We start from the raw sequence: 72,089 nt of genomic DNA, 5'->3' as shown, positions 1-72,089 counted from the left end.
CTGATAAGAGATTCTGTAAGTTATGGGCAATCTCATTGGTTTTTCCATTCTTCTATATTGTTTATAACATAGCAACAGTCCATAGTTATACAATTAAATGTTTATTACATGATTAATTCAAATTGTATCCTAAGAAACTGGAAGAAGAAATATTGTTAAAATGTCTATACATTCCAAAGCAATCTACAAATTTAATAAAATCCCTTTTAAAATATCAGCAACATTTTTTGTAGACCTAGAAGAAAGAATCCTAAAATTTGTATGGAATACAAAAGACCACAAACAACCTTGAAAGAGAAAAGCAAAGCTGGAGGCATCACAATTCTCGCTTCAAGTGTTATTACAAAGCTGTAGTAATCAAAACAGTATGGTACTGGCACAAAAATAGATGCATAGATCAATGAAACATAATAGAAAACCCAGAAATGAAGCTATAACTATATGTTCTATTAATCGTCAACAAAACAGGAAAGGATATCCAACAGGAAAAAAACAGTGCCTTCAACAAATGATCTTGGGAAAACATACAAAAGAATGAAACTAGACCATCTTCTTACACCATACACAAAAATAAATTCAAAATGGTTTAAGGACCTAAATTTGAGACCTGAAACCATAAAAATTCTAGAAAAGAATGCAGGCAGTAACTTATTTGACATAGGTTGTTGTGACTGTAGATTTGTCTCCTGAGGCAAGAGAAACAAAAACAAAAATAAATTATTGGGACTTCATCAAAATAAAAAAACTTCTGCACTGTAAAGGAAATAATCAATAAAACTAAAAGGCAACCCATGAAATGGGAGAATACATCTGCAAATAACATGTCTGATAAAGGGTTAGTATCCAAAATACATAAAGAACTTATAAAACTCTGTACCCAAAAAATGAATATTCCAGTTAAATAGTGGGCAGAAGATATGAATAGACATTTTTCCAAAGAAGACCCACAGGTGGCCAAAAAACACATGAAAAGATGCTCAACATCACCCATCATCAGGGAAATACAAATCAAAACTACAATGAGATACCACCTCATACCTGTCAGAATGGCTGAACTGAACAACACAAGAAAAACCAGGGTGTTGATGAGGATGCGGAGAAAGGGGAATTCTCTTCCACTGTTGGTGGGAATGCAACCTGGTGCAGCCACTGTGGAAAACAGTATGGAGTTTCCTCAAAAAGTTAAAAATAGAATCGCCCTACAATGTGGCAATTTCACTACAAGATATTTACCCAAAGAATACAAAAATACTAATTCAAAAGGATGTATGCACTCTGATGTTTATAGCAGCATTATTTGCAATCACCAAATTATGGAAATAGCCCGAGTGTCTATCAACTGACAAATGGGTAAAGTAGATGAGGTATATATATACATTAGAATACTATTCAGCCATAAAAATGAATGAAATCTTGCCAATTGCAATGACCTGAATGGAGCTAGAAAGTATTATGCTATGCAAAATATGTCAGTCAGAGAAAGACAAATACCATATGATTTCACTCGTATGTGGAATTTAAGAAAGGAAAATGAGCAAAGGGAAACAAATCAAACAAACAAACAACAACAAAAACAAGAAACGGACTCTTAACTATAGAGAACAAACTGATGGTTACCAGCAGGGAGTTGAGTGGGGGATGCGTTAGACAGGTGATGGGGATTAGGGAGGGCACTTGGGGTGAGCACTGGGTGTTGTATGGAAGTGTTGAATCACTATATTGTATACTGGAAACTAATATTATACTGTATGCTAACTAATTGGAATTTAAATAAAAACATAGAAAAATAAACAACCTAAATTGTATCATAAGACACTAAACAAATATAATTCTTATACAGATATTTACAACTATATTTGCTCAATGCATGTAATCATAAAGGTCTGAAAAGATAGTTTGCCAATTAGTATCCAGTTAAAAGACATTTTTCCCTTTTCCCCTGCACCCACAGATTTTCCCCAAGAAACAAAAAAATATACTTAATGTTAATGAAATTTTACAAATGATTTAGATTATGTATATATCTGCTAAAATGGAAGTAGTGTTTATGGAATATATGAATATAAAAAAGCCATGAAGTACATCCCATTTTATGATTTTAAATATATTTGTATGTTTCAAGAGTAAGTCATTTTTGTGTTCTCAAATGATCATGGGCTCAAACAGTCTATTAAAAATATCTTTTCTTTTCTATGCATAAAAAAATATATATGCATATTCAATATAAATATTTAGTTACAAATATTTTTGCCAGAAAGAAAGTTTAACCAAAATGAAAATGTAATTTTCCTGTGACCCAAAGACCTCAAAAATACAGAATAAGATTTTTTTATTTTATAAATTGGGAACACAGGCTTGAGAGATTCAGGGAAAGAAACATAAATTAGAGAAGTCAATTTTGTTGGAAGCAGTGCCTTTGACAGATTCATGACAAGATGGAAGAATAATTTTTGTTTTGAACAGTAGGTTGAAAGATTAATAGTAAGAAATAGAAAAATCATTTTTATTGGGAGATGCAGGAGTACAAGATTTGTGATTTAAGAATCTTATTTTTCTTTATTTTAGAAAAACAGAGGGTCTAAGAGTTTTATTTTTTAAGAAATATATTTAATTGCCCATAGTTTTTCCTAAAAACTTCAGCTAATGAATTTGTAAAAATGAAAGTAAGTTTGCTGATACTTTTCTCTTATACTAAATGTATGTAAAATATATCATAAGAAAGTTAGTTTACAGATACATTTTTATTTTTATGTGTTCAAGAAAAGCATGCAAATATTGTGGACACTTAAGTCCTCAAAAGATCAGCTTTTGTGAATACTGTATTTAATTCTATATTTTTCAAGCTATGGTGACATATGAAGAAAAAATTGTGTCTCTGTTGATAGGTAATAAATATATAAATTGTTCTGTGGATTTTTTGGAGATAAATTTTGGTCAGTAAAAAAATATAAAATATATTCACCATCAGCATCATCTGACATTAATTCTTTACTTTCTAGAGAGTTATTTTTCTCAAAGAACAGTTGACAAATTATTTTATCACCCCTGCATAATTTAAAGATATTAAAGTCTGAAGTCATTGGATCATATCAATTTACAAACAAAAGAGGTTACATTATATTGTTCATATCTTCCTGTTTACAGTGGTGGTCCAGAAAAAACAAGCCCTAATAAAGTGATTGTGTTCACAATACACTTTAATCACTATCTTCAGACTTAATACAACTGAACTTGAATTCTTACTCTTTCAAGGTCTTCCTGTGGAATTCAACCATGTTATTTAAACTTTTTTTAAGTCTTTTTTCTCATGTATAAAAGGAAATAGTAATAATTCATAACTCATCCTCTTGTTATGAGCTTGAAGTCAGGCATTTCTTTGAAAATGATCATTATGTTGTCTAGCATGGTAAAAGAACTCAATAAGAGAATAAAATTATTTAGTAGTAACTGTTATCAGTGGTGCTGTAGCAGTGATAAGTGGTTCATAACACACTTTGGAAAAGAACCCAGATTCCTATTTTGCCATACAGCTATCTTTTAGATAGATCATTCAGCTGGATCTTTCAAAGGCCATTTTGAAAATATTAGTTCTTTATTTTTAAGATTTTATTTTTATTTGAGACAGAGAGACAGAGAGACAGAGACAGCACAAGCAGAGGGAGTGGCAGGCAGAGGGAGAAGCAGGCTCCTCACTGAGCAAGGACCCGGACGTGAGACTCGATCCCAGACCCCTGGGATCATGACCTGCGCTGAAGGCAGACACTTAACCGACTGCACCACCCAGGTACCCCGAACATATTAGTTCTTACTAATATTCCGGAAAGAGGAAACTAATTCAGGATGGTTCTCCATATGGCAAGATTTTTAGTTTAGTTTTTTTTTTTTCTTTCAACAGCCAACTTTGCCAATTTGCTTATGTAGAACAGTAGCTTGGAAATGGAATTTACTTGACCTTGAAATACATAATATTAATATAATTAACAAAATAATTGTAAATCATCTTTCGTCTGAAATTTATTTTTACACCTCCTGTCTGCCTTGAGTTTATATTTATAAATCCATAAGAATATCACTGGAAAATGAACAACAAAGTTTATTGAGTTCTTATGTACCAAATAGTATTCTGTGTAATTAATTTGTGTGTTATTGAATCACTACAACAATAATACAAGTTAGATAAACTATGATCCCTGTTTTCCAGACCTGCCATAACAACGTATTGCAGTTTGGGTGGCTTAAACTGCAGAAAACTATTTCCTTATAGTTCTGGAGATTAGAAGTCTATGATCATAGTATTGGCAGAGTTGATTTCTTTTCAAAGCCCCTGTGCTTCTTTGATAGGTGGTCCTCTTCTCCCTGTGTCTTCTCATGCTCTTTCCTCTCTACCTATATCCTCTGCTCTTCTTATAAGGACACCAGTTATATTGGATTAAAGCCCACTCTAATGACCTCATTTAACTTAAATTATGTGTTTAAAGACCATTTCTCTTAATAGAGTCACCATGAGGTACTACTGAGGGTTATGATTTCAACATATGAATTTTGGGAAGATAGAATTCATCCTAAAATAATTCCCATGTTTAACAGATGAAGCAAGGAAAGGACAGAGAAATTAATTTGCCTGAAGTTGCATGAATATCTATTTGTACACTTGGGATTTTAACTCTGGTAATCTGACAAAAGAGATCAAATTCATAGTGACAGCTATACCACCTCTGTCAGAAGTAGGTCAGAGAATACTCATGTCTGTGAAGCATTTAATTGTTTTTGCTATGATAAAAACACGACTGTTTTTTTTCAATTTAGCTACCTCATTTTCTAGCCTTTTGATATACTGTTTTGAAAGGTGGCAGTTTCCCAGAATATTACAGAGTGTAAACCAGAAAAAGAGAAAATACTTTGTTAAAATATGTATGAAAATTGTTATCCATAATGTTTATATTGTATAGGTGGTTAATATTGTGGATGAGATGTATGCAAATATATGAGATAAACAAAAATTAACTTTCATATATCAAAACAATTTAGAGATACAGATGATAAAATTACTAAACCCTTAATAGATTATTGAGAAAATGATTTAAATAGGTAGTCAATTTAGACCTAATAAAGGTCAATGTTCTATCTCAAAAAAAAAAAAGAGTTACAATGTCTCTATTGAATTAACAAACATTTATTTAAAGGACTTAAGTGTTGGTTGTTATAAAAAGAAATGTTCCATTAATATCTGGAGAAAGTGCATATTGGTAAAGTATGAAAGGAAAGAAAATTGGAAACGCACAACAAAATCTTTAAAATGTTCCCATTGTTTAATCTTATACTCTACTGGAAATGTATCATGGTAAGATAGTATTAAATCGTGTACCAAAATTGCATAAACATGTTAATATTAATATTAGTTAAAGTAATTGGAAATAATTTCCATGACAAAGAAAGGAAATGATTTACTAAAATTTTTACAACCATATAATATGATTTATCATGTGACTTAAGAAAATTTTGTTAGGAGAGTAAAGATGGTGGAGAGGAAAGCGGACCTTGGCTTTCGATCCCTGAAACACAGCTATATTGAAGTCAGATCATTTGGAACACCCAGGAAATTGATCCGAAGATTGGAAGAACGATTTCCACCAGAGAGACAGCATGGCAGGTGTGAAGTTCGAGGAAGCGAATTCAGGAAGAGAAAAGCTGCCAGGCAGCGGAAGGGAGGGGACAATCACAGTGGGGAGAGAAAAGGGAGAGAGGGAGAGAAGGGTTGACAGAATGTGGCATTGGGTTCGCACAAGAAGAAAACCCCTCCGACGTCGGACTGGGGAACTGAGGGAACTGAGTGGTGCAAGTTTTTTTTTGCCAACAGTGAGTGCAGCTCAAGCTCTGAGATTTGGGAAGTGCACAACTTTCACCAGAGTGATGCTATAGCCGCAGCTCCTAGAGAGATGGAGGCTCTGTCACGTGAACTCACACAAAGCGGTGTAGAGATCTCCCGGGTCGCCCTGGAAGAGATATTCTCCTTCCTGGAGTGCCTTTGGAAGAGGGTATATTGCCTCTCAAAGAAAAAAAGACCCTGCAGTTGCCAGCAAATGGCCTTTCATTGGTAGGGACAAAGGTGTGAGCAGTGAGTGGGTAACATGGTCACTGCTTTTCATGGTGACACACCATAGATTCCACACACCGTGCAGGCATGGGACTGTTTTTCTGGGACAAAGGGCACTAGTCAGAGCACAGTGAGTCTCTAATCAGAGGAGGTAACAGATCCCAGTTGTGCTGGCTCCTTTAAGATTTGGAGTTTTGAATTCTAGTCATATGCCAGAGATAAAACACAGGAGAACTGGTTGCAGGGTGTGCCCACAGCCCTCGATTTTCTGTGGGGGCTTCCAGAACAGCAGGAGGTGTGAGTTCCCCTGTCCAGGATGAATGAGAGTGGGGTGTTGTCATTTTACCCCTGCTAACATAGTCAAACAACAGAGAGCAACACAGCGGCCCCCAGTGGAAGTGGGAGCCACTTACATCAAACCCCTGGGCAAGTGGTTTTTTTTTCCCACTGTGTCAGGACTGACTCTGAGCCAGCACAGCCGACCTCTCCCCAAGAGGAGCAACTCAGGCAGCACGCCACATGCACCAAGTCTACTGATAGTCCAGTGCCTCACAGCGTCCCTTCAGTTCTGGTGGAAATAGGACCAAAGTGCATTTTTTATTTATTTTTTTTCTTTTTCCTTTGGAATCAGGCTTATAGATTTTTGTTGGTTTTTTTTTTTTTTTTTCATTTTCTTTTCTCTTTCTCTCTCTCTCTTTTTTTTTGGATCATTCTTCCTTTTTTTTTTTCTTTTTCTTTCTTTCTGTTTTGTAACAGGCTTATAGTTTTTTAGATTGTCTGTTTAGGGTTTTTTGTTCCCTTTTTCTTCTTTTTTTGAAGCAGGCTTTTTTTTTCTTTCCTTTTCTTTTCCTTTCTTTCCTTTTTCTCCAGGCTTTTTCAACAAACAAATCAAAGCACACCTAGATAAAGGTAAAGTACTCCCCACAGCAAACAAGGAGGAACTCTGCAGAGAACTGACTAGTGGGAAAGAACAGCCAAATGCAATAGCAGAGTGAATACAGCATGCACCAGAAACACTTCCTGAAGTGCAAGGCTCTGGACAGTACATGACCTCTTTTTTTTTTTTTTTTAATCTCTTTTTAATATAGCATCGCCCTGAGGTGCAGGAAATGTTACAAGCTTTCATAACACGCAAATCATAGAAACTTAGCCAAAATGACAAAACAAAGAAAGTCTCCTCAAAAGAAAGGCCAGGAATATATCACAGCAAGGGGCTTCTGGAAAAGAGATATAAACAATATATCTGAACAAGAATTTAGATCAACAGTCATAAGACTACTAGCAGGACTTGAAAAAAAAGCCTAGAAGAAACCAGAGAAACCCTTGCTGCAGAGATAAAAGACCTCAAAACTAGTCAGGTTGAAATAGAAAATGCTATAATTGAGATACAAAATAGATTGGATATAATCATAATGAGGATTGAAGAAGCAGAGTGGAGAATAGGTGATAGAGAAGATAAAATTATGGAAAATAATGAAGCTGAAAAGAAGAGGGGCAGAAAACTATTAGCTCATGAAGGAAGATTTAGTGAACTCAAGGATTCCATAAAGAGAAATAATATCTGTATCATAGGATTCCCAGAAGATGAAGAGTGGAAAAAATGGGCAGAAGGTTTATTTGAACAAATTATGGCTGAGAACTTCCTTAACCTGGGGAATGAAACAGGCATTCAAGCCCAAGATGCACAGACAACTCTCCTCAAAATCAACAAAAACAAGTCAACACTAGGATATATCATAGTGAAACTTGCAAAATACAAAGATAAAGAGGGAATTCTGAAAGCAGCCAGGGAAGGAAGGTCCTTAACCTACAAGGGTAGACACATAAGGTTAGTAGCAGGCCAGTCTACAGAGACCTGGCATGCCAGAAAGAGTAGAATGATATATTCAACATGCTAAGTGGGAAGAATATGCAGTCAAGAATATTTTATCCAACAAAGCTGTCATTTAGAATAGGAGAGATAAAGAGTTTCCTGGACCAACAAAAACTAAAGGAGTTCGTGAACACTAAACCAGTTCTGCAAGTAATATTAAAGGGGACCCTTGAGCACAAAAGAGAGACCAAAAGTAACAAAGACTAGAAAATAACAGAAACAATCTACAGGAACAGTGACATTATAGGTAATACAATGACACTAAATTCATATCGTTCAATAATTACTCTGAATGTTAAATGATTAAATGCTCCAATCCAAAGACATAGGATATCAGAATGGATAAAAAACAAGACGCATTGATATGCTGCTTATAAGAGACTCATTTTGACTCTTTCCTTTTATTCTTTTTTTGAAGCAGGATTTTTTTTTCTTTGCTTTTCTTTTACTTTCTTTCCTTTTTTCCCAGGCTTTTATCAACAAACAAATCAAAGCACACCTAGATAGAGGTAAAGCACTCCCCACAGCAAGCAAGGAGGAACTCTGCAGAGAACTGACTAGTGGGAAAGAACAGCCAAATGCAACAGCAGAGTGAATACAGCATGCACCAGAAACACTTCCTGAAGTGCCAGGCCCTGGACAGTAGATGACCTCTTTTTTTTTTTTAATCTCTTTTTAATATAGCATCACCCTGAGGTGTAGGAAATGTTACAAGCTTTCATAACACAAAAAAGTCTGAATAAAATTGAAAACTGCTTTAACCTAAATGAAAAAGAAACCAACTTCTCAAAATTTGAGGGATGCAGCAAAAACAGTGCTTAAGGGAATTTTATAAAAGAAGAAAGTTCTAAAATCAATCAATCTAAGCTTCCGGATTGAAAGTGAGGGGGTGGAGAACCATTTATCATGCTAATGGACATCAAAAGAAGTTTGTTATAAACAGGGCAACATGAACGTTGTAAGGTAAAAATAGAAGGGAAAACTAAAGAAAACAATGTGTAAACATATATTTTTTTTGTGGAAAATATTAATGACTGAAATTTATTAAAGGTTTTAAAATTTATTTATTTAAGAGAGAGAGTGTGTGTGTGAGTGGAGGGAGAGGGAGAGAGAATCTGAAGCAGACTCCCTGCTGAGCACAGAGCCTGATGTGGGGTTCAATCTCACAATCGTGAGATCTTGACTTGAGCTGAAACTAAGAGTCAGACGCTTAACCAACTGAGCCACCCAGATGCCCCTGAAATTTACTTTTATAAAAGTTAATATCATTCAACAGTTTAGGAATTTGATATTTTTAATGAAATGATTATAAACGATCAAAATGAAATTAAAATGAATCAAACAAAGGTGTTGTTTAAGTCTTTTAAACATTTTAAAAGTGTAGTTTGTAATTTCCTCTATCCCAAAATTACGATAGAAGCAAAAGTAAGTACTTACTTCAGGACAAGTGAGAAGATGGAGAATTTAAGTTGATGTGTAGGATCAAGCTAGTAGATGGGAATGAATCAACCAATAAGTAGAAGAGTGTAGTCCAAGGAAATTTTTTTTTCAATTCAGAAATATTTATTGAAGGCCCACTTTGTAATGGACACTGGGATACATTAGCAAATAAAACAGGGAAGAATCACTACCCTCAGGGACCTAATTCTTCTGCAGAGATGAAAAGAAACTAAAAACATAGTAGTTATTAATATTCTAAGGTAGATGGTAATGATTACTGTCTAGTGAAATGAAGTAGGGAAAATGAGATAGAAAATGTTGGATGAAGTTGGGATTTTAAATTTAACTTTAGTTGTCAGGTATTCAAAGAAGGTTTCTCTGAGAAGTCCAGAGTCTACCAGGACTGGTAGGTGGTAAGTCGTGAGTCACATGGATATTTGGGGAGAGGCATTCAAGAAAGAATGGTGAGTTGCAAAAACCTTGAGAAGGGAAGTGCCCAGAATGTTCAAGAAGTAGGAAAGATAATGTGGCTGAAACTTGTTGAACAAAGGGGAGACTTGAGATGAAGATGTAAAAGGAGCCCAGCTCCACTTAGAAATTTTAATAAATATTAATTAGATCATTTAACTAAAAGTTCTTCTAACTGATAATTATATATATTTTAGCTCCATAACAATTATTTGTGAAGAAAGTAAATCTTAAAGAGTACTGTTTATTATTTATTTCACATTAAAATACTTGTTCTCTTTATTTAAAAACATTTATGTTGAAATGCCTCTCACACGATACAAATGCGTCCCCAGTTTCTCTCCAATTTGAATATATAAATGTTAACAGTAAATAAATGCCTATTTAACCCTTTAAAAGAGAAAACTGTATTATTAAGTATCCCCTAATATTTTAATAATTTATATCATTCATATACCATGCCTTCCTTATCAAAGTAAAAGTAATAGAAACCATACAATGTCTGTTCTAAGTCTATGTTAGAATAAAAATAGAAACCAACAACAGAAAGACAACTAAAAACCCCCAATATATGAAGATGAGACAACATGTCTAAAAAACACATGAGTCAAAGAAAAAAAATCTCAATAAAATTGAAAAATACTTTAACTTAAATGAAAAAAAAAAAAAACAACCCTCACAACTTATCCAAATTTGTGGGATGCAGCTAAAGCAGTGCTTGAGGAAATTTTATAAAAGAGGAAAGTTCTAAAATCAATCAATCTGAGCTTCCATCTTAGGAAACTAGAAAAAAGAAGAGAAAATTGAAAAAGTAATTGAGCTCCAGCTTCAAGGAAAATGATCATTTTATGTAATTTCATTTAATTAAAGACTTAACTATGGTATATGTAAAACTCATAAGTGTGGCAACAGATGAAGCTGAAATTTTTTGTGCAAAAATTAAATTCTTTTTTTTTTAAGATTTTATTTATTTGTCAGAGAGAGACACAGCGAGAGAGGGAACACAAGCACGGGGAGTGGGAGAGGGAGAAGCAGGCTTCCCGCTGAGCAGGGAGCCCCATGCGGGGCTCGATCCCAGGATGCTGGGATCATGACCTGAGCTGAAGGCAGACGTTTAATGACTGAGCCACCCAGGGGCCCCCAAAAATTAAATTCTTAAGGAGAGAAAAAATTTATATGCTTTGCATAGGAAACTAATAATCACTAATTTTAATAAGAACATGAAAAAAATAAAACAGAGGTAAGTAAGATAGGTAGAATTTATTGGTAAATTTAAATAAACACATTAATTGATTAATTAAAAATGTAATGATCCACCAACTTTAATTTAGAGTTGATAAATATAAATAAAAGCAAAACAACACACATACACAAAAGGAAAAATATAATTACCAGTTGGCCAAACATCCCCAAAGGACCATTTATCAAAACTAAATCAAAGTTTTCTACTGCCTACAAAAGAAAAGTTATAAGCCTGGTATTATTCTTGCCACTTATTTTGGCAAGAATTGGTCTAATTTTACACATCTCTCTACATAAAACTGCTTGAGTCAAACCATGATAATTCTAATAACATTCTACCAATTCTGCATGTTATGTTTGTTTATGTTATGTTACTGCAAATATTCCTGTGATTTTTTTTTCTTCTTCCAATGAAATAGGGTTACTTACCTTTGGGGGTCTCCATTAGCTCTAACTTTTTCATTTATGTTGCACTGAAGTCTTTAGTTTATATTAATCCCCACACCTGTGAAGTTGTTTAGAAACTTCATGTTTTGTTCAACCACTTGATGTATCATCTATCTCTCATCTTGAATGATAAAAACTGGTCATTTGTTTTAGCATAAGTCCTTCTCTTTCAACTCAATTTGAAATTTTTGAAGGACCTAGACCTTAATCTGAATTAGGTTAACCTGGATGTTAGCTGAATTAAGCAGATTTAAATTTGGAGTAGAGTTTATAGATCTGGGTACAGAATTTGTTCATTTATATTTTTGTTAGAGAATATGCACTTATGGATTCATTAATTTATTTTAAAGGGGAATAGTTACACACTTCAGTTCCGGTTTACATTTTGGAAATGCAACAGAAACTAGGTCTGGAAAAGTATTTGCCCTCATGAGGCTTATGTCTAAGTGGAAACATAGGCAATATGTCTGTGATAAAAAACAAATTTAAAGATTGCATATGATGATGTATGTGATTAGAAAGAAAAGAAGAGAAAAAAGAAAAGAAAAGCTTCTGTGAAAGATAGTGACCAATTTCTTGGGATAGAGTTGTCAAGGAAAAGAGAAGGACCATTTATCTCCAGAAGCTAAGTGAAAAGATGCTGCTTAAGATCACCCCTCTTTTTATTTCCAAAGAAATAAAATAAGTACTAATACTGGGTCTCTATACTTTTTGAAAATGATCAAGTGAATGGAAGATCCAAGAGAATATTTAGAGTGGACAACAATGTCACTGCCTTGCACATACCAATTTAAGAATTCTTTATATCTTTCCACATTGTCTATCTACAGTGACTTAGAAGAATTATATACAAAAAAAGTTAGCCAAGGAATGTTAATTACTATAAATAAGAATCTTGAATCATAGAAATCAAAGATTAAGAAGTTGGTGTAACTGCAAACAATATTATAGGTTACATTGACTACGTTTATTACTGAATTTACATTAATGCTATATTCACCTGGGTGGCTCAGTTGGTTGCCTTCAGCTCAGGTCATGATCCCAGAGTCCTAGGATCGAGTCCTGCATTGGGGTCCCTGCTCAGTGGGGAGCCTGCTTCTCCTTCTGCCTGTTCCACCTGCAGCTTTCCCTGCTTGTGCTCTCTCTCTCTCTCTCTCTCTCTGACAAATAAATAAATAAAATCTTTTTAAAAAATTATATTCTAAATTACAATGTCTCTAGCCATTCATTTAAGATCATTGCTCCTGAGATTATGCTTTCTTAGAATAAGTTGAGAACAATATCTCACAACTGAGGCCTTGATAAACTGGAAACGTCAGATCCACCTTGGCATCACCCCTTAAAATCTATTGAGAAGTTGGTTAAGACAGTTTGAACTGTGTCCCTTGGAATTTGTTGCCATATGAGGAAATAGAGACTGGTAATTGTTTTGTTTTGTTTTGTTTTGTTTTGTTTTCCTATCCCGTTATGATATCAGGAGTTTATGGAGGCATCCTCTACTATCAAGGTAAGTAGGAATTGTGGTGTTGGAAGGCTGGAGAGAAATGGAGAAGGGTATTTGCTTTCATTCTTCTGAGAATGCAGAATTTGCCTCAGTGATTCCTGCAACTCATATGAAGGAGCATCAAGAATAGAGAAGAAAGAAATAGCTGCTCGGGTGTCAACTAATCTGTGGATAAAAGGATATTTGAGGGCCTGAATATTTTGATGGTGAAGAGTTATGTACCTGAAAGGTGACAGGGTTATGTACTCTACGAAGTCATCAGCGAGAGAGACTTGAAGTGAGACCATTTAATATTCCGAAAGGAATCTCCATTGCATGCCATCTTTGTGCAATCACACCTCTGAAACCAGCATAAGGAATGAAACCAGGATACTTGAGAAAGCGAATAAAGAGGTGTGGGAACACTATCAGATAACATGTGAAACTACTCAAAACTCAGACATTACACTATAGAATAATCAGGTGTTTGGAGATTTTTGAGAATATCTGACTAGAGTCAAGCCCATTGTCAGGACAGGATTCACAGTGGGTTCAGAACCACCCCAAATAACACTGAGCTCTGATCCATTCCCCAAAGTACTTCTGAGGCTACACACATCTCCCTCAAAGCATTTGCTGAAGAAAGAATAGGATGAGAGAGTGTCAATAGATTAGTGCAACTCATTACTATCATGAGAAAAGCAACCCACATGTTTGAGAGTGGCTCAGTAGATAATCGCAAGTTAAAAATAATTCCTAGAAAAGCATACATATCTTAATTAAATTAGAACTTCTCTAAATAAGTAATCTCTAAGATTATATACTTTAATTCATAATTCAGTTTGGATTTTGAATTCAACTTCATATGGCCCAACTGCCTTTCAGGATTTTAAAAACTGTTTTCAGGACACCAGTGTCATAGTGTGAAGAGAACTGAATTCACATCTCACATTTTTTCTTTTCTTTTTTTTTTCACTTATATTACAGTTACAAAGAAAAGAATCTCCGCTAACTTATGTGTCCATCATCTAGTATAAAAGGAGAATGTTTGAGTTGTAAAATAATATATGATTTTTAAGATATAATACAGTCCCTTTTACTTTTCAAAGAAGTTTACTGTCATTCTAAAGTAGACTCTCTGAATTTCTCTATTGGAAAAAGAAAAGCGATCTTGGTAAAATCTTACTTTACAATACTTGGAAAGTTACATATGTAGAGATAAATTCACAACTACATTGTTAAAATATTTTGATAAGTTACACAAAAATGCCTAGACTTCATTATACGTATATGGTAATCAAATATGATAGCCTGCCTATCCAAACTAGACCTCTTGTCAAGGCAAAGTAAGTAAGAACCACGTGGGATCTTCTCACCTGCAGAGTCTTTTTAAGTTTCTAACAAATCAGTAATTTTTTTACCTTGTTTGCACAGTAGTTCATGACTAAAAGGATTATTATTTTGGAATAGTTTAATGTGATGTTCCCACGTCAGTGGAAGAACTAAGCAATAGTAATGAACAATTGGAAGATTCATATTGGTGTTGCAGCAACCTAAAACATTTTACAGGGAATGTAATGACTTAATTTGGGCTCCGGATAATAGAGAATTAAGATCTGCCAGAATTCAGTAGGTTTATCTTTCAATGTCTAAATTATCATCATGTGCTCTTTCTTAAATGTGGTAATTTTAGGTCTCTAACATATGTGCTCTAGAGGGAAAAAAAAGCTTGTTCTATTTGGAGAATACATAGATATTCTAAAGCAAAAGCAAAAATTTTTTCCATAAGAAAACAGTTACACCAGAGATGCTGGAATGTAAGGAAGAATGTGACTTCTTTCTCCCCAGCAAGTGTAAACGCAATCTGGAAGGAAACTGGATTAGCACGCCAATTCTTGGAAACTTAGCCGGTGTGCCTTCCCTCTCAGGATGTTTCTCCCACAATATCATCACTTATCAAATGGAAGCAATGACCAAGGAGATCTCAAGCAGATGATGTGTGTGTCATAAATAAAAAAAATAGATACATCCCAAATGTGACAAGACAGAATAAATAAGTTTGAAGTGTATCTCAGTAATTAAGAAAAAAAAAGTACTCAAGAATAAGAAGCTAAGGGAGACTGCTCAGAAAACAAAGGTAAATTTTTGGTGGAGATTGTAAAGAATTACAGATAAATCAAGTAAAGTTAAAACCACATTTGTTAATTCATAATCTGCAACTTACATAGTGACTAAAAAATTCAGCAGAATAGGCTTTTCCATTGATGTAGAGAGTCAAGAAGAGGCTAGAACAAAGTTTCTGCCTCAAGTGTACCCTCAAAAATTTGACATGTTCTGAAAAAATATTGTGATTACCTCAGTCAGGTTATTAATGCTCATAGAGAAATATCTACCCATTTAGTTTATTTCAACCTAATTCAGTTTATATCTCATCTGTTTACTCCTCAAAGTGTACATCTTCCTGAATTCCTTGTTGTTCAATGTTTAGAAACCTTTATTTTGCATATTCATTTGATTTTCTAGTTGTTTACAGTAGAAGGATAACTTTGGTTCCAATTAAATCATTTTTTTTATGGAAACAGAAATCCTCCTTAAAGAAAGTTAGATAATCAATAATGTTATTTTCTTTCAAGATATAGTGCTATATACTATTTTTTAGAAATCATTTATTTTTGAAAATCATTTTTATATATAACAACTTTATAATTCCATCAATGCAATAAAAACTATCACAAAATTCACATTTAAAAAAATAGTTCATAACAATTATTTTATACCTCATTCCACTCTCAAGAGTGTCCCTATTTAAATAGTATGATCTATGGTTATCTTACTTCTAAGTCTATTAGAAGTAGCTCCACATTTCCATTGTTATGTATTCCCATGTTGCAGCTACAGACTGTGGACATGAAACTGATGATTCAAATATAAGAAAGTCAGACATGATTTATGTGGTAAATAATAATTTTAAGTGATGTTCTGATAGAAAAGAGGTACAACCACTTTTTCATTAAATTACATACTTGCAGGGAAATTAATAATATATAAAACATTAAAATATTTAGTGTTCATATGTTAAAAAGAGAGTCTAGGCTCAGTACATTGTGAAAGGTTCTGGTGTTTTTTATGTTTGTTTCATTTTGTCTTGCTTACCTGATTATCTATAAGATTACTGCATGGAAATTCAAGAGTTGTGGTATGCAGGACAATTTTGTACTCTGTTGTAATGTTCTGTGCATAAGGGAACTTTTACAACACTGATCCCACTTATTGAGGGTCATAGACTCCCCCAGTTTGGAAAATCATTGCATGGCGTTTTGTGGATTTTGTGTTACCTTCAAGTAGGTAGACTTGTTAAGGGTTAGTAACTTTATGGAAGTAGAAAGTGGTAGGATGTGATATAAACAATATGTATTTCAGTGGCAGTGTGTGGATAAGAAATGAAAGTTTGGCAGGATAAAGGCCATGGAGAAGAGGAGTAGATCAATTTACAAGTTACTGCAGAAATTTAACTATGAAGTTATGAGTATCTATGTAACCTGTTTAGGATACCACCATGGAGCAGAAGATAAAAATGAAAATAAAAGATCTGTTTTCTAGACTGAGATTCAGAACTGCAGGAGGAAGTGTGAGGATAATCGATGGAAGGAGAAGTTTGAAATGGAAGAGAAAGGTAAGAAAATAGACTGATATTTTATGTAGATGTTACAGGAAAGCTTCCTACATTCACTTATAAAGTAGGAAGATAAATGTGATATTTTGAGAAGAAAAGATGATGTTCAGAAAATATAGTATATTCTAAGAGAGCAATGTTGTGGAAAGATTTAAATAAATGTACAAAAGTAATTTATATATTTAAATATAGGCAGCATTTAGATAGGGTATAAAAAGGGTTATTGATGCTTTGTGATTACTGATAGCTGATGTGCTTTCCACTTTCTCGTCAGTTATCCTGAGAAAAGTAAATGGAATTCAAAATTAATTAACAGATTTTTTCAGTTCCAAACCAAATGTTCATGTTTTTAGGAAGAAAAATATAGTAAAAACCTTGAGATTCATCTTAAACATTATTATGTAATATATGTTGAATCCCAAATGATTCTGGAAAGAATTTAACCCTTTCCTTAGCTTTTGTGTATTCCAAGTGTCTGGGTCAAGTGTACCATTCTACTAAGATTTGGCAATTCCATGGGGTGAGAAAGATGTGGCAACAGAGCTGAAGACATAAAATTCTACTTATTAAAAATAAGTGGTTGGGAAAATACTGCTGAACAATTACGGGTGCCAGATTTCAAATCTTTACTGATCAAGTTATCAATTATTGTTAATAATCTGAAGTCCTAGGGGCACCAGGGTGGCTCAGTCAGTTAAGCATCTGCCTTTGGCTCAGGTCATGATCACGGAGCCCTGGAATAAATCCCTGTTGTCAGGCCCCTTGCTCAGCAGGGAGTCTGCTTCTCCCTCTGCCCTTCACCTGGTTCAAGTTCTCTTTTCTCGCTCGCTTGCTCTCAAATAAATAAAAAAAATCTTTACAAAAAAAAAAAAGAATCTGAAGTCCTAGAAGAAGAGAAGGAGAAATACAAGAAAGTATAGAAGACAGAAGAGAAATTAAAGAAAAACAGGAGAAGAAGGAAGGGTTCAGATCTTAAGATTAATGATAACATATGGGATAAAGAAGCTGAGGCTATGGGAAATTGACCTTATAATGGTATAGCCCCATAATTTCAGCAGTGTATCTCTCTAAAAGACTCACATCTACATCTGAAAAAAAAATATTAACTGAGATAATACCAACATTTTAAAATTAAACAATAAGAACTAATATTTATAAAGTGTTTGCTATGTCCTAGGCATTGTTTAATAATCTTTACAAATGTTAACACATTGAATCCTTAAAGCTTTATTTAGGCTTTTTTCATTTTTCTTTTCTTTTTTTTTTGCTATCTAGACACAAGGAAACTAGGCACATAGATGGTGTTTTCTTCGGTTATCATTGAATATCAGTGGATGTTGATGTTCTTAGCAATTTTAAGTAATGCATTTTTGGGTAATTTTTTTAGGGTGTATAAAAAACCCTACAAATGTTCAGGTTTCTTGAGTTCATTATTGATGGGTTTTATAATGGTGAAGTGTCCACTATATTAAATTTAAAGTCATAAAGACTCAAATTCAAATTGTACATTTTAAAATCTCATATAAGAAATTTACTAGTACTCTCCTAATTTAATTTTGTCCTTTTGCAAAATTAGAGTAACAACATCTGGGCGGAGCAAGACGGTGGAGGAGTAGGAGACCTGGATTTCGTCTTGTCTCAGGAATTCAGCTGAATAGGGATCAAACCATTCTGAACACCTACGAACTCAACAGGAGATCGAAGAAAAGAATAGCAACAACTCTCTGAACAGAAAAGCGACCACTTTCTGGAAGGTAGGACGTGTGGAGAAGTGAATTAGAGGTGATATTCGGGAGGATAGATGGCGGGGGAGGGGGCCTCTGTTGGCTGCTGAGCACAAAATCGGAACTTTGAAGAAGTCAGCTCCTCTGAGGGACGTCACTCCAGTGGCTAAGCGGGGGGTGGAACCCTCGCAGGACAGTGTGGTCTCAGGACCCTCGGGGTCACAGAAAGACCGGGGGTGCCTGAGTGTGGCAGAGCTCCCGGGTATTGGAGCGGGGAAGCTGGCTGCAAAGACGGAGCCGAGGCGTGAGCTCTCAGCTCGGGGTGGCCAATAAACTGTGATCTGCAGCACAGTCGGGCCACTGCTCCTCCAGCAGGGACCCCACAAGCAGCAGATCCGGGGAGACTCCCCTTCCTCCCCCGGGAGGAGTGGTGCGGGAGCGCACTGCAGGGAACTGCTGGGTTTGGAGACTCCACAAGGGGTCGTGTGCCAGAGATAGAATCACTCAGTCGAGGCTGGGTGAGCACGGAGTGCGGCCGGAGACCGGGGAGACGGGAGTGATTGACTGCTTTTCTCTGGGGGTGCACTGAGGAGTGGGGCCCGAGTTCTTGGCTCCTCCTGGGCAGAGATTGGGAGGCCGCCATTTTCACTCTTGTCCTACAAAGCTGTAGGGAATGCTTGCAGGGAAGAAAAGCTCCCGAGAGCAAACCTGAGCAGATTACTTAGCCCCGACAGGCAAGGGTGGGGCAATTCCGCCTCTGGAAAAGACATTTGGAAACCAAGGCAACAGGCCCCTCCCCCAGAAGATCACCACGAACAGCCAGCCGAGACCAAGTTTACCGATCAAGGAGAATGGGAGAACTCCAATGCTAGGGGAATATTGCACATAGAATTCATGTTTTTTTTTACCATGATTCATTAGTCTTTCAAAGTTAATTTTTTTTTAAAGATTTTATTTATTTATTCATGAGAGACAGAGAGAGAGAGAGAGAGAGAGGGGCGCAAAGGGAGAAGCAGGCTCCCAAGGAGCAGAGAGCCCGATGTGGGACCCGATCCCAGGACTCTGGGATCATGACCTGAGCTAAAGGCAGACGCTTAACCATCTGAGCCACCCAGTTGCCCCAAAGTTAATTTTTTTAACTTTTTTTTTTAATTTTTCTTTTTCCCTTTTTCAACCAACATCTTATCATCCCTTTAAAAAAAAAACATTTTTATTTTTCATTTTTTGAGTCATATTCTATCCCTTCATAGTAGTTACCCTTATTTTTGACATATATATAAGTTGTTCACTCTTTAAATTTTGAGAGACAGTTTCTTCTAACATATCAAAATATACCCTAAATCTCTAGTGTATAGCTTTGTTCTAGTCCCCTGCCTGATCACATTCTCTCCCCTATTCTTTCTTTCTTTTTTTAATCCTCTTCTTTCTTTTTTCAGGCACCTTATCAATGCCTTTTTAAAAATTTTTTATAATTTTCATCTTTACAGTCATAGGCCATCCCTTCATTGTATCAACCCTTATTTTGTACATATATAAGTCTTTCTTTCTTAAAATTTTAGGAGGCACTTTCTTCTAACAGACCAAAATACACCCAAAATCTAGTGTGTAGTACTGATCTATGAGTGCATAGATCATAATTATCACAATTATCATAATTGATCATATTCTGTTTTTTGGTTTTCTTCTGTTTTTGTTGTTTTAATTTTTTTCTTTTCTCTTTCTTTTTTCTTTGTTTCCCTTTCTTTTCCCCTGGTTTCAGGTCTTTTCTGATTTGTTTAGAGTATATTTTCTGGGGACATTGTTAACCTGTTAACATTTTGTTCTCTCATTCATCTATTTTCCTCTGGACAAAATGACAAGACGAAAAAAAATCACCTCAACAGAAGAACAAGAGGTAGCACCATCTGCCAGGGACCTACTCAATACGGACATTAGTACGATGTCGGACCTAGAATTCACAATCATGATTTTAAAGATACTAGCTGGGCTTGAAAAAAGCATGGAAGTTATTAGAGAAACACTTCCTGGAGAAATAAAAGAACTAAAATCTAACCAAGTCGAAATCAAAAAGGCACCTCATGAGGTGCAATCAAAAGTGGGGACACTAACTGCTAAGATGATTGAGACAGAAGAGAGAATTAGAGATATAGAAGACAAAATGATGGAAAATAAAGAAGCTGAGAAAAAGAGAGATAAACAACTACTGGATCACGAGGGTAGAATTCAAGAGATAAGCGATACGATAAGACGAAAGAACATTAGAATAATTGGGATCCCAGAAAAAGAAGAAAGAGAGAGAGGGGCAGAAGGTATATTGCAGCAAATTATAGCAGAGAACTTCACTACTGTGGGGAAGGAAACAGGCATCAAAATCCAGGAGGCACAGAGAACCCCTCTCAAAATCAATAAAAATAGGTCAACACCCCGACATCCAATAGTAAAACTTACAAGGCTCAGAGAAAAAGAGAAAATCTTGAAAGCAGCTTGGGAGAAGAGATCTGTAACCTATAATGGTAGAAATATTAGATTGGCAACAGACCTATCCACACAGACCTGGCAGGCCAGAAAGGACTGGCATGATATCTTCAGAGCACTAATGAGAAAAATATGCAGCCAAGAATACTATATCCAGCTAGGCTCTCATTGAATATTGAAGGAGAGGTAAAAAGCTTCCAGGACAAACAAAACCTAAAGGAATTTGCAAACACGAAACCAATCCTCCAAGAAATATTGAAAGGGGTCCTCTAAGCAAAGAGAGAGCCTAAAAGCAGCATAGACCAGAAAGGAACACAGACAATATACAGTAACAGTCACCTTACAGGCAATACAATGGCACTAAATTCATATCTTTCAATAGTTACCCAGAATGTAAATGGACTAAATGCCCCAATCAAAAGACACAGGCTTTCAGTTGGATTAAAAAACAAGACCCATCAATATGCTGTCTGCAAGAGGCTCATTTTAGACCCAAAGCCACCCCCACGTTGAAAGTGAGGGGGTGGAAAACCATTTACCATACTAATGGACACCAAAAGAAAGCTGGGGTGGCAATCCATATATCAGACAAATTAGATTTTAAAACAAAGACTGTAATAAGAGATGAAGAAGGACACTATATCCTACTTAAAGGGTCTATCCAACAAGAAGATCTAACAATTGTAAATATCTATGCCCCTAATGTGGGAGCAGCCAATTATATGAGGCAATTAATAACAAAAGCAAAGAAACACATTGACAACAATACAATAATAGTGGGGGACTTTAACACCCCCCTCACTGAAATGGACAGATCTTCTAAGCAAAAGATCAACAAGGAAATAAAGATTTTAAACGAAACACTGGACCAAATGGACTTCAGAGACATATTCAGAACATTCCATCCCAAAGCAACGGAATACACATTCTTCTCTAGTGCCCATGGAACATTCTCCAGAATAGATCACATCCTAGGTCACAAATCAGGTCTCAACCGGTACCAAAAGATTGGGATTATTCCCTGCATATTTTCAGACCACAATGCTTTGAAACTAGAACTCAATCACAAGAGGAAAGTCGGAAAGAACTCAAACACATGGAGGCTAAAGAGCATCCTACTAAAGAATGAATGGGTCAACCAGGAAATTAAAGAAGAATTAAAAAAATTCATGGAAACCAATGAAAATGAAAACACAACTGTTCAAAATCTTTGGGATACAGCAAAGGCAGTCCTGAGAGGAAAGTATATGGCAATACAAGCCTTTCTCAAGAAACAAGAAAGGTCTCAAATACACAACCTAACCCTACACCTAAAGGAGCTAAAGAAAAAACAGCAAATTTAAACCCAGCAGGAAAAGAGAAATAATAAAGATCAGAGCAGAAATCAATGAAATAGAAACCAAAAGAACAGTAGAACAGATCGACGAAACTAGGAGCTGGTTCTTTGAAAGAATTAACAAGATTGATAAACCCCTGGCCAGACGTATCAAAAGAAAAGAGAAATGACCCATTTCAACAAAATTATGAATGAAAGAGGAGAGATCACAACCAACACCAATGAAATACAAACAATTATAAGAACATGTTATGAGCAACTCCCCTATGCCAGCAAATTAGATAACCTGGAAGAAATGGATGCATTCCTAGAGATGTATCAACTACCAAAATTGAACCAGGAAGAAATAGAAAACCTGAACAGACCTATAACCACTAAGGAAATTGAAGCAGTCATCAAAAATCTCCCAACGAACAAAAGCCCAGGGCCAGATGGCTTCCCAGGGGAATTCTACCAAACATTTAGAGAAGAATTAATACCTATTCTTCCGAAACTGTTCCAAAAAATAGAAATGGAAGAAAAATTCCAAACTCATTTTATAAGGCCACCATTACATTGATCCCCAAACCAGACAAAGACCCCATCAAAAAGGAGAATTACAGACCAATATCTTTGATGAACTTGGATGCAAAAATTCTCACCAAAATACTGGCCAATAGGATCCAACAGTACATTAAAAGGATTATTCACCATGACCAAGTGGGATTTATTCCTGGGCTGCAAGGCTGGTTCAACATCCGCAAATCAATCAATGTGATACAATACATTAACAAAAGAAAGAAAAAGAATCATATGATCCTCTCAATAGATGCAGAAAAACATTTGACAAAGTACAGCATCCTTTCTTGATCAAAACTTTTCAGAGTATAGGGATAGAGGGTACATACCTCAATATCGTAAAAGATAACTATGAAAAACCTACAGCAAATATCATTCTCAATGGGGATAAGCTGAGAGCTTTTCCCCTAAGGTCAGGAATGCGGCAGGGATGTCCACTCTCACCACTGCTCTTCAACATAGTATTAGAAGTCCTAACCACAGCAATCAGACAACAAAAAAATCAAAGGCATCCAAAATCGGCAAAGAGGAAGTCAAACTCTCACTCTTTGCAGATGATATGATATTTTATGTGGAAAACCCAAAAGACTCCACCCCAAAACTGCTAGAACTCATACAGGAATTCAGTAAAGTGGCAGGATATAAAATCAATGCACAGAAATCAGTGGCATTCCTATACATCAACAACAAGACAGAAGAGAGACAAATTAAGGAGTCAATCCCATTTACAATTGCCCCCAAACCATAAGATACCTAGGAATAAATCTAACTGAAGAGGCAAGGATCGGTACTCAGAAATATAAAATACTCATGAAAGAAATTGAGGAAGACCCAAAGAAATGGAAAAACGTTCCATGCTCATGGATTGAAAGAACAAACATTGTGAAGATGTCAATGCTGCCTAGAGCAATCTACACATTCAATGCAATCCCCATCAAAATACCATCTGCTTTTTTCAAAGAAATGGAACAAATAATCCTAAAATTTGTATGGAATGAGAGGAGACCCCGAATAGCCAGAGGAATGTTGAGAAAGAAAAGCAAAGCTGGCGGCATCACAATTCCGGACTTCCAGCTCTATTACAAAGCTGTCATCATCAAGACAGTATGGTACTGGCACAAAAACAGACACATAGATCAATGGAACAGAATCGAGAGCCCAGAAATGGACCCTCAGCTCTATGGTCAACTCATCTTTGACAAAGCAGGAAAGAATGTCCAATGGAAAAAAGACAGTCTCTTCAACAAATGGTGTTGGGAAAATTGGACAGCCACATGCAGAAGAATGAAACTGGACCATTTCCTTACACCATACACAAAAATAGACTCCAAATGGTTGAAAGACCTAAACGTGAGACAGGAGTCCCTCAAAATCCTAAAGGAGAACACAGGCAGCAACCTCTTCCACCTCAGCCACAGCAACTTCTTTCTAGAAACATCGCCAAAGGCAAGGGAAGCCAGGGCAAAAAATGAACTATTGGGATTTCATCAAGATAAAAAGCTTTTGCACAGCAAAGGAAAAAGTCAACAAAACCAAAAGACATCCGACAGAATGGGAGAGAATATTTGCAAATGACATATCAGATAAAGGGCTAGTATCCAAAATCTATAAAGAACTTACCAAACTCAACACCCAAAGAACAAATAATCCAATCAAGAAATGGGCAGAAGACACGAACAGACATTTTTCCAAAGAAGACATCCAAATGGCCAACAGACACAAGAAAAAGTGCTCCACACTGCTCGGCATCAGGGAAATCCAAATCAAAACCTCAATGAGATACCACCTCACACCAGTCAGAATGGCTAAAAATAATAAGTCAGGAAATGACAGATGTTGGCGGGCATGTGGAGAAAGGGGAACCCTCCTACACTGTTGGTGGGAATGCAAGCTGGTGCAACCACTCTGGAAAAAAGTATGGATGTTCCTCAAACAGTTGAAAATAGAACTACCATATGGCCCAGCAATTGCACTACTGTGTATTTACCACAAAGATACAAATGTTGGGATCCAAAGGGGTACGTGCACCCCTATGTTTATAGCAACAATGTCCACAATAGCCAAACTGTGGAAAGAGCCAAGATGTCCATCGACAGATGAATGGATAAAGAAGAAGTGGTATATATACACAATGGAATATTATGCAGCTATCAAAAGGAATGAGATATTGCCATTTGCAATGACGTGGATGGAACTGGAGGGTGTTATGTTGAGTGAAATAAGTCAATCAGAGAAAGACATGTATCATATGACCTCACTGATATGAGGAATTCTTAATCTCAGGAAACAAACTGAGGGTTGCTGGCATGATGGGGGGTGGAGGAATGGGGTGGCTGGGTGATAGACATTGGGGAGGGTATGTGCTCTGGTGAGCACTGTGAATTGTGCAAGACTGTTGAATCACAGATCTGTACTTCTGAAACAAATAATGCAACATATTTTAAGAAAAAAGAAAAAGAAGAAGATAACAGGAGAGGAAGAAAAGGGGAGTATGTCAGAGGGGGAGACGAACCATGAGAGATGATGGACTCTGAAAAACAAACTGAGGGTTCTAGAGGGGAGGGGGGGTAGGGGGATGGGTTAGCCTGGTGATGGGTATTGAGGAGGGCACGTTCTGCATGGAGCACTGGGTGTTATGAACAAACAATGAATCATGGAACACTGCACCAAAAACTAATGATGTAATATATGGTGATTAACATAACAATAAAAAATTAAAAAAAAAAAAAAAAAAAAAGAAGAAGATAGCAGGAGGGAAAGAACGAAGGGGAGTAAATCGGAAGGGGAGTTGAACCGTGAGAGACAATGGACTCTGAAAAACAAACTGAGGGTTCTAGAGGAGAGGGGGTTGTGGGGTTGCGTTAGCCTGGTGATGGGTATTAGGGAGGGCATGTTCTGCATGGAGCACTTGGTTTTATGCACAAACAATGAATCATGGAACACTACATCAAAAACTAATGATGTAATGTACGGTGCTTAACATAACAGTAAAAATTTAAAGAAAAAAAGAATAAAAATATCTGTCTCATATGATTTTTAAGGATCAAATGCGATATTTGTTTCATAATTGAACTTGTTTATCCATTCATGACATTTTAAAATTCTATTTAATCTAACATATGAAAATGCACAAAACTGCAAATTTTTGAAATCCTGTAATATGACTTCTCTAAAACAGACAAAATAAAAGAAATTGGTTTCAAAATCATGAGAACTATTTTGAACAATAGGCAAGAAGCCTATTATAATATTTGATTAAAATATTTTAAGTCTCATGTGCTGTTGTTTATTTGTGTTGTTTATTTCTGGCTTAGTCAATTTTGGCTCCAAAAACAAAAACACCATTGATTGAGTAGCTAATAAACAACAGAAATTTATTTCTCACAGTTCCGGAGAATGGGAAGTCTAAGGTCAAGATGTTGGCAGATTCTGAGTCTTGTGACTTTCTGACTCATAGACGGGGGTCTTCTCTGTGTGTCCTAACTTGGTAGAAAGGGCAAGGGAGTTCTCTGGGTCTCTTTTATCATTGTGCTAATCCAGTTCATCAAGGGCTCTGCCCTCATGTTCTAATCACTTCCCAAAAGCCTCATCTCCCAATTTCATCACATGGGGATTTAAGTTTCAACATAATAAATTTTAGGGAGAAACAAACAAGCAATAGCATTACCTAATAATTTAGGTCATGTAGTATCTTACTAAAGCTAAAGCAAATATTTAAGATTTTTAACTTTGTATAATAGCACTATCAAATAAATTGAATGTATGAATGAAAAGGGGTAAAATATGTCCCCAGTTCAGAGATACATGAGTCAAAATATGCTCTGTGTAATTGCATGGGATCTTGCATTGCCAAAATTCTGGACTTTGGATACTCAGGTCTCTTTTCTTCAATTTCAGTAATGATTTTATTCATAAGTTCATAGATATTTTTATGCTTGCTCCTTTTGTTGCTTTTTAAAGTGGTTCTTTCTTCCTCTACATATCTAACTCCATAAAAGAGTATATTATGAGTAATGGCTTAGAGCCAAACTCTGTATCCTATTCCATTCCATCTTATTCTATCACATTCCATTGCTTCTCTTTAGTGTGATAACATTTTGAGAAATGCTATTTATTTATTTATTTTTTTTAAACATACATCTGGTCCAGGAGTTGGACAGTCTTTTTTTTTTTTTTAAAGATTTTTATTTATTTATTGAGAGAGAGAGAGAATGGTAGAGAGAGAGCATGAGAGGGAAGAAGGTCAGAGGGAGAAGCAGACTCCCCGCTGAGCAGGGAGCCCGATGCGGGACTCGATCCTGGGACTCCAGGATCATGACCTGAGCCGAAGGCAGTCGCTTAACCAACTGAGCCACCCAGGCGCCCTGAGAAATGCTATTTAAAAGCTAAGTTAAAGATTTTTATTATGATAAATAGTGATGTGTGTATGGAGGTGTACTTATTAAAGTAATAAAAATAGGTTCTGCTACTGAATATACTAGACATAATTCATTTTTTTATTTTTTTAAAAAAGTATGATCCCATATTATACAATTATTTGTAGTCCCCTCATCAGTGATATCGTTCACTTCTCTACTTTGTAACATAAATATGGCTTTAATTGTTAATTATGTTTTTACTTGTGCTTGCTTTAATGACTTCCCTCAACTAGATTGTCGGGTCTTAAGAGGAAATAGTTAGGTTTGGTTTGTTCTCTAACTACAGAAAAATGAAGAGAGCTACTTGCCCAGAGAAGAGATAAATATGTGGAAATGTTTGGATTACTTTTCATTAAGAAAGGCTAGATATACATGATCTAGATATCTAGAATCAAATTGGTACATTGGTCACATATAGAAATCAAGAACTTTATTATCTAAAACTATTTAGAAATAAATTTCTGTAGAAAATAATTTATATACCAATTTTATCAGTAGACCATAATCCATTCCATACATTGAAAAATCAAAACCTAAGGTAAATATTTGCAATATCAGTATAATGATGAAAATAAATTTCATCTCTCCCTAAACCAACATCTAAATGATTGCTAGATTTTTAGTGTTTTCTAAATTAATATTGTAACCATAGTTTCTTCTGGTTTAGAACATGTTTAAGTACCCAAACTCTACATTTCACACTTCCCCATAGCTAGTCCTGGATTATCTTCTTTAGTCTTCTGCCACAGCATATTCCTTCTGTGTGTTCTTCCTTCTGTTGCCATGCCCTTTGCCGTGCTACATCACCATGGCAAACATACACCCATCAGTCAAGACCCAAATTAACTAGTGCATCTCGAAAATCTTCAATCCTGTAGTCAATATGTTCTTTCCTTTCTATGAACTCTCCCATAATTATGTATACTTATTATATTATGAAATTGTTGTTTTTTGGTGCCTCTTGGGTCTTTGAGAGCAGATTTCAAGTCCTATTAATCAAATGATTAATTCCATGATGTGGAATTGTGCCTGATATGAAGCAGGTTCCTAGCAAATGTATGCTAAAAATAATGAATAAATAAAGTAGTAACCACAGTGGAGTAACCACAGTACTTTAGAATGACTAACAAGTTTTCCCTGGGCAATAAGTAAAATAAAAAAAAAAATTCTAAAATAAGAATTAAACAATTTTGGCCCATAATAGATACACTCCTCTCTCAGCAAAATATGGATGTAAATAGGAACAGATTGTTTAATGGGGATTAAATTTTTTTAAGTATATAAGACATGTGGGGGACATATATGATAGAAGAAGAATCAGATGTGTAAATAATATATGTGTAAGGTTATTTTTCCTCTTAGGAGAGATCTTCTAGTAAACTGACTCAAAACCAAAAGATATGGAATAATTGGAGAAAATTTAAAATATGAGAAAATAAATACATTCATCAGTGAAATAAATCTACCTTTAAATCACCTATCAAAACTGTTCTAGAAATTATAACTTAAAGAAAATTTGAAGAATATGGTTGGTAACAATTTAGAAGAAAGTAAACAATTATTTGTAGAGACAGTACGATATTTTAACTGCTTTTTATTTATATACAGGATATCTTAATCTCTTTGGTGAAATTTTTTGAGTTTAGACACATGCAGGAAACTTAGTAAATACCACCATAATTAAAATAAAGAATAGTTCTATCCCCAAATTCCCTTATGATGCCCGTTTGTAGTCCGTACCTTCCTTTCAAATCAATCCCTAGAAGTCATTGATATGCTTTTTGTGCCTACATGTTATAAAATGTCACATAATTGAACTAATTAATATGTAGCCTTTTGGGATTGTCATCCTTCACTTAGAATGATGCCTTTGAGTTTTTTCCATATGGTAGCATATACTAGTAAGTAGTTCTGCGTATTGCTGAGCATTATATACATGTTTGTACTGCTGTTTGTGTACCCATTCATCAAGAACCATCTTACCTTAATGGATTGGACAAATACTACCAGCACAAATAATGTGATAAAAAGATCCATACTAAAATTGTTTCCAGGAACTACATTTCAGCTTCTACTGTCAAGTTATTTCTAGTATAAAGAAAAAGCTGAAAATATTTAGAACATACAACATACAAAGTGGGATTTATTTTATATTTTAATTTATTTAAGTATTTGGTAATCAAATCTAACAATTTAAAAATATTTTTGAAGTCATTTCAGTGCATTAAAATAACATCAAAATATTATATAGAAAAGCTAAATAGATGATAAATAGATGGAAAGATAGATAAATGCATAGACAATGCATAGATAGAAAGTAGATTTATTTTACTTCCCAAGACAGGAATATATATATATTTCTTCCTGTATTAAGAAGATAGATATATAGATAGATATAGATAAATCTTTTATATATATTTTATATATATCTAATATCCATGTAAAATATATATTACCCTAGATATAGATATGTAAAGCCATCATTCTTACTAGATAGATATAAATACCACCCTCATTCTTGCCCATTAAGTTCATTGATTTTAAATCATAAACTTTGTTGTCTACTTTCTTTAGCACACATTTCGTCCAGTTTTGCTAAAAGCACAAGACGTAATTATTGAAGATTTATTAATATACATGTAGTATTGTAGTATTTTAATCTGCATTATTAAACTAGCTGAAAGTCTTTGCAACTTAAATGCATTCAACTTAATGCACACTAGTTAACAGAATTTCCACAAAACCATTATTGGGGACCATTTAAAAATGGCAGGTAGCCAGTAACATACTCAACCAAGTTGTTTTTTAAATTAATCTATCCATCTCTCAAATTAGATTAGACAAGTTATGCAATAATACAGTACTGCTGCTTCAGAATTTTGGTATCTTTAGAGAAATGTGTGTGGATAGAAATTTAGACATCTAATTTTAAACTTTGTTTGCCATATTATATTATCCCCAATATATACTTTATTCAGATGGCTTTGTCAAATTTGTACTTTTATTTTATTTATATATAAAATATTTAAGCATATCTTATAAAATAGTTTTCATACTTAATACTTAAAGTAAAATACAATCAGCTAATCAGCTTGCTAGATCAACTTTCTGAACATTCATCATCTACAAGATAAATGTGAAATAAATAATCATATATAATATAATCATATTAAAAAGAAGACATGTCAAGTTTTAATGGAATTAAATACTGGATCATCACAGTCACAGCTGGCTCCTAAGATTAATCATAATACATAAGAAAAGAGGAAACAAAGTAACACTACACAAGGATATTAACAAAAATTATTTAGGGCAAAGCACCTTCCTGCTAAGTAAAAATGAGAGCAAATTTCTAAATATATTCCAATAGTATTCCAAGTATAATTTTACCAAAACAAAACAAACAAACAATGAATGGAATAGAACGGAGTATGGCTAAGAAAATATTAACAGGAGCAATTACTCATGAAAAAAAGAGCAGTTACTAAAGTTGTAATAGCAAATGTTCACCTAAGCTTTTATGTGAACACAAATTATGAACGTATTACTTATTGTATTGACCCCTCATATTTTCTGTATGTATCAGGTTCTGTTTTAGGAAATTAATCTCGTGGAAGAAAAATACAGATTAGCAAAGTTTTGACTTGGGTATAATGGGTGCTTGGGAGTTAGGAGAACACAACAGAAGTGCAGGAACATATGGAGAAGTGAGGGGGAAGACAGAACTTATCCCCAAGAAGGTCTGGATATGAAACAATGAACAGAACTTAGTTAATAGCAAAGGAGAGAGAAAGTCATTTCAGAAAAAGCGAAAAGGACATGAAAGTTATGGCAATATAAGAAAAGCAGAGTGACTTCAGGAATTTCAACCGATTCACGGGAAGTCTGCTTCTCCTTCTCCCTGTGCTGCTCCCCCTTCTGTGTTCTCTCTCTGTCAAATAAATACATAAAATCTTAAAAGAAAAAAAAAAAACAAAACTAAACAGGATTTCAATGGATTCAGTATGAGTTTAGGTCACCATGTTTAAGAAAGAGTCATGGGAATTAAACAAGGTACATGGACAAAGTCCAGATCACATAGAAGTTTCAAATTTATCTTAAAAGCTATAAGGAACCATTTTAGTGGTTTAAGTACAGGAAGTAAACAATCATTATTACACATTAGAGTCAAAACTTATTAGGATGTTTTAGAGGAAGTCAGTCTGAAGAGAGAGCAAATCTGGGGCTATTGCAATAAATTCTGGCCTTCAGAGTTCACAAAGTGCTCTTAGCAGAATAATTTACCTGTGAGATTCTCAGCAAGAAACATTCTGTTAAGTACTACATATTGATAGCAGTCTTGGAAATTCTCAAAATATTCTGCAGTATCTTACAAGTAAGGGATATATCTAACATTTCCCAGTCTGTCTTTCTTTCTTTCTTTCTTTCTTTCTTTCTTTCTTTCTTTCTTTCTTTCTTTCTTTCTTTCTTTCTTTCTTTCTTTCTTTCTTTCTTTTTCTTTCTTTCTTTCTTTCTTTCTTTCTTTCTTTCTTTCTTTCTTTCTTTCTTTCTTTCTTTCTTTCTTTCTTTCTTTCTTTCTTCTTTCTTTCTTTTTCCTTCCTTCCTTCCTTCCTTCCTTCCTTCCTCCCTCCCTCCCTCCCTCCTTTTTCTTTCTTTCTTTCTTTCTTTCTTTCTTTCTTTCTTTCTTTCTTTCTTTCTTTCTTTCTTTCTTTCTTTTTCTTTCTTTCTTTCTTTCTTTCCTTCCTTCCTTCCTTCCTTCCTTCCTTCCTTCCTTCCATCCTTCTTTCTTTCTTTCTTTCTTTCTTTCTTTCTTTCTTTCTTTCTTTCTTTCTTTCTTTCTTTCTTTCTTTCTTTCTTTTTCTTTCTTTCCTCTCTTTTCTTCTTTCTTTCCTTTCTTTCACAACAAATCAGACAGAACTCTGATGCCTCCCTGAGCCAAATACAGCCACTTCTCTAAAAGCCAATGTTCTTAGCCAATGGACAAGGTCTATAAGATCTTAAAAGCCTATGCCTTTTTGACTTCAACTTTTAGTAGTTCTTTCCCTCTCCCCTAAGCTATCTGCTCTCATACTCACTTCACTTCAGCCATTCTAAGTATATAGATATCCTTTCTCTCCTCTGGGCTCAGAAGCTTTCCAGTTGCTGTGCATCCTCTCTATAATGCTCTGGACACTTAGAGCACTACATGGCTCACACATATTTCATGAGATTTGTAGTCAGATTCCACTTTACCATGTAGTTTTTTTTTTTTCTCAATGATTCTATCGCAAACTGGCATTTCTCCCCCCATGCCCAGAAATTCTCTACGTTAAAATTATTTCCCCTAATGATGATCAGAGACCTTATATGTTGTATTTGTTTTAATGAACTGTCTCCTCTTAATTGATTGTAAGTTCATTGAAAGCAGTTTTATCTCTTGGTTCAATGTGCTAGTCTTAACACCTAGAACAATGTCTGACTTATGAAAAGTGCTCAAAATATTTGTTGATTGAATTAATATGTAAATATAATAAAAAGAAAATACAAAGATTTCAATCCAATAAATATGAGATAGTTTAATTCTTTAAGAAATTTACTGGAAAGAGGGCACCTGGGTGACTCAGTTGATTAAGTGTCTGCCTTCAGCTCAAGTCATGATCCTGGGGTTCTGGGATGGAGCCCCATGTCAGGCTCAGTAGGGGGTCTGCTGCCCCTCTTCCTCTGCCCCTCCCCCTGTTCATGCTCTCTCTTTCTTGCTCATTCATTCTCTCAAATAAATAAAATCTTTTTTTTAAAAAAGAAATTTACTGTAAAGAAAAAAATACTCGGGCGCCTGGGTGGCTCAGTTGGTTAAGTGACTGCCTTCGGCTCAGGTCATGATCCTGGAGTCCCGGGATCGAGTCCCACATCAGGCTTCCTGCTCAGCAGGGAGTCTGCTTCTCCCTCTGACCCTCTTCCCTCTCGTGCTTGCTATCTCTCATTCTCTCTCTCTCTCTCTCAAATAAATAAAATCTTTAAAAAAAAAAAGAAAAAATACTCAAGAGTGTATCTTAGCAATAAGGAACTCAGAAAAAAGAATAGAATTTGAATAAAGATGGGATGCAAGAAGTGACAGCAAATGAAAACATCTGTGAACCTATTGATGAATCGCAACAATCATTTACCTAAAAAAAATATGTGATAGAGGTTCATTATGGTTGGTGTCACAAACAAGATGAAATTAAAATAGAAAAGTTATGTGAAGAAGATAGTTCCAATTCCTTTGATATGTGGCAAAATAATGGAGGTATTGGTTACTTTCATGTTAAAATGGAATATCCAACTTCCCAACTGTGAAGAAAATGAAATAGATTTAAAAAATCAACTCACCTCGATTCAGCAGATAATAAAATAACATTAATAAATAAGTGATGGGTTCAAAGATAAGTTGTTTGAAAAAAAAGCCCTAATATGTCAATAATCATAACTGATTTACTATACAATATTATACTAAAAGTCCTACCCAATGGAGTAGGAACATAAACAGTGAGAAAAGAATTATAAGGTTTGGAATCAAAGAGATAAAGTTATTGTTATCTATAGACAGTACAATTGTGTATATAGAAAATTCAAATATCTATGAGCAACTATTTAAAAACATACAGAGTTTTATAAGGTTGATTGAGTGAAAAAAATCTGTAAAAATAAAAAATAATTTTAAAATATGCTAAAAATTAGGGCGCCTGTGTGGCTCAGATGGTTAAGCATCTGCCTTTGGCTCAGGTCATGATCTCAGGGTCCTGGGATTGAGCCTGTTTTGGTCTTCATGCTCAGTGGGGAGCCTGCTTCTCCCTCTGCCTTTCCTCTCCCCCATGTTTTCTCTCTCTCTCTTTCTCAAATGAATAAATAAAAAAGAGTTACTCATTTAATACAGAATTAACACACATGTACACAAACAACTCTGACAATAGGCAAGCATTGGCTTTGGGGATGTCCAGATGCAAGAATGCTCTTACAGTGATCATTAGACCAAAAATTGTACAGCTTTTAAAATCAATTTGGCAGCATCTACTCAAGTTGAAACATGATTATAATTTATGAATCAGCAATTGAGCATCAAGATATCCACCCCAGAGAAACCCTTGCACATATGCAAAAAGAAGGCCAATACAAAATGACATTGCCCTGTTATTTGTAAAATAAAAATTGGATATAACCTCAATAACTAGCAAGAGCAAAAAAGTAATGTAAATATGATCATCTATTTATGTTATGGACCACTATGTAGGAATTAAAATTTAAAACTTAGATCTATTAGTAGTGATATTAATAAACTGAAAAGATAGTATATTGAAAGTGAAATTAAGTTGCAAAATCATAATTATAACTAAAATAAAATATGTACAAAGCAACAATATATGTTGCTATAAATAATACCAACCTAATAATAGTATCAAAACTTAGAATTCAGTTTTATATATTTTGCCTCTGTCGAGAGGGAAGGAAAAGGCGACCTCAAATATGCAATATCCTGTTTCTTCAACTGAAACAAATATGGATGCCAAGTGTTTTTCTGTTATTATCTATGCTTTTCTAAACTTGTAATATTTTAAAATAAAACAAAAACATAATGAATCAATAAACACAAATTCAAAATATAAAAACAAACATATAAGCAACCAAAGACCTCCATGATTTATTCTAGATCCCTTTTTAGAATTTTATTTTCATTATAATGTAATCTTTCTTCATCTCTTCCAGAAATAATTTCAATAATGCCTTGTTCAACTAGCATTTTTCAACTATTTACCATTTCACTCCCACATTGCATATTATTCCACTAGTCCATTTTCCTGGAGAGTGTGTGTGTGTGTGTGTGTGTGTGTGTGTACACACATACACGCACACACACACACATATAACAATTTCAGAAGCTAAGCTAATAAAATAATTCTCACATAAAGATAAAAGATTATATGTAACTCAGAGGCCTGGGTGGTGCAGTCAGTTAAGTGTTTGACTCTTGGTTTTGGCTCAGGTCATAATCTCAGGGTCATGAGATTGAACCCCATGTCAGGTTCCACTCTTTGTACAGAATCTGCTTAAGACTCTCTCCTTCTCCCTCTGCCCATCCCTCAGTGCATGCTCTCTCTCTAAAATAAGTAAATAAATATTTTTAAAAATTATATGTAACTCATTAATTAATAAAATATAGTAACCAGTGCAATTCTATGAGCAGTTCAAAGAAGATTGGAGAAGACATTGGGAAAAATTAAGTAAAATATTAGGATGAGGTTGTTGCATTAGGTACAAAATTGGCTATTTTTACAGAGTAATAATCCTCTAGCATAGCATAATTATTTGCATGCCTACTGAACAGAAATTTATAAGTCAACAGGTAACTTCACTAAGTCTGGAATATTTAATCAATAGTAAACAGTAAGTTGATCTAATATATTCTTCTAGATCATCTCTGGGTAGCTGTTACCACTACACGATTGACAAAATTGATGCTGACTTTTTTGTCTTATTTCCATTGCACATAATGATTCTTACAATATATCTCTTAATTTGAAAATGCACACACATTTTCCTATTCATAAAGCACCCCAAATTGTGCTGACACTTCTTTCCTCTTAAAGTAGAGGTCATTTCTTAAACATATTAACCCTTAAAGCATTATCTTTGTTCATATTTATACTGTTTTTTCTTACATTTTCCTTATTTAAGTTTATATTTCTTCTTTCTTTCTCTCTAACATAAATTTCTCAAAAAAAAAAACAGAGATAAATCATTAATGGCCCATTTCTTCAAGCATGATACAATGTACATATTTTATATTCAATGAATGAAATTACTTCGTTACCATTTAAAAAGATTTTTTGAACATGATACAATTTTTAATCATCTGTTAAAAATAATTACAAATCTTCTCGATGCAGCTTTATAGTTTCAAAGAAAATTGTAAGTCACTATACCAACTTTAATCCATTTCAATATATTCTTGTATACATATCCTACTATTTAGTCTTTGATTTTTGGTTTATCAGATAATTTGGGATTCAAAACAGATTCTTAATATCTTCTATAGATCAACTGAACCAGATAATGAATATTTTAGAACTTGGCATTATGGCCATACTTTTTTAGGTCTACAGAAGTAATCAGACACTCCACATAAAAGTGCTGAGTACTCGTCTAGATGCACTGGGCTTATCATTCACTTACTACTAGAATATGTGTTTAACAAAGAAACTCTCTTGTGGTCAGCAGACTCCATAGGCCTTTCTAAATCACTTAAAGGAGAGCTTCTATTGCTGCATGTTAGAAAGTTAATTCTGATTGCAAATTGACATGCTTAGGTAAGTCTAGACTTTATTGGCACTCCCGCAAAATGGGAGAAGAGTGGTTCAGACTTAATGAAAGTCAGCATTTTAAGAAAATCAATTGTTTTGCTTTAAAATGTTTAAAATGCTGGAAGAAATAAATTAACTGACTACAAATACTTCACCATGAAACTACAATAGTATAATAACATAACAGATTCTTACATGCATTAAAATGAGTCAAATGAAAATATAACATATATATTTATAATATGTAATAGCATATAGGTTAAAAGCATATAATACATACATACACACATACATACATATATAAAATCTACATAGTGTCAAAAGATTATAACAATAGTAAGAATGGAATAAAAGACATTAGAGGTTAACTAATTTCAAATTAGAGATGCATTTAATCCAGGCAACAAATATTAAAAATTTAAAATATAAAAAGTATGAAAATGACATTGTTTAGAAAATTGTGCATTAAGAAAAGACATTTTGTTCTACTCTCTCTTTTGAACATTAACCAAGTACAAAACAAGCCCCAAAATCTGTCATGTTGACATCAGCATTGACAAAGAGATAATTCTTCACATTTTTTTAAATAAAAATAGGTTGAAAAATTCCCTGGAGCACAATTTTGAATAGATTTCAGATTGTTCAGTTACCCAGTTAAAAAGGTTGCTTAAAACAATTGTTACAGTAATTTATTATGTATATTAAATAATAGGTAAATAAATATAGCCAAATTTCAACAGTGGTTATATGTTTGCATTGGACTCATCCCTCATTCTCTTTTTTTTTGCTGATCTGTATTTTCTGTTTTCTCTGTAATTGCTGTGATCATTATATTTTTCTGTATCTGATTTATAGGCAACAAAAATATTCAATTAAGAAATTAGATAATTTAGTACAGTTACTTATGTAACTGATAGAACAATTTTATTTGGATTTTTAAGAATATTTTTCAAAACTTTAAGACAGTAATGAGTAACGCCAATAATTCCAGTCAGAAAATTGACAATAAGTACCTATTTTGCACTACTGCTATTATTTAAAATCACACCCTTACATACAACTCTCTGAGACTGAGCCACATGCAAAGCTCCCCCTAGTAAGGGAAAACCTTTCTTTTATTGATCACACTTGGGACCGAAGACACCTTTTTTGATTCTCACCCAGAAGGGTTTCTCAATCCTATGGCACTCTTTATAACATACATATAAAGCTGTCTCACTATCACATTATCTGAATAATTCAGTCATCCAGTAAATACCTAGTAAATATCTACAGTGCCAGACCTGGAGGTACACACAAAGATGAGCAAAACAGACAGCTGTGACTGTTCTCAGGGAGGTAAGTAAAGTCATAAGAAAGACACATATTAAAGAAGTAATCAACTGCCACTTACTAGCCTTGTCACCTTGGACAAGCAACTACGACCAGTATCTAATACTTAGTTTGAAATGCGGATAATAATACGGTAGTATCTCCCTCATGAGGTTGCTGTAATGACCAGAAGAGCTTATGGGAGCCTGATACGTAGTGGGAGCTCTGTCAACTAAGTTCTCATTCTCTCCTCTTAAAAAGGCTTTGGAATTTTAAAACAAAACACAAAGAAACTGAGATTAAGGGAAGGCTTCCTGACGCAACCACACTGAAGTTGGGACCTGAAGGGAGAATAGGAATCAGTCACTATAGAACACTTCAGAATGAGGACGCTGTTGTTTGGAGGCCCTGGGATATAAGAGAAAATGACAAAATCAAAGGGAACTTCAAGAGTCCAGTGATGAGTGAGAGGAAGGGTAGTGAATAGAGTTCACTGTAATGCTAGGAAGGAAAATGTCCCTTCAGATGCGGTGTAATTTTGGCAAAGGTTTGTTAGCGTTGGAACTCTGGAAGTGCTGTGGGGCACCCCTTTTTTCTGAGGAACATTAAAATTAAATTTATATTACTCTAAGGAGTCTATGGAAATTCTGTAAACCTGGCCTCTTTTCAAGTACAGTTTTCTTTGGCAGCTACTTGCAGTGGGTAAGTGGCCCAGGCAACTCACCTTATTTTGGCAATGATCCTGTTTCCAGCCATCTTTCTTTGACTATCTATAATCTGATTAAGAATGGCTGCTGTGATGTGAAGTCCATTTCTAGGTGGAGGGGGGAGAAAAAGGTACTAAAAACAACTATGAAAATAAATATGGACAATTATAGTAAAACATATAATCCCATGCCCAAGATGAAATAATTTCTAAAAACAGATGTTAATTTTATAGTCCCCTATTTCTTTTAATTGTAGTAAAAGTTAAAAGAGTGTGGGATGGAGGGGTGCCCAGGTGGCTCAGTCGTTAAGCATCTGCCTTCAGCTCAGGTCATGATCCCAGCGTCCTGGGATCAAGACCCACATTGGGCTCCCTGCTCGGCGGAAGCCTGCTTCTCCCTCTCCCACTCCCCCTGCTTGTGTTCCCTCTCTCTGTCAAATAAATAAATAAAATCTTTTAAAAAAATTTAAAAAAAGAGTGTGGGATGGAGATATATGTAGGTGATATATATATGCTTATATATATATATATATATATATATATATACACACTATTGCAGATAAACAATAAGTACATATAAGTAATATATATGTGTATATATATATAGAAGTATATACACATACGTAAATCTATATTATATACTTATCCATATTTCTATCCTATTAGGTTATCTCTAGTCAAATTTTTAATCAGCTCACTCTTGTTTTCTGGACTGACCTCAACTACAGGATACAGTCGGTTGGCTAGGATAATACTCAAAAGAAAGGGCAGAAAAAACATTGATTATTTAACATGAAGTATTGTTTTGTTTTTTATCTCACACCTTTCTTCCACTTTCCTCTGAGATATGCTTTGGGTTCTGAGCTCTAAATCCTTCATACTTTGTATAGGGATTCTGTGAATTCTGAGTTCTGGCTTCCAGATCAGTTGCTGACTATGGAGTCATCTCGTTTGGGTTATCATATTTTCCTCACCTTCTAAACCTACCATTATTCCAAAAAGCTGCATTCCAGGAACGATTAAATGGAAAATAGTGCAGCCTAAGTTTCAGGGCCCTTCATTGTTTTAGACCTCACTTGTCTAAGCTTGAGGAACAGCTTTAGTAACTTTTATATTCAAACTGTTGTATTATTTTCTGTAATAAAGACTTCAAAGATTGTATGAGATTCAGACTCCACAAAACCGGAATCTGTTCCTGTTTGTGCTTGGCCTATAGCTCCAACACCCTTTGTATGACTGGCACTTACCTAAATTTGGGATAGATTTTATTTATGTAATGCATTTTTCTAATCTTCATTATGACTTCCTGATGAAAAGTGACTCCATGAGGTTACAGAAGAAGCTGGGAAATGAGGTAAAAAAGAAATGGATACTACTGCCAAGAGCCCCAAGATCCAGCCCTCATGTTCTTGTGAAATTGCACATAATTAAGCAACACGGCCTTTGTTTTTAATAAAGAAAAACAAGAAGAAGAAAAGATGCGCTCTAGTTTCTTTCAGCTCAAACACATTCTGGATAAAGAGAGTCACTAGTATCTTTTTGTGACATGTTTTCTTTCAGCAATTTCAACAATACAAAATAATGTCAAAGAAAAATTGCACCAAATGGATTTAAACAAGCAAAGAAGACTTTACTCAAGACTGTTGCAATAGGGGAAGAGATTGAACTCAATTTTGTTAAAGGAAAAGGCAGGGGAGTTTTTAAGCACTGCAGTGAGCAAGTGGAAAAGCAGCAGAGGGGAGTAAGGGAAGGGTTAGTCAAAGTGATTAGAAACTGTGTGTTTGCTAAATGGCACTCATTTAAGTTAGACTCTTACTGTCCCACAGAGACTAGGTGATTGCAGCCTTATCTTTTTTGATGGTTACATTTCAAAGGGATGACTTCCAGTTCCTGGAGAAAAAAGAATGGCAATAGGGTGGGAGGAGATTTACATCTCAAAGGAGCAGAGAAAGAACTTACAATTGCAGGTTTTCTAAAGTAAATGCTCTAAGAGAAGGGAGATCCAGGGACTATAGTCAACCAAAACTGTATAAAGCTTAGTCAAGTTGAGAACTTTTAAGGCTGTCCTGGTCAATAAGCAGTTTGGGAAATACACATATAATATTTGGAATTTCACCTTCAATAATAAATTACATAATAATAAGTATTGACAAATGTTCTTGCAAGAGGCCTAATTAGAGAATTAAAAATAAATTTGGATATAGCTATGTAGAGTTGAAATCATTTGTGATTTATTATATATTGCTAAACAAAGAATTACATTAAAATAGATTATTGTGGGGTTTGGTTACTGTGAGCAAGAGGTAGGTAAGGGGATAAAGATCATCAAAGAAGATAAGCTTTTAATACAACAGGTAGTGTAGAAAATAAAAAAAAAGTTCAGTAAATTATTATTCTATGCTCAAAGCTTCAGTGGAGTTTCAGTACTGCTATATTTAAATGTGACAATCTCTTTTCCTTATATTGATGGTGTATTAATTAGAAATACTTGGGTGGTGTCTTTGTTAGAGCTGGAGTCAAAACTCTTGAGCTAATGGACCATTTTAAAGATTCAGCCTCACTTTGGCACATATGAAAGCACAAATACAGGCTTCAAGTTCTTTGAAATGAATCAAGATCATTGTATTAATAGAAAGGTACTTGCAGGGAGATTCAGATGCAACTAATCAAGTAAAGCCAGGAGAGGTGTTAGAGAATAGTGTTTAAAAGATGCACTCAGAGTTATGCTCTATTTGACATTATCTTGGGCTGTGTATTTTCTTAAATTATTTTTTTAAAGAAAAGATTTAGCGATCAAAATTAAAATATTTTTTGGAGAGCTGTTAATATTGAATATAGTTTTACTCTTGAATATAAAAACTGCACCAAACAGGTTTTGACTATCATGAAAATAAAAACTAAAGTGTATAGTGAAAAACCTGATGAAGCACTGCCATCTTTTGGCTGTATAAATTAAGGATATAGAAACTATTGAGAAGTTAAATATCCAAGAAAGTGATATATATACATATATATATATATATATATATATGTATATATCTTGAATATATCTTGAATAATTAAAATGTTTATAAATGATAAGGAGAATAGATGATAAAAATCATGTTTTAGCCAAGTTAAGCACAAATCTCAGCGGAAAATTGCCCGACTATGAATTTCAAGCCTGTGGACATAGATAAAAATAAGAGTTAAAGTTATTTAGGACTCTTTTGTTACTTGATTCTTGTGTACCATAAGAGGTAAATTTCTTATGACTGAAAAATCATTTTTTAAATGACATATTCAATAAAAATTTGGAAGTAGATGTGTGATACAATGTGTATTGCAAGATAATTCCTCAGCAATTATCAAGTTTTTCAAGTCAATTTAATGCCATTAAATTAACCAATAATAGTGTTTTTCAGAAACAATCATTAAATTCAAACTATGATTGCAATACAGGTTATAAATCTAACCAAAAAACCTTGAAATTTCATATTTTCAGTTTTTTCCAATGGATGGTGTAGAATAATGAAGCATTCTCAGTCACTCCAGAATTTGTCATTCTTTTCAGTATTTTAATTAAGCTTTTATAAGAACAATGAGAACGAGCTTAAATTCCTTGCTCACAGTGGTAGGCATATGGTAACATCACATCTATATTTGAGGAATCAAGGTATCTTTCTAATAAAGTTTATATTTACAAGAAAGTCAATCTAAGCAGATTGCCTCATCTATTTTAACTGAGCCTTCTCTACACAAATTAATTAGCTGTGCAGATTATAACAATCACATACTTGATATTATACATTTAATTGGCTATTAAACAAATTATATGAGAGGGCTTATTGAAAAATTATCTAGACTATATGGTTGTTGGTATATATAGTAGTCATGTTTCTAAAGCATTTATATGCTATTTGTGATTTCACTGATTTTAAGGAAAATAAAAATAAAAATTTCTACAAATAGATGTTTTTAAAGTAGAATAAAATCTAAATGATAATTGTTCTTTAGAGAAAGATAAATCTACTCAATCTAAAACCAAAATTTAGTTTTTTTAAAAGATTTTATTTATTTATTTGAGAGAGAGAGAGAATGAGAGATACAGAGCACGAGAAGGAAGAGGGTCAGAGGGAGAAGCAGACTCCCCGTTGAGCGGGGAGCCCGATGCAGGACTCGATCCCGGGACTCCAGGATCATGACCTGAGCCGAAGGCAGTCGCTTAACCAACTGAGCCACCCAGGCACCCTAAAACCAAAATTTAGTTTTGTGATATTTTTATATTACAGTCAGTAGGTTGGAAAACTTTGTTTCTTTTTTAATTTTTATAATTATGATTTTTTTCTCTTAAAAGCCTTTCTCACCTTGAGATTACATATTTATTCACCATATTTATTCAATACTGATGTTATTACACTGTATTCCCAGAAGATTTAGGCATAATATTCTTAAAATATCCATTGTTCATTTAATTCAGTATCTGAAATTTCCCATTTTCATATTATTACATTTCTATTTTGCAATTCACATAGCAGTAATACACCATTCCAAATTAGAGACATTTGTTTTGAATTTTTTCCAGGAGTTGTACAAGTTTTATTATTTTGGTGCCTTGTGTATAAGTATGTCTTTTAAAATAAAAATAAGCTCTGTTTCTCCTTTTTTAATCTCCCGCCTTTTAATTACTATATTTTTAAATTTAAAAAAGTCCTTAAGACAAATCATCCTTAAAAAATCATATATTTAATTTGTTAATCGTTAGGATTTTTCAACTTTTTAACATTAATTAGGTGTCATATGAGATTAAGTGCATATTTACTTTCTAGGTAGGTCTGGAAAAATAGCTAAAATTTACCTGTATACATGTATGGAAGTATATAATAAATAAATAATAACCAGTGATTTTATTCATTTCAAGCAATGTTAATATTTGATAATACATCCTCCCTGTATACTTAAAACTTATTAAATATATTTGATCATTTAAATTGGGTTCAGAGGTTAAGGAATTGTAGTTCAAGTTCCTAAAGACAAAACATAAAGTCAGCCTTCCTCTAAGACATTTTTCTGACTCTAAGTGGATGTGGCTTTTACATGATAACAAGTAGTACAAATAAATAGTAAGCCCTGCTTCTAGAACTTGTTTTTCCCTATTGGTTTAATCAGTCATTACTAGTGTTGGGTTTGTTTAGTCATATAACTCACTTGTGTCATATAAATAGCAGCAGAAATATTCAAGGCATTTTTCTGGGAAAAAAAACATTGATTTATCTTATTTTATTAAGGAATAGAACACAAGAAAGATGTAATGTATTGGTTTGTTAGGCTATGTTTTTGGGTGCTGTTCTATCTTTCTTGGTACCACTAGAAGAACTGGCCTATACTCTTCAGAATTATCAGGGCTATCTCTCTGTCTCTCTGTCTCTCTGTCTGTCTGTCTCTCTCTATTCCACCTTCTCTGCTTTACTACTTTTTAATCTAGCATCTTAAAATATCTGATATTGATGTAGATTGTATAATCTCTGCTTCCTCAATGAGAACGTAAGCTCCATGAGTTTTTTTTTTTTTATCTGTGTTATTCATTGCATGTTATTTGGTTATGGCAACATGATATAGAACTGCAAAATTTAGTAAGTAAAAAGTATAGGGAGGTAAGTGTATGTGTGAGTGAGTGTGTGTGTGTGTGTGTGTGTGTGTGTGTGTGTAGCTCTCTCTCAGTTTTATATGCTGTCTGGTCTTAAATGATTGATTTTCAATTGGGGTCTCATATGGTTGTAGTCAAAGACAGTTGGGTTTGGAGTCAACTAAAAATTCATGTTGCTGGAAGTTCTCTGCAGACTTAGCATGGACTATGCTGGAATATCTTAGTGTAGCCTCTACATGACTGGAGCTTCTCACAGTGTGTAAAGAAGGACACTGGGCTCTAAGATAACTGTGCTGAAAATGAGCACTCTAAGGACAGTAGGTGGCAGCCTCAAGGATTCTTACATTATCTTCATGGTCCCAAAATATTATCCCTGCTACCTTCATGTGGCTGAGCAAGTCGGTAGAGACAGACAAGTTTTGGGTTTAGGATAATTAGATTCCATCTCTCTTTGAGAGCAATGTCAAAGATTTGCAGCCATTTTTAGCATACCACAAAGCAAACCTCAGTGCTTACAATAGGGCCTGAAATATATTTGGTGTTTAATAAATGTTTGTTGAATGAATGAATGACTTAAATGAGGTCCATGATGTCATCTTTAATCAGAAGAATGACTAAATCTAGAACCATATTTCCTCCTGTTTTCCTGCCATAAACTATAATACATTCCTTTCTTTGTAAACTGAAACTGGTTTTCTCATACATACAATTAAGCAGTCTAACTTGTAAATGGATTATCAAGCGCCTATAAATCTCAGGTGAATTCAAAACATGTTGAATTTAATGTGTATACTCACTGAACTTGCCTAAAGCCCTCAGCTCTCTCCTTTCAGGTAAGAGATGTTCTTATCTAAATCTGATTTATATACCAAAAGTTTGTCATATTATTGCCTCTTTTAATTGAATCATAGAACCCCCAAATGAGGAGCAAGATGTTAATTTTATAGTCCTTTCTTCTTTTTTTTAATAATTTTTTATTGTTATGTTAATCACCATACATTACATCATTAGTTTTTGATGTAGTTCCATGATTCATTGTTTGTGCATAACACCCAATGCTGCACGCAGAATGCCCTCTTTAATACCCATCACCAGGTTAACCCATCCCCCCACCCCACCCCCCTCTAGAACTCTCGGTTTATTTTTCAGAGTCCATCGTCTCTCATGGTTCGTCTCCCCCTCCGACTTACTCCCCTTCATTCTTCCCCTCCTGCTATCTTCTTCTTCTTTTTTTTTTCCTTAACATATATTGCATTATTTGTTTCAGAAGTACAGACCCGTGATTCATCAGTTTTGTACAATTCACAGTGCTCACCATAGCACATACCCTCCCCAATATCTATCACCCAGCCACCCAAACCCTCCCACCCCCCACCATTCCAGCAACCCTCAGTTTGTTTCCTGAGATTAAGAATTCCTCATATCAGTGAGGTCATGTGATACATGTCTTTCTCTGATTGACTTATTTGACTCAGCATAACACCCTCCAGTTCTATCCACGTCGTTGCAAATGGCAAGATCTCATTGCTTTTGATGGCTGCATAATATTCCATTGGGTATATATATCACATCTTCTTTATCCATTCATCTGTCAATGGACATCTTGGCTCTTTCCACAGTTTGGCTATTGTGGACATTGCTGCTATAAACACTGGGGTGCACGTAGCCCTTCGGATCCCTACATTTGTATCTTTGGGGTAAATACCCAGTAGTGCAATTGCTGGATCGTATGGTAGCTCTATTTACAACTGTTTGAGGAACCTCCATACTGCTTTCCAGAGGGGTTGCACCAGCTTGCATTCCCACCAACAGTGTAGGAGGGTTCGCCTTTCTCCACATCCCTGCCAAATCTGTCGTTTCCTGACTTGTTAATTTTAGCCATTCTGACAGGTGTGAGGTGGTATCTCATTGAGGTTTTGATTTGAATTTCCCTGATGCCGAGCGATGTTGAGCACTTTTTCATATGTCTGTTGGCCATTTGGATGTCTTCTTTGGAAAAATGTCTGTTCATGTCTTCTGCCCATTTCTTGATTGGATTACTTGTTCTTTGGGTGTTGAGTTTGGTAAGTTCTTTATAGATTTTGGATACTAGCCCTTTATCTGATATGTCATTTGCAAATACTTTCTCCCTTTCTGTCGGTGGTCTTTTGGTTTTGTTGACTGTTTCTTTTGCTGTGCAAAAGCTTTTTATCTTGATGAAATCCCAATAGTTCATTTTTGCCCTTGCTTCCCTTGCCTTTGGCGATGTTTCTAGGAAGAAGTTGCTGTGGCTGAGGTGGAAGAGGTTGCTGCCTGTGTTCTCCTTTAGGATTTTGATGGACTCCTCTCTCACGTTTAGGTCTTTCAACCATTTGGAGTCTATTTTTGTGTGTGGTGTAAGGAAATGGTCCAGTTTCATTCTTCTGTATGTGGCTGTCCAATTTTCCCAACACCATTTGTTGAAGAGACTGTCTTTTTTCCATTGGACATTCTTTCCTGCTTTGTCAAAGATGAGTTGACCATGGAGTTGAGGGTCCGTTTCTGGGCTCTCTATTCATGTGTCTGTTTTGGTGCCAGTACCATACTGTCTTGATGATGATAGCTTTGTAATAGAGCTGGAAGTCCGGAATTGTGATGCCGCCAGCTTTGCTTTTCTTTTTCAACATTCCTCTGGCTATTCGGGGTCTCTTCTGGTTCCATACAAATTTTAGGATTATTTGTTCAATTTCTTTGAAAAAGGTGGATGGTATTTTGATGGGGATTGCATTGAATGTGTAGATTGCTCTAGCTAGCACTGACATCTTCACAATGTTTGTTCTTCCAATCCATGAGCATGGAATGTTTTTCCATTTCTTTGTGTCTTCTTCAATTTCTTTCATGAGTATTTTATAGTTTTCTGAGCACAGATCGTTTGCCTCTTTGGTTAAATTTATTCCTAGGTATCTTATGGTTTTGGGTGCACTTGTAATTGGGATCGACTCCTTGATTTGTCTCTCTTCTGTCTTGTTGGTGTATAGGAATGCCACTGATTTCTGTGCATTGATTTTTTTTTTTTTTTTAAAGATTTTATTTATTTATTTATTTGAGAGAGAGAGAATGAGAGATAGAGAGCACGAGAGGGAAGAGGGTCAGAGAGAGAAGCAGACTCCCTGCTGAGCAGGGAGCCCGATGTGGGACTCGATCCTGGGACTCCAGGATCATGACCTGAGCCGAAGGCAGTCGCTTAACCAACTGAGCCACCCAGGCTCCCCTGTGCATTGATTTTATATCCTGCTACTTGACTGAATTCCTGTATGAGTTCTAGCAGTTTTGGGGTGGAGTCTTTTGGGTTTTCCACATACAGTATCATATCATCTGCAAAAAGTGAGAGTTTGACTTCCTCTTTGCCGATTTGGATGCCTTTGATTTCTTTTTGTTGTCTGATTGCTGTGGCTAGGACTTCTAATACTATGTTGAAGAGCAGTGGTGAGAGTGGACATCCCTGCCGCGTTCCTGACCTTAGGGGAAAAGCTCTTATCTTTTCCCCATTGAGAATGATATTCACTGTAGGTTTTTCATAGATGGCTTTTATGATATTGAGCTATGTACCCTCTATCTCTATACTCTGAAAAGTTTTGATCAAGAAAGGATGCTGTACTTTGTCAAGTGCTTTTTCTGCATCTATTGAGAGGATCATTTGATTCTTGTTCTTTCTTTTGTTAATGTATTGTATCATGACTGATTTGCAGATGTTGAACCAGCCTTGCAGCCCAGGGATAAATCCCACTTGGTCATGGTGAATAATCCTTTTAATGTACTGTTGGATCCTATTGGCTAGTATTTTGGTGAGATTTTTTGCATCCATGTTCATCAAGGATATTGGTCTGTAATTCTCCTTTTTGATGGGGTCTTTGTCTGGTTTGGGGATCAAGGTAATGGTGGCCTCATAAGATGAGTTTGGAAATTTTCCTTCCTTTTCTATTTTTTGGAACAGTTTCAGGAGAATAGGTATTAATTCTTCTTTAAATGTCTGATAGAATTCCCCTGGGAAGCCATCTGGCCCTGGGCTTTTGTTTCTTGGGAGATTTTTGATGACTGCTTCAATTTCCTTAGTGGTTATAGGTCTGTTCAGGTTTTCTATTTCTTCCTGGTTCAATTTTGGTAGTTGATACATCTCTAGGAATGCACCCATTTCTTCCAGGTTATCTAATTTGCTGGCATAGATTTGCTCATAATATGTTCTTATAATTGTTTGTATTTCTTTGGTGTTGCTTGTGATCTCTCCTCTTTCATTCATGATTTTGTTGAATTGGGTCATTTCTCTTTTCTTCTTGATAAGTCTGGCCAGGGGTTTTCAATCTTGTTAATTCTTTCAAAGAACCAGCTCCCTAGTTTCGTTGATCTGTTCCACTGTTCTTTTGGTTTCTATTTCATTGATTTCTGCTCTGATCTTTATTATTTCTCTTCTCCTCTGGGTTTAGGCTCTATTTGCTATTTTTTCTCCAGCTCCTTTAAGTGTAGGGTTAGGTTGTGTATTTGAGACCTTTCTTGTTTCTTGAGAAAGGCTTGTATTGCCATATACTTTCCTCTCAGGACTGCCTTTGCTGTATCCCAAAGATTTTGAACAGTTGTGTTTTCATTTTCATTGGTTTCCATGAATTTTTTTTAATTCTTCTTTAATTTCCTGGTTGACCCATTCATTCTTTAGTAGGATGCTCTTTAGCCTCCATGTATTTGAGTTCTTTCCGACTTTCCTCTTGTGATTGAGTTCTAGTTTCAAAGCATTGTGGTCTGGAAATATGCAGGGAATAATCCCAATCTTTTGGTACCGGTTGAGACCTGATTTGTGACCTAGGATATGATCAATTCTGGAGAATGTTCCATGGGCACTAGAGAAGAAGGTGTATTCTGTTGCTTTGGGATGGAATGTTCTGAATATGTCTGAAAAGTCCATTTGGTCCAGTGTGTCATTTAAAGTCTTTATTTCCTTGTAGATCTTTTGCTTAATGATCTGTCCATTTCAGTGAGGGGGGTGTTAAAGTCCCCCACTATTATTGTATTGTTGCCAATGTGTTTCTTTGCTTTTGTTATTAATTGCCTTATATAATTGGCTGCTCCCACGTTAGGGGCATAGATATTTACAATTGTTAGATCTCTGGTTGGATAGACCCTTTAAGTAAGATATAGTGTCCTTCTTCATCTCTTATTACAGTCTTTGTTTTAAAATCTAATTTGTCTGATATAAGGATTGCCACCCCAGCTTTCTTTTGGTGTCCATTAGCATGGTAAATGGTTTTTCACCCCCTCACTTTCAATCTGGGGGTGTCTTTGGGTCTAAAATGAGTCTCTTGCAGGCAGCATATTGATGGGTCTTTTTTTTTTTTAATCCAATCTGATAGCCTGTGTCTTTTGATTGGGGTTGTGGTAAAAGTCGAAAAAGTGTGGAATGGAGACACATAAATGGTAAGACCTTATCTGTAGTAGGGTAAATTTATGTTCAAGATTATAAATAGTATTCCAACTATAATCCATGTGAACCAATACTCTCTTGTTCTGGGCAGTTGTGTATTATTCACTAATTCTTCATGGCCCTGTTCTATTCCATACATCATACATGACATCCATTCAGTGAACTTACCACTTTTGTAAATGAGAAATTTTTGTACTATCTGCGGAAAATTCTCTGCTTTATGTATGTTTATGTTCCTCCAATACCTACCATGTAAAATACCTTCTACATGTACTGAATACTTGTGACAGACTTCTTTATGATGTACAGAGATGAGTGATACCTGGACTTTCATACAAATAATAAAAGGAAAGTTTCCAGAATAAATGGCTTCAGAAGAAATATATTAAAGCCCTCAATCTTGGTTTTTCCCATTCAAATATTTCTAGACTAAAGTTCCTTGAGATTTTGTAATTTTAGCCTAAGTGTCCATACAATGGGACTCCTCATAGATATTTTTAAAAAAGGGATTTACAAACCCCTCTGCAAAATTGTTTTCAGATCGCTAAGGGTATTTTCTGAAATATGCTTAAGGATGATAATTTGTGGGATGCATTTGATGTTGGGAAGTGAGCAAAAGTTAATCTGAGCAAAGTGTATTGATTGTTTCACCTGATTTTTTAAAAGAATTAGACAATGCAAGTTCATAAAATAGATTGTTAGGACAACTTTCAAAATACCATAAACCATTTCAACTGAGTGTATTCACTGGGACTGAAAAAATTAACACATGCAACCCACTTGGCTGGAAAATGTCACTGGTCTCCACTGCTTTTTCCCATGACCAAATAAACAACATAAAAAATAAATAAATATGTTTTTGGATTCTGAACATAAACAATGAAAACAAAGAAAGTAGAAGAATAAGAGTAATAAGAGTTCTGTTCAGTCTTGCCACTGTTTTCATCAAACTTCATGCTAGAGTGACAGAAAAATATATCTTTAGACAACAGAAAACAAGTAGATATAGTTATGATTTGCAAAGAACTCATGGTAGCAGATCTTTCTTAATACCTTTGGTTAGTAAGAATTGTGACAATATGGAAATAGGAAAAGAAATTATACTAAATGTGAGGAAGTAAGTTCAAGGAAATTATGCTACAGTTAAAGGTGTGCTATGGGTAAAATGGAAAGAGATTACTTTCAAGGAAGAAAAAAAGAATAATTTCAACTACTAACTGAAACATTTGAAGGTGAAAGTTTTCAGCAGTATAGCTTGGAAGAAAAATTTATTATCTACCACATATTCTCTGAAATTCAAATAATTTTATCAATTTGCTTCATCCATGTTTAATTCAATGTTTAAAATATTTTCTTCAAAGTCTCTAGACTTTCTACATTTTTTATATAAGTCTTTAATATCCCTAGGGCTTGAAAGTCACTTATCATAAACTATGTGTTTCACTGAAAGGTGATTTTAAATGGACCAAGAATATTGAAGAGATGCTTTTAAGGTTAAAATGGACTAAGATCAATCTAAGGAGCAAAGGCTTAGACATGACAATGTGTATAAATGATGCAATTTATAGGTTGCAAAGGTGGACTGGGGTCTGATTTCCAATACAAGTGCTGATTTAGAGCATGGTTCCTTAGGGGCCTAGGGCATTTTTAAAACATTATGTTAACTATCATTCCGTACCATCATGAGGGAGACTGAACCTATTATATCCAATTTGCAGGTAATAAAAATAAGTCAATGAGAGGTTAAGTAGCTTGTTCAAGGTCACCAAGCAAGTTCTAGTGGAGCTAAAAATGAAAGTCACATCTCATCCACTTGAACTGATGTCATCTGATCAGGGGCCTTATTCAGAACTCATTATGCTAAACAGAAGACCTGATTAAAATCATTGACTTCGATGAAGATAGAACGAAAAAGGTAAAAACACAAATATATTTTTCATGCAGAAAAAAATTTAATTTGCCACATTCCTGCTTAAAATTCCTAAATCCAAAGCACCTCATTTTCAACAAAGAATAAAATCATGATAGACTCAAATGATGAGGTTAATATTATTGCACAACAATATTAGTTTTCAGACATCTAGAAAATTTGGGCCTATGATTGCCTGATCTGTAAATGTACTGCCAGGGCACCAGTAGTTGTCTAATCTTATGTATCCAAATTATTAGTCTTTGGGAAATTAAAGTGTGATTATTTGAACTGGGCCCAGAAAATGAGAGAGCACTGTTCTGCTATCATATGAAAAAGAGAATCACTGAAAGACACTCCAGCTGTTCAAGCAGCAACAAGACAGACAAACAAATGAAAGTGCCTTGTGGTTTCTCATGCCAATGTCTAAATGGTCAACCACTGACAGTTTTCAAAGCACAAAGACCATTGCAAAACAGCTAATCAATTCCGTGTGCCTCCTTTATGCAGTCAAATAAATTATTTCCCACTGAAATCATATTGCCCATTTAGGAAAAACAAAAGAATAACAGAACTAGTTCAGTATTGTTTGCTTTTTAGCAGATAAAGGGTTTAATGTATTACTTTTCTTCTATAAAAACTCAAATGTCCTTTCCAAGAGTTGAGTTGCAGTGGATGATTTTAAAGATGTAAAATATGTTAAATGTTATGAGACTTGTAAGAAGGGATATTTTAACCCATAAACACTAACAAATGAGAGACTTAGAAAAATTGAAATCGGTAACACCTGCATACCTTGGGTGCTTTCAGAAGCTAAGTGATCTATTTCTCCAAAATATAATGGTAAAACTGCACGTATATTTAAAGCAAAAAATAACCATAAGTGTTTTTGTCACTTCTGAGCCATTATCATAGCTTTTATGGAGTCTTTTTGGAATACAAACACCTCCAGAGAGCTAATAAATTCTCCATCTTTTATGCTTATCTGTATTGGTAATGAAATTCTCATTTCGTGCTAAACACCTTGGGGGTTAGCTGATTTGAGATTTTTACCCAGTGTTCTGGACAACATTCAGTTTCACAATAAAACAGGCTCTCTTTTGACTGCCGTGCACAATTGGCATCTACATTTACCACATGGCTGGAGGTGATATATTTATGTCCCTTGACAAGCTAAGACACCATGAAGACATTAATTTCTCCTCATCCTTTGATAGTTACAATACTTGGTTTTTCCCCATATGATAATATGTAGAATCAATTTATGACGATGCAAAACAGAGCCTTTATCCACTCTGACTGTTGTATTTTATTTCTAAAAGTTTACCTGCTTGTCATATTACCAATTTTTTTCTGATACTCAAGAACAATGCCAGAGGCTTTATACACCAGATATGTAAAACTTCTAATTTGCCTCTTTCTCAAACTGAAATACTCAGAATTCTTTGTGAATCAGCCAATAAATAGCATATCCAAGGTGATGAAAGCCAGAGTTGGGCATGTACATTTTCCTCCCCAACTGTTGAAATAATGTGTATGAAAGCTACTTTCAATTTCAGGTGGTAAACAAAGTCATTCAGAGGAAAACCAGAAAGATCCTTTAATAGTTTTTCATAGCTTACAAAATAAAATACATAGTCCTTAAGCTGTTCTTCAGTGATTTTAATACTCTAAGTATCAAACACCTCCCAGAATTTACCTCATATCACTCCTGTTTCTGATTTCCCTACTTGAGAAAAGAAGGTTAATCTTAAGAAGTCCGTGAAATCATGTTCTTCTACCCCTTTGTTCATGCTCTTCCTTTTTCTTTCCCCTCCATTGATCTAATCTTGCATAGTCTTCCTGAAATCCTTCACCATCTAGTTATCTTGTTTCTCTTTTTCTTCTTCTTCATTGAAGAAAAAGGAATGACATAATCTCCTAGGGTATTTTTCATGATAATAATATTTTTAAGTAACTTGGCACAGCACCTACATAATATTACCTTAGGTTCTTCTTCATACTTTAAATTATGTCTTAGAATTTAGTCATGATGGTGTAACTGAAACCAAACTGGCATTAAAAACAAACAAGCATAAAACAAACAAACAAACAAATAAGCATATAAAACTAGAAAACTGGACAAAATATATAGAACTCTTTAAGAACTTGGGAAAAAAAGCACAGCAAAACTGTGGTGCTGAGAGGAGAAAAACAAGCAAAGTGAACCATAGAATCAACTTGGCCTTCTGTCTGGAGGACCTTTCAAGAACACAGTATAGTCAAGAAGGAGCTAAGCAGATCCCACAACCTTGTTTAGGCAAGAACAGATTGTACTGCAGCGAGGAGAGAATCAAGTAGCTGGAATTTGCAGCACATATGAACATATGAAAAGAGCTTTTTTTTTTAAATTTAAGAAACAAAACAGAAGATCACAGGGGAAGAGAGGAAAAAATAAAACAAGACAAAATCAGAGAAGAAGACAAACCATAAGAGACTCTTAATCATAGGAAACAAACAGGATTGCTGGAGGGGAGGGAGGCAGGGAGGGAATGGGGTAACTGGGTGATGGACATTAAGAAGGGCATGGGTAATGTAATGAGTACTGGGTATTCTATATAAGACTGATGAATCACTGACCTCTCCCTCTGAAACCAATAATACATTATATGTTAATTAACTGAATTTATATTAAAAAAAGAAAGGAAACAAAAAAAAAACAAATTGAAAACAGGTGAAAAAATCAGGGAGAAGATATCTTACAATATTTTTAATCCACAAACTATTTTTTTGTTAATTACCAAAAAAGTATTGTGTCAGACAGAGAGGAAGGAGGGGTGGAGAGAGACCAAGAGCCTTCAAAGCAAACAATGGTGACTGCTGAGGTTCTCCTGAGAACCAGCGCCTAAGAAGAAATCCCTTGAAGAGTATGCCTGATGAAGTACTCCTGTGGTCTGAGGGGGTATTTTTAATCTGTCATCAGGTCTTTTCCTCAAATTGTAATATTAGAGTTCAAACTGCTACAGCAGAAGTGATTAAAAACCTCACATTTACAAGAAAGAAAAGAGTTTTATCTATAGTTTCAGAGAAAGAGCTCCAGAAAGATGCTTAGACATTTCTTTGAACCCTTGCTTGAATAAGAAGCTGTGCATGCTTAGGGAGAGAATCCAATAAAATGACAAGAGAAAAACTAGGAAATTAGTAACTACAAAGTAGCTGCAATCTGAAGATCTACCAGGACTCACACATGACTGAGAGATGTTCAGATTTTGACCACTTAGGATAGAAAGATCTCATTGAACAGTTAATATGTTCAATAGGAACAATAGAGAAAGCATTTCTTGGTAGTAGGGCTATAAAAGCTCTAGAGTAAATCCCACATTAGTATTAAATTAAAAATATTTAAAAACAATTCTCAAAAAGAGAAAGATGATCCACAACTAAATGAATTGTCTGGATAAACAAAACTCAACATGTTTAAGAAAAACAAGAAAATCTATGTGCTCAATAATACAGTATTCACAATATCCATTACCCATTTAAAAACCATTAGACTTTTCAGAAAGGAAAATCAGATCAAAAATGAGAAGAAAATTACTTAAAAAATAGACTCAAAAGTGGCAAATATGACCAAATTAACATACAAGGACTTTAAAATAACCATTATGAATACACTCAAGAAGAGTAATAACACGAATACAATGAAGAGAGAAATGGAAAGTAAAGAAACAATCTGAAATTTTAGAACTGAAAAATAAAATATCTGAAAAATACACTATTTGTGTTTAACAGATTAGACCCTAAAAAACGAAAGGAAGTTTCAGTGGAAGTCAATGTAAAAGAAAACATTTGAAGTGAAGTGAAGAAAAAAAATGAAAAAATTTAATAAAACTTGAGTGACCTATGAGAAAATAAAAAGGTAGTTTACTGACATATAATTTTACCCAGGGATAATGGTGGAACAGGAAAATATTTGAATGCCCAACAACTAGCCCAATTTTAAGAAAAAATTATAAAGATTCAAGAAGCTCAATAATGAATGCATGATAAATGTAAAGAAATCGCATCAAGGCTTATCATAGTCAAGTTATTTAAAACCATTGATAATAGGAAGAAAATTAACAGTAGATATAAACAAAGAAAGCTAGATTACATTAAAGTGCAGACACAGGCACAAAACAATGGAATGAAATTTTCTGAAAGTGTGGGAAGAGAGAAATGTGAACATACCATTCTAAATTTGATGAAAGCAAACCTCAAAAACAAAGGGAAACAAACAGGCGATCTGTAGTCAGGGGATTACAACTTAAAAAAATAAAATTTTAATAAGAAAATGGAAAAGAAACAGTGAGCCTAAAAGTTAATACTATGAAAAACAGGCAAATTGCTAAATTATAGTTACAGTAATAAAAAGAAGCGAACATGGAGCTTAGTAGAACATGAAGTAAATAAACATTATTATACATCTTTCATACATTAGAAATGATAATTAGAAAGGACTATTCACAAAGTTATGCTGATAAGTTTAAATCAAGATGAAGTGTACCAATTACTTGAATGATACAAATTACCAAAATGAACACAAGGAGAAATTGAAAAAAATCTCAACAACCCTAATTTTTTTAAATAAATTATATTTGTAATTAAATCCTCCTACAAAGAAAATCCCAACTATATATTTCTTTGCAGGTAAATTCTATCACAACCTAAAAAGGTCAATAATTACAGTCTTATATAAACTTACAGGAACTAGAGAAAGTAGAATAACACTGGTCAACTGATTTTATGGTTCAACATGACATTAATATTAAAACCACATAATAACCTCCCTCTCCACCTAAGAAAAGAAAATCATATATGTATATAAACATAAAAACAAAAATCCTTAACATATTGATGGGGTTTTGGAACATAGATGAAGTTTGGTGGGGTGAGGTCTGGAGCTGACAACCAAGAAAGAATTCTTGAGAAATCTTTGGTGCAAAAAGGTGGTTTTCTTAAAGCACAGGGATAGGAGCCATGGGCAGAAAAAGCTGCCCCAGGTTTGTGAGGTGTGGCTGACTATATACCTGGGAATTGGGGGAGCTATGGAAAAGGAAGATTTCGAAAGGATTTTTGTATGTTAAAGAAGACTCACAAGATACTGGAGGCCTTGACATTGCCAAGTTAAGGTTGTCCTTCCTTCTAGTAAGGAATTAACATTAAGATAGTTGGGAGCTTCCTGAAGGAGCATTACACTTTGCCTGCTTCAAGCATCTGTCAATGGGCTGCAGATTATAAGGACATTTAACAGTATCTACATTCCCTTCTGGAACAAAATGCTTTGTTCTTGTAAATTGCTAAGACTTGTGTAAACTGAGGGAGACTCATATCTTGCAGATTGTAATCTCTATAAATTAAGTATTTGTTTTTCCTTTAGGGCAACCAGGAGTGCCTGAGGAATGTCATATATATCTTATGGGGGGGCGGAGGGGTTGTGGGGTGTCAGCTTCTGCCTGTCCTCAGCTAGCTTTCTGCACCAGCATCAACATTAGCAAACCTAATGTGACAGTATATCAAAAGATAAAATATCATTATAAACAGGGTTTATTCAAGGAAGTTAAGGTTTGGTTTAATATTCAAGAAAAGCCTTTAACAAAATTTAAAATTTACTTATCATTAGTAAAAAAAAAAAAAACAACTAAATAAAGAAATTAACCAAATCTAATAAAGGTGATGTGTGGAAAACCTATAACTAGCCTCATATCCAAGTGAAAAACAGAAAACTTTTCTCAGTTAGACCAGTAGAAGATAAGTATGGCAGCTCTCATCATTGTCCTGAAAATTTTAGGGCACTAAGATGGGGGGAGGGATAAAAGAGATATAGCTTTTTAAGGATAGAGTAAAATTGTGTTTATAGACAATATGATTTATTATGCAGAAAATCTTGTCTTTTAGAAAAATGACTAAAAGTCAATTTAGAATGGCTGCTGCATAAGGTTGATATAATTTTATTTCTATATTTCAGCAATAAATAATTCCCAAATAAGCCTCAAAACACAATATATTTATAATAATTAAATTAAACCAATAAAAATAGCAAGACCTGTCCATATATATATATATTGTAGAATACCAAAATAAATGTACTTCTATTACTGTTTGGAAAACTCAAGATTTTTAAGATGACACTATTTACCAAAACTGATCAATAAATTCAGCAAATTCCCAATCAAATTCCTAGTGTTTTTTTTCTTTTCCATAAAGATAATGACAAAGGTGTTCTAAAATGTATATGAAAATGCCAAAGACCAGAATAGCAAAACATATTTTTAAAAATCTGATGAAATAAAAGAGACCCATATAAATGGAAAGACATTCCATGTCCATGGGTGGGAAGAATTAATATTGTTAAAATGTCCATACTACCCAAAATGATCCACAGATTCAATGCAATCACTATCAAAATCACAATGATAATTGTCACAGAAACAGATAAAACAATACTAAAATTTGTATGGAAGCACAAAAGACCTTGAATAGCCAAAACAAATCTGAGCAAAGAACAAACTTGAAAACGTTACATTTTCTGTTATCAAAATACATCACAAAGTGTGTAATAAAATATATATTACACATTTCTTGATATCAAACATATAATATATTATAAAGTGCCAAAATATGGTTTCAGTAATCCAAATAATATAATACTGGCATAAAAACAGACATATAGACCAATTAAAACAGAATAAAAGCCTAGAATAAAGTTATGCTTATAGGATCAACTGACCTTCAAAAAGAGTGTCAGAATACACAATGGGGAAAGGAGAGCCTCTTCAACAAATGTGTTCGGAAATCTAGATATCCATACACAAAACAAAGAAAATTATCTTACATCATACACAAAAATTACCGCAAAATGGATTAAGGACTTAAACATAAGATTTGACACCATAAATCTCTACAATAAAACACAGGGGAAAAGCTTCTTGACATTGCTCTTGGCAGTGACTTCTTGCATAAGACACCAAAAGCACAGGCAACAAAGGCCAAAATGGGACTACATCAAACTTAAAAGCTACAGCAAAACAAAGGAAACAACAAAATAGTCAAGCACTTGGCGTTTTATGTAAGTGTTGAATCACTAAATTCTACACTTGAAACTAATATTACACTGTATGCTAACTAACTGGAATTTAAATACAAATTTGGAAAGAAAAAGGGGAAAAAGAGTCAATGTACATATAAAAAGAAAATATTCATAAACCCTATAATTAATAAAACTTTAATATCCAAAAAAATACAAGGGACTCCTACAACCCAAAAGCAAAAACAAACAAAAAGGAACAAACAAAAACTCCAAATAGCCAACTGTAAAAGGAGCAAATGATTGCAATAGACATTTATCCAAATGGTAGATAGGCATATAAGACACTCAATATCATTAATTATCAAGGAAATGCAGATCAAAACCACAATGCAATATCACTTTACACCTATTAGGATGGCTATTATAAAAAGAAGGAAAAGAAGAAGAAGAAGAAGAAGAAGAAGAAGAAGAAGAAGAAGAAGAAGAAGAAGAAGAAGAAGAAGAAGAAGATCACAAGTATTATCAAGGATGTGAAGAAAAGGAGATCCTTGTACGTTGTTGATACAGAGGTAAATTGGTGCAGCCACTATGGGAAACAGGATAGAGGTTCTTTAAAAAATTAAAAATAGAACTACTATATGACTCATCCAAAGGAATTGAAATCAGGATCTTGAAGAGATCCTTCTTTGTTTATTGCAGCATGATTCACAAGCGACAAGAAAATAAAGCAACTTAAATGCCCATTGAGAGACAAATGGATAAAGAAAATGTGGTATATGCAAACAGTGGGATATATTCAACCTTTAAGAAGAAGGGAATCCTGCCATTTGCAGGTGAGCCTGGAAGAAATTACGCCAGATGCAATAAGCCGGACACTACATGATACTACTTGTCAGAAGAATCTAAAATAACCATACTTATAGAAGTACAGAGCAGAATGGTGGTTGCCAGGGTCTGAATGGAGGGGGATAATCAACAGTATTAGTCAAAGGCTATAAAGTGTCAGTTATGCAAGATAAATAAATATTAAATATGAACTGTACAGCATAGTGCTGATAGTTAATACTGTAATTTGTACTTAAAATTTTTGTAAAGAGGGTAGATCTTATGTTAGGTGTTCTTATCACACACGCGCACACACACACACACACACACATAAATAATAGGGTTAGTGAAAACTTTTGGAGTTGACAGATATATTTATGGCATAAATTATGGTGATGATATAGTAGATACATATTTATCTCCAAACTCATCAAGTTATATATATTACATATGTACAACTTTTATATGCCAATCATGGGTCAGTAAGGGGTTTAATTTTTTTTTTCATTTTACAACTTAGTCTCTAATTTCTAATTTCATTTTTAATATGCTATCATGATGGTATGAAATTCTTGTAAGAATAAACATATAGGTAAATGAAGCAAAAGAGAAAATTCAACAAGAGAATCTGATATAGGTGTCCAACAAAGACTTGATGAAGAATGTTAAACACTATTTTTGGAACAACTTGAAATCTATATTAAGAAATGCTAATTTGGGGGAGCCTGGGTGGCTCAGTCAGTTGAGCGTCTGACTCTTGGTTTTGGCTCAGGTCATGTTCACTTGGGTCATGGGACTGAGTCCCACACTGGGCTCCTTGCTCAGGGGGAGTCTGCTTGAAGATTCTCTCCCTCTGCTCCTCCCTTACTCTCTCTCTCTCTTTCCCTCTCTCTAAAATAAATAAATATTTTTTAAAAATAAAGAAAAAGTAATTTTGACTACTATGTCAAATCATACAGAAATTTACTCCAAGTAGGTCATGGACATGAAGTTAAATTTGAAATGATAAAACTTCTAGAAGTAAACATGGAACAACTTGATGACCTGGGGTAGACAAAAATTTAAGACATCCAGAACACTAACTGAAAGAAAAAGACAGGAGACAAATTGAAGGCCATTAATATTAAAATCTTCTGCTCTAAAAAAGACATCATTAAGGAAAAGAAAAGACAAGTTACATGCTGGAAAAATATATTTCCCTCATATATATCTGAGCAAGAACTTGTACTAAGTCCATATGAAATAAAGTAAGTGCTTAATAATAAGACTAATAAAAAATTAAAATGGACTAAAAGTTGAACATATATTTTATAGAAAAAAATATGAATGGCTTACAAGCCCTGGAAAAGACATTCAAATCATTAATTGTTAGAGGAAAGCAAATTAAAACCACAATGCAATAACACTACACACCCATTAGTATGACTAATACTGAACCTGGGAAGGATGCAGAGCAACCAGAACTCTCACATATTGCTGGTGGAAGGCAAAACTCTACAGCCACTTTGGAGAACAATTTGATAGGTTTTTTATCAAGTTAAACATATACTTACTATAGACGTAGCAATTCCATTTCTAGATATTTCCTGAAGGGAAATTAAAAGAATTGCCCATGTAAATATACATATATGTATATAGGAATGTCCACTGCATCTTTATTCTTCAGCCAAAAATAAAAAATAGCCTAAATTTTAAATCAGTAGAATTGGTAGACAGATTGTGATAAACTTATACAATGAGCTAGTATTCACAATAAAATGCAATGTACTCTTTGTACCCATATAAGCATTAGTGCAGCTCACTAGCATACTGAGTGAACAAAGACAGACAGGAAAGATCACATTTCATGATACTATTAAATGCAATGGCTTAGAAAACTACTTATGCAGTCCACTTACCTGAATCACCATTTTCTTTACATGCAAAAATACTTTGAGCTGGCTCCTAGCAAGGACTTAAAAAAGATCTACTTTAAATTGGTGATGAAGCTTCTTACAAATCTAAGTATATATTTGATGGAAAATAAAGTATTGTGTGATATAGTTTCTAAAGAAATCTTTTGAAAAAAGTAAAAATCAGAGTGGAGTAACTGTCTTTTCATTTTCAGACTAAAATGAGTTATTCTGGGACATTATTTACCTATTTAGCAATATAGGATGTTTAGCTCTACTCCCGACCTCTACCCACCAGATGCCAGTAGCATCCCCACCCCCAGTTATGACAACCAAAAATTTCTGCGGACATTGCTCATTGTCCCAGGACATTGTTGTCCCTGTTTGAGAACCAGATTTAACAGGTTTCACATACCCACCAGGCAGAATTAAGAAAACATACATGTACAAGAACAGAGAGAAAACTCCACAAACTTTTATTCCCAGGGCCACTCTGGTTTTAATTCAAGGGGGGCTCTGTATATTTCCGGATCTACTTCAATTCCTACAACCCTGATTGAATAATTATGCAATGCTTTCATCTGTAGTTCATGTTGTCCAATATCTCTCTACATGCTTGAGTCCCGGTATTGATTTGTGAGGCCTTTTTATTCCTCATGAAATTGTGCCTTTCCATTTCAGCTGCTCACGAATCTGTCTCCGCTTTTGTTCTTACTGGAAAACATTAGTAACTGATATTTTTTTTTTCTCAAGGTACTAGGAATCAATCATTCTTGTTTATAAATTTCAGTATGTGAATTGTAACGACATCTTCTCAAGTGTGTACGGAAATAAATACCATGTGCTTTCACAGACAGAATGCTATATTTTAAGTGCCATGTGAGTATGTTACAAAATATTCTACATCATTAACATTATTTTCCATGGGTAAATTTATACTGAACAAGTAAGACAATTAGTCACTTAATCACATTTATTAAAATCACCCTACCAAAAGTTCAGGAAAAAGAGTAAATTAATACCATAACGTTAACTAACTCTAACACTGTGACCCATCTGGAATTAAAATTTAAATTATGCAGTCCAGAAGGGAAAAATTTTCACCAGACTTGCCAAAAAACTTTATAACAGAAATCCTCAACTGGAGGAATCAGATACATGAAAATCATGTATAGATGCATTTCCAATTCATATGATTCTTCTATATCACATATTGGAGAACCACTGCTTTATGAGAAGAAAATAGCATACTTAATATTAAATGTAAATATTAAATGTCTATGCCACTTAAAATGGTTTTATGTAATAAGCTATTATACTATTTTGTTATAACACTCAGAAGCATCAATTTAAAGATCTATTTAAATGAGTTCATGGATAAGGTACAGAAAAGTTTTGGCTATGTAAATTAGCTCTATTAGTGTAATTAACTAGATAAAAGTTGAAAGACCAGATAAAAATCTAGGACTTATGAATATATATTTTGGACAAATATATGTTTCTATAGAAGGTAAGGGATGAAAAATAAGGAATGGGACAATGGCAGAAACAACATTTTTTTTTTGGAAAAAAGTATTTTACATAGTGTCTACACTTATATTACAAAAAATATTTCCCAAACATCAGTCACAGGACAAATCTGATACATGACAAAGGACCAAGGACTGAGAACAAATATGAAAAATTGATTTGTTCAACTGTGCGTCAGTAAGAAACTTGTTTATTTTGAGATTTTTTTTTTTAATGTGGCAGTGTTAAATATTTTTTCTTTTTTGAATTTTAACATGAGTATCTTAGCAGGTTTTGTTTCTTGTGTATTAGATAGGTCCTTTTTAGCAATTAAAAAATACTATATTATTTTGGTACCTATAAATTATTATTGAAGGTTTGGTCTTTTATAAAATCCAAAAATTTGAGAACCATTCCTTTTAAAACTTTTATTGAAAATATATACAAAAACAAAATGAAAGAAAAGAAAGTGCAGACCATTTTCTTTTAGAAGTCACCTTCCCATTTTAAGAAACCAGTGAAGAAGGACTTGTGGGGGGAAGAGATTTGCTTCACAGTCAGTTTTTCTGAGATGCATCTATTCCCTAAGGTGTGGAATAATGACCCTTGAAAGTACTTGAACACTAAAAAGATTTAAGAATGTTAATAGAAGAAAGGAAAGCTAAGCTGTTATAAATTGCTGTAGGGATCACGTTTCTGGGTTTCACTCTTGGCAGGCTTCTGGAGTCATTCATATTTCTTTTGAAAATGTTTAAAAATGTGAATTAGAATAATAGTCCTTAATTAGACAAAAATGGTGAGTGTAGGCAAGATAAAACTGTGTATCAGAGTTTCAATTGTCTCAAAGAATTGTACTGGATACATTCTGCCATATATCACTGTGTTTCTATAGCAATTTGTATAATGTATTGAGACAAAACAAAACAAAACAAAACATTGACACTAAGGGTCATTTTTGAGAGTAATTTAATCAGAATATTAGGTATTTATTTGGTTAATTAAGTGAACAGAATGGGTGTAATATGACCAAGATTTGATTTAAACATGTAAATTACAACAAAGCAAAAGTAAAATCTATACATTTATTTCATTTCAGTTAATGATACTTTTTTGGATATATATATTTGTTCCTATCATAGAAGTAGTAAATCATAATGTTAAGAAACCATGATATAATGTTAACTCTCTAGTTTGAATTCTGCCTCCAAAATTTTATAGTTGAATAAACTTTAGAAAATTTTCCATTTCTTTCTGTCTTAGTTTTTCCATCTCTAAAATGGAGATTATCACAGTAGTGGTTACTTCACAGAAGTGTTGGGATGGTAATCAATGCAAAGTACTAAGCATATTGCCTGGCTCGTTATTAAGTGTCCAATACACATATGTTTGTTTTGTTTTGTTTTGTTTTGTTTTGTTTTTGTAATCATCTTCAAGACATTTGGTGCTATTAAGGGAAATTGTAAATCATAGAATTTTCAAAAATATTTTCAGAAAAAATAATTGCCAAATTAATAACGGAGTAATTAACTAGTCACCTAAATGTTGAGGAACTTAAGGTGTGCACAGGCGATGTGGCACATGAAGGATCATGCAAAGGAGGAAAGAGATCTGAGGTTTTCTGTATCCAGATTTAGGTCTATGTTGTCAATGTTAGAAAGAAGACATCTGAGTTTCGTTTACTTCGGAAAGGAAAACTACTACTTTTACCCACATTTCACTGTCTTACCACTCTATTACCTTAAGATGCACTAGGACTCATAGTCGTATGCCCTATATCTCTATCTCTAGCAGTCAGGACAAGGAACAGCAGGTGCATTCAGATCTTTATTGCCCACCCCCACCCTTTTTGGCACCATATTCTATCCTACTCTCAATCACTGAAATGCTCCCACATATCTTCTGGAATTTATGGTGCATCACCAGCAAAATTCTTTATATATTCAAATTCTATTCCTGTTTCTGCTTATTCAGAAACAGTCTCCTGAGGATACAGTTCTTCCTACACATCTCTCAAATGGTAATTTTTTTTCTTTCATACTGTTTGAGCCACTAAATACGGAGGTGACTTTCCCACTCCTCAGTGGGACTTCCAGACCATTCTCTATTTTTTTTCTTTTATTTCTCCACCTAGAAGCTCAGTGAATTAAATTCTACACCCCTTATTATAGCATTTTATTCACAGAAATCTTGATTTTTTCAGGGTCATTCCATAACAGTGTTTTATTCTTACCATTCCTATTGTTCCTTTTTACGTAGTCTTGACTTCAGACAAAACGAACTTTTTATATGTCCACATTCAACCTCCAGATCCTTTTTTTAATAATAAAAAATTAGCTGTCCATTCAATTACTTATTCAATATATCTTTATCCATCTACTTTCACGGAGACAGAAATCACAAATTACAACATGTCAATTCTGACTAGATTAGGGTGATGGTGGGTAGGAATGGGGGTTTACAGTACAAGGAAAAGTTTTCTAGAGGCTTCACCAGAATCTGGAAATAGGTTCAGGTGTCCTTCTGGTGAAAATGGCAGATATTTATTCTAGACAAAAATGCGAATATGAACAGAGGGTATTGTACATTCAGGAAACCATTGCAAATAAAGATCAGAATAGTTCAAATGGATTAAAATGAGGAAAGAAAGTGGAGATAAATATAGAGACTAGGATAGAATTAACCAAAAAACAATCTTAAACAACGTGCTAATGAGCTTAGTTTTTTATCATTAGACACGTTGAGACTGTTAACCTTAAAAAAATAAAACTGCCAGTTATTTTACCAGCAAAAATGGGTTTATTTGGGAATAGCAGAGAACTGCAATCTGGAACAAGCAAGCTATGTCAGAACAAAGGAGAGGAAGGCTCTTTTATAGAGGGGAGGGGAAGTTGGGATGAGAGCTACAAACAAAAATTCCATTGGTGTAACCTGGGAGTTTGACATATAGGGCTTTTCTTTGGCTGGGTTGTGAGAGTCTCTCATTGGCTAGCCTCTTGCCTGGGGAGGAAGAAAACCTTTCTTCCTCCTGCTGAGGTAGTTAAAAAGTATCTAAGTCCAAGTTGCAACTCTTTCTGTTGGGTCTGCAATTGACAAGTAGTGGTAGGGCATGAGAGCTCCTCCTGACAGTCCCTGACTCCATTCTAAACAAGATTTCCTTTTCTTAATTTTCAAGCCATATATGAATTTGGTTCAGAATGATTTGAATCTTACCAACTTCACTCTGTCAGCAATGTAGAGGATGAACAGAATAAGGCTAGTAAGATGCAAAATGAGTCAAATGAGTTTGTAATGATTCAGGTGGGAAAGAATAGGGTCATGAAATCTATCAACTGGAGTTGAGGTCATATATGGAAAATGCAAAGGTAGGTCAGCCTGATAAGTGATAACTGGCAATGAGGGTGATGAAGGAAAAGATAACTTGGGGGGAGCCTGTGTGGTGCCAATCAGGCTCCACAAAGGAGACAGAAAATGACAAAGGAGAAGGAAAATGTTTTAATTAGAAAAGAAAGTGAGATTATTAAGCAGTAATGAATGGAAAAAGAAAAAGGGGAAGGCAGCAAAACAGAGTGGTCTTTGATGGAGCTTGATTTTGAAGAAAGAATCAATAACACACATTCAGCAAATAATATTCCAGTGCCAGTTACTGTTCCAGTATCTGAGGATAGAGTAGACAAGGAGATCTTGGGCAACACCTGGAAAGGTACACTAGCTTCAGGACGTAGATTTCTTCCCTTTAAATTAGAAGAAATTTAACATAATTTAAGAAAGAGAGAGGGGGAAGCTAAAAATGTAGAATTGGAAAATAAAAGACTAAGACTCTTACCTTGGAGGTCTAATATGAGGAAAATTAAGAACACAGCCGGATGCATTGTCTTTGAAATACAGGAAGAATTTATTAATTTTGTTATACTATATTGAATTCCATTTTAGATGTATTAGGATAAGTTGTCATGTGACGTATCCTTAATGGTTCCGTTGTTTAATTCTCATTGAAATACAAGGTCAAGCACTGAGAGATGTGAAGGGTGACCTTTGGCATCACTGTCAATTAAACAGATGGGTAGGGAGGTGTATCTGAGTTTGGGTGCTGGGCAGGGAGTTATAGATGTGATCTATAGTGAAGGAAACACATGATTAACTGGAGATGAAGAATTAGAAATACATGTAATGTCAACGAGCTCTGTTTTGCTAAGATTATTTACCAGCTGATGGAATATGTCTGTTTTCAAAAATTGTATATTGGTATAAAGAAGGAAGAACAGTTTTTAATTCATTGACATAAATTGTAAACATTTTTTTTCCTTATAATGTTGCAAGTTTCTCTATCTTTATTTACATTTTTTATTGTGATCTTTCATTCTTACAAAAAAAGGTGTATGGACTTTTTATTTATTTATTTATTAAATATTTATTTATTTATTTTGAAAGCGTGAGAATGAGAGAGAGGGAGGGTACATGAGAGGGGGGAGGATTAGAGGGAGAATCAGGCTCCCCGCCGAGAGGGAGCCCGATGTGGCACTCGATCCCAGGACTCCGGGATCATGACCTGAGTCGAAGGCAGTCACTTAACCAACTGAGCCACCCAGGCGCCCCTGGACTTTTTATATAAATATTTAAGGCTAAAGGACTCTTTTTTGTCCTACATCCATTTATGTAGTTATTTTAATGTGTTTCAATTACTGTTTATCTTTTTCCATAAAATAATTATGTATATTTAGGTGGGTTTGTTCCTGATACTTTTATCTATTTTGTTGTCACAAATGAATTTTTTAAAAATAAACATTTTTGATGGATTATTCCTAGTGTTTAGAAAAAATGAATATTATACTTATCTTTTCATCTAGCAATACTGCTAAATTTTCTTATCAATTAAAATTAATTTGAGTATGCATACTATTGAATCATCTAGAAGTAATGAAAGTTTTCTGTTTGTCTTTCCTCTGTCTAATACTTTCATTTCTTTTCTGGCCTTACTATGATAGCCAATTAGTTAAATAGAAGGAGAGGTGGTAAGCAGATATTCTTTGCTCTTCATATTAAAAAGTATATTTCTAGCATTTGAGCTTTAGAATTCCCTCTCTTAGATTAAGGGAATACTTATTTTTGTGTGAAATAAAAAGGGTTTTTTGTTTTATTTTCCTTTTTAATCATGAATGAATATACACTTTAATATTTTTTCAGATGACATGTATAAAAGTGATCATGTGATTTTAATCCTCTAATAAATTAACTTATCAAATTGCAATGATCTATTTTCTAATGTAAAAACCAACATTTTATTCCTTGTATAAACAGCAATTTGGCTTTTTGGAAGGTTTTGTTTTGTTTTTATTTTTGGTAAATTTCTAGTTATATTGTGGTTTATATCTGTTTTCATCTTATTTTCAAACTTGTTGCATTGCAGTAAAAAATACTGTCAGTTCAAACCCAATCTTAATATTTGATAAAGGTAGATTTTCCTAGGAAATACTTTCTTTTCATATATATTTAATGTATTTTCTCCAATTATTGGGTGCAATATTATATGTGTTCATTCGTTCAAGCCTGTTATGTGCACAGTTCAATCCATGTATATCCTTACTGATTTTGAACTGCTTCTTCAATTAATTATCTAGAAAATGTGCTAAAATCTCCCACAATGAAGTTGCTTTGTCAGTTTCCTTTGAAGCTTTATTTTTACCTTGTCTATCTTGAGGCTAGATAAGTGCATGCAAGTGTAAAATTTTTACAGTTCCCCGTGAATTAAAGTTGTTATTAGGATGGAGTAAACCTGGTTATTCCTAGAAATGCTTTTGGCTATAAGGTCTATTTTGTCTGATTATTGTAGATACATGATCTATTTTTGGGTATTATTATATCTTTTCCCAAAGGCAACTTCTCATGTCTTTAACTTTCAAAGGTATCTCCTGCATACATAATGCAGATTGAAGGCCTTAAAATGGAGGCAGGACCTGGGTTGGTCATGTGGTGCATGGAGGGACTATAGGTGGTAGCTGGTAGGAGGGAAAGCTGACCAGGTGCAGTGTGGACATCCTGGTCGTAGAAACCAGCTGAATTTCAAGAGCTGAGGAAAGCAGTTCTAAGCCTTGCATTTCAGAGATAATACTCAGGTTGCTGGACAGAGTAGAAGTGGTCACAAGCAGGGTCTACAGTGAGGGTGCTTGCTGTGTTTATTAAATAGCGGTGGTTTAGATTAAAATGAGAAAATTGTGTAGACACAAATACCTACGGAATGTTGAAGAACTTTCTGATTTACCCACAACAAAAGCATTGGGTTTCACTTATGACTTCCCTGTTGTCCTTAAGCCTTCCAGTTCACTTCAGGGTGTATTCAACTATTTCAGTAAAAGAGCTTTGCACATGTGTATGTGTATGTGTGCCTGTCGGTGTGTGTTCTTTGCTTTCATTTTTATCCTGACTCCTCAACCAGTTAGAGAGATCTATTTCCAGGCAGAGATTACAGAGTCAAATTTCACTGAGACTGCTTTGCAGAGACAAACCACCCTCAAGATAATTATCCCAACAGCCCCAACAGCTGTGTGTAAAAGTAAAGAAGAATCTGTTTCTTTCGCCTGGCTATGCAACGTGGTCTAATATTTTGAATCCTGGAAGTCCTTGTTTAGTACACAATTAGGTTATCATCGGTTGTGGTAAATGAGATACTCATTTCCTGGGCAACATAAATTGGAAAGACATACCTCATGCCTTTACAACTTATACAAAACTCATGTCAGCTCTTTATCATAGAAATTAAAAATGAAAAATTATTAAAAACTATTATACTATTATGGACTAATTTGTGTTCTCCCAAAATTCATGTGGAAGTACTAACTCCCAATGTGATTGTATGTGGAAATAGGGCCTTTCAAAGAAGTAATTATGGTTAAATGAGGTCAAAAGGGCGGTGCCTTAATCCAGTGGCATCCTCATAAGAGGAAGAGGCATCATGATGCGCGAGACCAAGGAAACATTATGTGAGGACACAATGAGAAGGCAGCCATCTTTAAGTTAAGGAGAGAGGCCTCAAAGACACCAAACCTGCTGGCATCTTAATCTTGATCTTCAAGCCTCCAGAACTGTGATAAAATACATTTCTGCAGTTTAAGCCACCAGGAAACAGCCTTAGCAAACTAATACAAAAACCAAAGGTATTCAGAGACCTAACTAAAGAAAAATGTACTGTTATTATCATCTTTGGGTGTTCTTCATGTGCGTTTTAGGAAAAAATGGGGCTGATATCAAGTCCCATATCATGCAGTGGCTTGCACACATGTGCATTGCCATTTGTCTACAAATGAATAAGAACCCTTCTTGAATTTGTGCCTTTAATACCAAATTGGTTCCTGTGGAAATTTCCAGGGAGTTTTTATACATTGATATGATTAAATTCCAAGAAGCTATTGCTCTTGGTGTCCAATGAAAGTGAAGACTAAAGCTATGAATAGACCCAACCAATAGTACACAAGTATAGACAATTCAAGCTTTCTCAATTAATCTTGTTCAGTTGAGGTTTACAGTGAGGTAGAGAAAAACAAAGTGAATGTTACTGTTCTAACATTAGAAAATTGTTCTGATAGAGAAGGATTCTCCTAACCAAAAAAAAAAAAAAAAAAATAAGTATCTTTATGTTGGAAACACAATGTTCCTACCTAAAGGGTTTTGTGTATGACCATCTTTTCTAAGGATGGCTTGTGGAGCTTTGGTTTCTGTTTATAATGTTCCAGATTTGTTGAAAGATGACTTGGCACCATTCCATTATACTCTACTATTTATCATGTCTTTAGATTTACCAGGTTTGGATTTTTTTCCCTTTATTCTCTTGATCCTTAACAATATTGTTGTCCTACGGTTTTGGATAATTTCACCTCACCCTCAAGAGCAGACATTATAGCTGTCACAACTACTAGGCCCCAGGTAAGCCTTTCTCATGTCAGTTCATCCAGCAGCAGGAGTAAGGCAGGCATCAAAGGCAAAGGAAGTAACATTCTTGACATAATTCATTGGATGAAAAAGAATTCACTGGACTTTAGAAATCAGCCAAAGAGGTTTTCATTGGCCCTCTGATTTTGGAAACTATTTTATTTCCAGTAACTACAATACAGAAATGTCAAAGAGATATTTTTGCTTTTAATTCTTATTCATACCATATTTGGCATGAAATACATTCAGCCATATCTGCATTTCCAAAGAAATTGATGTAGTTTTATATGTTATTTGATGGTTTCTACAAATGTACTTTAATATTTTTGTGGTAATACATAGCAATAAAATTATTTGAATGTTCAAATAATATTTTCTAATAAGGTAGTTAATAATCCTAAAAAAATAGACATTAAAAAATTAAATTTAATTAGACATTTAAAAAAATTGACATGACCGCTCTTTTGACTTTTCATCTTCTCCTCCATGTTCCATCTTGGGTGGATAATCTTTGTAAAGTCCACAAATAGACTCCCTTGACCACTGCTTTCTAGTTGGGTCAACCAATGGGGAGCCTAAGCAAATCATAGAGGGATGAAGAGAATGAGGTCAAGATATTTATTCCCTTGGCTTCCTTCTTTTTTTAATTTTTTTTTAGGATTTTATTTATTTATTTATTTGAGAGAGAATGAGAGAGAGAGAGAGTGCGGAGGGTAAGAGGGAGAAGCAGACTCCCCGCTGAGCAGGGAGCCCGATGTGGGACTCGATCCCAGGACTCCGGGATCATGACCTGAGCCGAAGGCAGTCGCTTAACTAACTGAGCCACCCAGGTGCCCCGGCTTCCTTCTTTTAAAAAGGCAACCCTGAACTGTACTCAAGAAGGCCTCCTAAACATAACCATTTCCCTACCCTAACTGTCTCCATCCCTAAACCTTTGGACCTAGAGTTAAAGTAATAATTCTTCCAATGATACTAATTCACAGTAACTTCACTACTCCTTTGCTTCCCCTATATTAATAAACAGTGTGTTAAATTCTCCACTTATAAACAAACTCTCCTGAAATTCTCATGAGTTGAGATACCATTTGTGTTCTGTCTGAAACTGAACTCATAAAATGGAGGTTATTACGTTTATATTAACTGCAATTCTGTATCATTGTTTTATTTTTACTATTTTATTATGTGCTTTCTATTATCCACTTTCTCTTCTCTCTTATCTTTTACTTTTACAGATTGAGGGATTCCCCTCCCTTTTTTCTCACTTTTTTTAGAAGTTAAATATGCTGAACCTCATATTCTCCTGATAACCCTCACTGTTTTAACACGAACACTTAAAGTTTAAAATTGCCAACATTTTTACTCACCTTGTT

This window comes from Zalophus californianus, chromosome 2, assembly GCF_009762305.2.
Source record: "Zalophus californianus isolate mZalCal1 chromosome 2, mZalCal1.pri.v2, whole genome shotgun sequence".
Classification (NCBI taxonomy): Eukaryota; Metazoa; Chordata; class Mammalia; order Carnivora; family Otariidae; genus Zalophus; species Zalophus californianus.
Note: the sequence above shows the minus strand (reverse complement) of the source record.